At 40.6% G+C, this 65,186-nt stretch overlaps 1 protein-coding gene across 1 annotated transcript; it reads right to left on the bottom strand.

The window, feature by feature from the left end:
* Window positions 1-4,706: 4,706 nt before the first annotated feature.
* Window positions 4,707-36,942, bottom strand: FAM3C (FAM3 metabolism regulating signaling molecule C). Its single transcript, XM_049814157.1, has 10 exons — window positions 36,918-36,942; window positions 21,391-21,452; window positions 18,641-18,745; window positions 17,509-17,538; window positions 16,964-17,087; window positions 12,216-12,274; window positions 10,687-10,737; window positions 10,125-10,209; window positions 7,514-7,640; window positions 4,707-6,464 (listed from the first exon to the last, which is right to left on the bottom strand). Exons 2-10 carry the CDS (start codon window positions 21,401-21,403, stop codon window positions 6,375-6,377), a joined length of 684 nt encoding a protein of 227 aa, XP_049670114.1. The 5' UTR covers window positions 21,404-21,452; window positions 36,918-36,942; the 3' UTR covers window positions 4,707-6,374.
* Window positions 36,943-65,186: the final 28,244 nt, after the last annotated feature.

Here is a 65,186-nt window from a genome sequence, read left to right as displayed (position 1 = left end):
GGCCGAGGCTGGAATTCGGATGCCAGGGCCGACTGCAAATGGATGGCCTTCGGTGGAGGGGAGCTATCACTTCGTTTGCACAGCGAAGGAAGGGGTGTAACAAGCATCTAGGAGAGTGAAGGCAGACATACACGTGGAGTTTAGATGCACTAATTGAACTGGAGAAAGTCGGAGAGAGACATTACAGGGTAGTGCCACATACCTTGTGAAACCTTCTGCTGAACCTCCGCCTGCGAGCGCGAGTACAGCTTTTCACGGGCTAAAAGACCAGAGCCTATCTCAGCGTTTGGCCATTTGATTTTCCTCTCAGCCTTGCTATGTTTATGACTATACAGTGTAATTTTAAATGAGCTGCACATTTTCCTTGGAGGTTGGGGGGGGGGGGGGGGGTGGTGTTTGTTTGTTTTTTGTTTTTTAATATCAAGTTATGTGTGTATCAGGATGCCTTAATTAAAATGTTGAAATTTCTGATTGGGTAAGATTTCTATAGTAATTTTCCCAAAAGCCCAGAAAATGTGTATTTATTTGATTGTGGAGCAGAGAGAAGCACATTTCATGAGCATTTCTGTTTTCTAGAGAAAAAGCCTGACACTATACTAGGGGTTAAAAACAGACTGCAGTATTATTTATGTGGATGATGATTGATCTTCTGTGCTGTAAAATACATTGTGCCTCCTGTCAGTAGCACAAAACCAGCTGACAACTGAAACAATGTCCCATTCTTTTGCATGGACCAATCTGCCCCATAATCTAAGAAATTAATTTGACACTCTATTGTGTCTCAGTGTGTGCTAAATAATATTTTGACGTTAAACGTACTTAGGTTTTAGAGGATCTATATATCATTAAACAGAAGAACACAACAGCAAGACACAATTCAATTCCAGTTTAAGATGTGCTATTTGGGTTTTAAAAAAACAGTTCCAGCTAGGCATTGCTGATTATGCCAATGGGAGCAAAACCAGAAGCTACCTGAAACTCGGAGAGCTAAGTTGTTAAGTTTTATACTTGCTGACTTCGGAGCTTTAGGCTGTAGTTTCGTGGCAGGCTGGGTTTGCTCACCAGGTTGGCTGAGCGTGTGCTGAGGCTCCCTACCCCCTGCCCTGACCCCAGCCCATCGGTCGGTTTAACGACCTGGTTCACAGAAACACTCCACAAACAATAGATTTGGCTCCGTTTTTGAGCAGCAAACTGCAGCAAGGACACGGCAGTGAGAACTCGGGGAGGTGACCAGCAGTAGTAACTCCTTGAGCTGACTGTGCTGCCAACATCAGAATATTGTCCAACTATGGTTTCATGCTTTGTGTGCATTGAAAACTCCAGGTTTTTAACGTAAAACAAACCAATGAAACCAAAACTCCCACAGCACAAATGGAGATTAGCTGACAGAAGTTCTGCAAATAAAGCAGCTAGTGAAATGAACACATTTTAGCGATTTCTGTGCAAGAGATTTAGGTAGAACCAAACTTTTGGGATTATCCAATGCTACAACTACCTCCTGTAGAAGTTTTATGATCCCTCACAATGTGCTAACATAGGAGCCCTCTCAGGAAAACAAGCAAGCCACGCACAGTAAGAAGGGTTGATGTTTCAGGGCAGGCACATTTTCCATTGATCAATAGTTTTATGGCAGTATAACCGCAAGTAACCTCTTTGAAAAGCCTTCCTTGCTTTCAGTCACTCAGAACTAAACAGCACTAAGGCAAGACAGAACAGTACTGTACTCTGCTGAGACCATATTTGGGATAATACAATTTTGACCAATTAACCTTGAAATATTAGTTGGGCTCAGTGTTTTTTTTTTTTCCCCATCTGCTGATTGTCCCATAATTGCAATGCTAAGAAACCACTCTAAACCTCTTGCATTGTAGTGCAAGATCAGCAAGAGGAACAGAATTAACCAGCTGCTTTGGGCTGCCTCCAGGGATCAGAAATTTCCCATAGAGGATGGAGTCATTTCTGTGCATTTTACACAGTAGACAACATAGTTGGACCATTACAATGGCTGTACTGATCCCTACCTCTCTCCATATATATTCTAAAGCCCTGAAAGTTTTCATTTTTACATACTTCAAAGGATAATAAACACATGATGTTCATTTTATTTACTAATACACTACAAAACTTAACACAAGGTGGAGTTATCTACATTGTGTTAGGTGTTTTTGAGGCACCTATGAGGACCAAGATATAAAAGCCATAAATCAAGACATTATCCACCAAGTTTTCCAGTGGGAGGGATGACTCAGCTGCCAAGATCTGGGAACATGAGGCTGTACTGATAAAGACAATGCTGAAATATTCAAGGCTGAGGAAGATAGTCAAGAGAGGATTGCTGCAGCATTTGGTAGGAAAACACATTTGCAGACTATGTTCCGCAGAAGACAGTACGCCCTTCCACCACCATCCATCAAGCTCAAAGAGGAGACATGATTCCTCCTCAGCTGGGAGTGCCTTTTTTCACATCAATGAGGTTGTAGCTATATCCTGCTATGGACAATACCCTAATAAAGGAACAGACCTTTTTGAGGGAATGGGCGATTACAGATTGTAGTGATTTAAAAAGGATAAATGCAAGATTAAAGGAACTGGGCTGCACGTTCTAGAAAGGAAAAGATAGGGCCAGGAAGAATGTAAAAGACATCTAAGACAACAGTCATCAATTTTTAACTTGTAAAGAAGTAATCATTAATTTTCAGCAACAAAGATTTGGATGGTACGAGACAACCTACCTAGATAGATAGTTAAGCATACGAAGAGACATCTGAGGAACATGTTTTAACCTGAATCTACGAAGGATGCATTCGACCTCGTTTGTAAGGCTGAAAGGGCTGACTACAGGAGCAGCAAGGAGGAACTAAAAGTGGGTTTAAGCTAGTATTAAGATAATCAGAAATGTAATGAAACATCTCAGGTGGAGCACATTCTCTCTTGCCGGTCTTCATTTCTTCCCCTCCAGGGAGGCAGCAGCAGGAGGTGGCCGAGCCCAGGTGTTTGTGCCCTTTTGGCACATTGCTCAGAGGGCGAGAGGCAGGGTCCCTCGTATCCCCAGTACAGCACCAGGAGCCGCTGACACCTCGTGCCATCACCGGACAGGCTGAGAGCTGTTCTTGCACCTTCCTGCTTTGGCCTCAAAGTTCCCATCCAGTTTTCCAGGTTTCTTTTTCCATTTTCTTAGCTAGGCCCCTTGTATTAAGGCTAGGGTATGGCCTCAGCCTGGTTTTACAGACGTAAAACTGAAGAGGATGTAACCAATAAGAAGTCCCTTGCTTGGTAACCACCTCAGCAATGACCCAAGTCACTTTAGGGAAGGACTACAGCCCTTCCCACCCTTACACAGACAAGTCAGTCAACACTTATGTGGCAGCATTATTACTTTATTTCCCCTCCTGAAGTTATCCACCTGGCCTCTATTTTATTTATATACCCATTCGTGAAAACAACTCAGACTGAAGAAAATCCAAACAGTTGAGGAGACATTACATACACATCAAGCACTTAGTAGTCACGTCAACGTTTGAGGGAACTAAGTGCCACAGTAAGACATCTAGAAAGCAAAACATGCTGAGCAAAAGGAAGCTTTTTCCAAACTAGCACTGGGGAAACTAAAGCTGTAAAAGGCTCTGCTGTTTCCAGAGGAAAAGAAAAAAAAAAAAAATTGATCATGAAAGACACTAGAGAAGATGCAGAGGGCATGTCAAGGCAAAGCCTCCCTTCAGCTTCTTTCTTAAGTCTCCTGTTATCCATATGAAACAGCGCTAGTACAGCAACTGACAGCTGTGGTTTACAGTGAAGTCATCTTCAGGTGGCTTGAATCCCAGCTGGGTGCTCCTTGGTGAAAATAAAGTTACAAGCTTCTCATGTCCTCCCCGCCCCCTCTTCTCGCAGCTGCCCTTTGAGGTAGACATCCCCCACAATCTTTCTCTCTCTTTCCCTCACTGCTCTGTTCTCAAAAAGTCTGCAAGATGCTGCAAATGGTCCCATCAGCTTGTGTAGGAAAATACGCATCCTGGAGCTTCGTCACACACAAGCACGTTCGTGTGAAGCTACCTGTAAAAAATGCCTTCATCTTTGCAACAGACTACTTCCTATCACCAGCTCTGGGAAAGACCAGGGAGACCAGTGAAGTAATCTTTGTGCTTGAAAACTCAAATGAAATGCGGAGAAACTATCAGAAAATCTCGCTTCTTAAGAGTAAGCATCAGAAAAGTTTACCTCAGCAGAGGCATACTGTGACTAGCCCACTCAAGGCAGAAGAGGTGGCATGACTAGATCTTGTGGCAAGTCAACAGACCACAGTGATGGCCAATCCACTACGAGTTTTATGTACTTGAAGAGAGTCTAATTGTGATACGATACAGCTGTGAGGACATGGGTTGGAGAATGAGGAAGATTTCCATCAAAATCACAAGAATTAAAGTATTTAAGTTACAAAAATAATCCTACCATTTTACTGCTTTAAAATCCATTGTTTAAAAGGTTTGTGGCAGGTACAACTTCAAGGGGTTAAAGAAAGTCATAATATATTTACTCAATTTGGATTGCTGAAAAAAAAAAAAAAAGGCACACATTCAAAAGACACAAGGGCATGAAATAGAAGTTATTTTCCAATTGACAGAAACAGGGGGGTTTACTTTGATGAAAAAAATATACATGGTTTTGACATGTCCTCCTACACAAGAAAATGAGACATGTAACAAAAGCAGTTTCCACTGTATAAGGTGCATTTATTGCTGTTCTAACATTAAACTTGAGGGAAAACCACATTATTTAACAGGCTACTTAAATGTACAGAACAACTCAATCCAGTCTTACTCTGGTATCACAGGTTATTTATTTGACTTACAAGGTAATTCCCAATATTGCTTGAAACTTTTAGTGCACAGAATTAAATTTGTCTTGGAAGACATCAACAATAATAGTACTTTGAGTGCCACTGTGTTCAACTCACACTGGATTCCTGGAAAATCCTTTGTGGCTTTTGCCCCATGGTATTAGCTAGAAGTTTTGGAAGATTATACCAGAACTCATGACATAAAGCTCCGAGAGATTACACCCAATTCTGTGTCAGCCCCTATTTTCTGAATACAGACACCATCAGTTATACCGTACTAACTTAATTTCAGCAAAAGTTCAAACTGGCCCTACTTAAAAGAAACAGAAGTTTCCAAAGAAAGCAATGTTTTCTCACAGCTCTGATACAAGCTAAAGAGTAAGGCAACTTCAAGTTGGTCCAATTTTTTCCATTAAAAAAAAGGATGAAGGAAACATTGTCCATTAAGCTTAAATGTCACACAATGCACAATCCAAGATACAATGCTTTCTCTAACATCTCACCATAAGAACAACTTGCCTCAGCTCTCATTAGATGTAACACAGGTAGTAAATGTGCACAATTATGTAAGCTGAAACAACTCTCGCTAGAAGGCAGACTGCTTTCTAACAGGCTCTGTGTGATGGGAAATATATTCCTGAGGTTAGAACTAAAAGAGGAAGCTCCTCCATTATGCACATTTACTATGTGACTAGCCACTACAGCTGAAGAGCCATGGGTAGAACCAATGGCTAAGCAGCAGTACAAGAACTGCAATAAAACCCAAACAAGTTAGCCACAGTACTGCTGCTTAACATGCCAAGTCTCTTCTACAAAGTAAACATTAATTTCAAGTTAAGTACAAATCCTTCCAAGCTGCTTTTATATACTATGCACACTATTTATATATTTACTTTTGCTCTTCCCCCTAATAAAAATAATTTCTATTGTGCTTCCTGTGGCATATGTGTGTTACACTATCATGTATTCTTCCTTTGCTGATTACTCAAGTTTTGATGGGGAACTACAAAATAAATTTCTGGAGCACTTGGTATTAGAATAACCAAACAGCTTTAATAAAAAGTGATGCTGCCATTAAAAAGGCAGAGGATTAAAAAAAAAATTAAAGCTCTTTATTAACTTATCACTAAAATCTACACTATTCCACAAAGGTTACATACTCACAGCAACATTACGCTGTTAAGAGGACAGTACAACATTTGTCAGGATCTGTTTATTATCCACATATGCAATTTATTAGCCAGTTGTCTACAAGATATTATTTACCACAGGCAAACTAAATACTGTGCTTTTAAGAAACCTGCATAGAAATGATTTGATGTTTCTTTTATTTTGGACATATTTACAAAAAGAATTTCTAGGTGTGTTAGCAATAAATAATTCCAATATTCAAAATGTCAGTGCTCATGCACACACCGACAAGATGGTTGCATGCTTTAAAAATATTATTTACAGTACAGTCTCCTTCATAGCCCTCTCCCTAATAATAGCAGAAAGTGCATTTTTTCCCATATTCTTTCTCCGTTCTTTTTGTTTTCATTTAGTCTTGCTTCTGAGGGATACAGCCTTCCATCTCCACTACTTCTGGCCAGCCTTCATACTTGTTTGTGTCCTTGTTGTTCTTTATATGCTATAAATAGAAAACATCAATCTACCATTAATGTAAAGCCATTTATCCTTTTGCTTTAACTCACAGCTTTAAAAGACATTTTATTTCCTTATTTTCAGGCCACGAACAAAGAGAAGACATCACTATTAGCCTCTTGTGCTTTGTATCAAATATAACAATCTCTCAGTATCCACCACAATGTAACTTCTCAGACAAGTGTATGCTAAAAACAGTTAAGACATACTGGGAAAACATTTTTAAAATTTATTATGGATGTTTATTTAGGAAGAGAGACAAGCAAAGAAAAGACCAACTGCATTAAACCATAAACCACTAGCAAAAAATAAATAAGGATACTAAATATACAAGGCACTGAAAACAAAGCCAGATTTTAAAGAACATTATTTAATGTTGAATGTTCGCCTTTTTTGAAAATTAGGGGTTATTTTTCCACCAAGCAACCATTTGCAGTCAGATAAGACATTACTGCCTCCAAGAGTTTGCCACTGCTCCTGCACTAGTTCCCACTCCCTCACAAAAGAGAACACACCTTCCTTATTCTCCTAGTACAAGGCTACCTTTACCGGTAATTAAAGGCAACAATGACACATCTTGAATTGTAACAGCTAAAGTATGGGAATGTATTCTATTTCACAAATTTTGCTGTGGCAGCAGTAATTTTTGACAGAAGAGCAAAGTGAACAGCTGGGAACACCAACACCTTAACCACCACTTTTCCGTTGGAGGTCTACCATTGTTAGTCCATCTAAAATACAAGTGTTAGGCAGTAAGTTTTGAATTCTTCAGCTTAATTGGATTCATTAAAGAGATAAATGATCTAGTTACTGGGATAATAAGATCTACCCCATGTAAGATTTTTTCTTATTTGTGAATCACCAAAGAATCTTTTATGTACATTCAAAAGGAGGAGGCCAAGTCAAGGAATAAATCTGAAGATAACACTGTGTGCCACTACTGCAATAGATACCCATCGTGAACAAATGCATGGTATTTATAAAGCCTTTATTAATGTAAGCTGTTAAATTCCAGTATGTTATATAATCACAGACCTGTTCAAACGGACTTTTAGTCTTAATTCCTTTTCCACCACAGAAGACCCAGTTGTCTCTAAAGCCAAGGTTAGTAATAGATGTGCTTCCTAATTCAGCGATCAGCTTCCGTGCTTCCTCATTAAGCCTTGAGCAAAACAGAGAAGTTCAATATGTGAATAAAATACATGCCCTTAGAACTTTCATTGTTCAATGGACCATTCATCTTTAATCTGATAAACATAGTTTAAGTCGGTCAATATTGGGCAAGATCCATCTTTCAAAATCAGATACGGCTAATTCTGAAATCACCTGATCTAACGAGCACTGCTCTTTAATCTCAAGGAACCAGCATACAAACCTATCAGTACACCAACAAAAGCCAAGAACCCTCTCCTGTGGGAATTTATACATACATCTCAAGTCATGTTAGCAATTCTCCAAGCAACTAAAAAAAGTCAACCTTTAAAGTAAACATTGTTTGCAGGCTCAAGCCAAAGTCTAGATAAAGTAAAAGCTATTTTAGATTAGAAGAATGACATAAATATATGAAAGAAGTTCTTGTCTGCTTGGGACAATTAATTCAAAATTTATAACCCACAGCACGGTTCAGTTCCTGTAGGTCCAACTTGGATAATTTTAGTATGGAAGGGAAAACGATTCTGTAGGATGATAAATTATCATTCCAAAACGTCCAAATAACAGCTCTTTATTTCTTCCTTTCAGTTACTATATTTGCCTGCTTACTAAACAAAACATACAACTTCTGATTATTACTACTTACTGAGATATAGTTGTACGATTCACTTTAGCTAAAATTATGAAAACGATTAGGTACTTTGGAGGTTATTTACACAACCCACACTTCAAGTTTCTAGAGCATTAGGGCAGCTTATATTTTAAAAAAATAAAAATAAAAATACTTTATCTTTTAAATATGTTGGTTCACAATTTGAATTGTTTTTAAGAACCGGCGTTTATGATTACCATCAACCACCAGTGATAAGGTTTTGGCTAATTATGTAATATCACTAATAAGTAGTAGTTCCTGGCTGTCAGCATGAATTGCCCAAATTCACCTTCTTGTTTAGCTGATATTGTATCTACATACAAGCTTTCAAAAACATCAGCTGTGACATGATTATTGAAACTAACTGTACTTATCTAAAACATCAAAGAAGGGAAAAAGAGCAAAAAGAAAAGCAATACGACAAATGAACAGAATAACAGACAGAAGATCCAGCCTTGGCATAAAGAAACATTAAATTGCTTTCTTCTCCTAGAACCTGTGAACATACAGACACTTAACTATTTACCACAATTATTGCACATGGCAAAGTCAGGACTTTGTCACAGGAAAGCTGCTCCTGTATCAAAAATACTGACAAGTTGTGGATAACAAATTGAACCAAAATAAGAGAAAAAAGGTACAGAACACATTAGCAAAAAAAGTTAAATATTATTAAAACAACATAGGAAAAGGAAAAAAAAAACCCTCCTCTTAATTTTCACTATGAACAGCAATCCTTTACAGCATGACGTAACTGAGGAGGAGGTTACAATACAAATTCTACAGTAATTTTTAGTATCTATTAAAGCTGACCAAAGTTGGGAAGGTTGGAAAATAATGCTTGAAGTAAAACCTCTTAGGCTGTCCCTACATTAATAAATTGAATAGTTTTAGGGTGGAACAGTCCAAACACTGAGGCCAAAAAGTATGAGGCGCATACTAGCAACCTCTCAGACTTCAAAAGGAAGGATACAGGCAAAGCCTATTGGGAATGGTCTCTGCACCCCCGGCATGACTGAACTCTGTCCTGGAGTTGATCTGAGAAGAGTGCTGGATGGAACTGACCAGTTTCCACCAGAGTATCTTCTCACAGTCACATTCCTATGTCTGGACATATCTGAATTTACTAGCATAAGACAGAATGAGCTATCAGCAATAGGAAAACAAGCACATCTCCGAAGAGACAGATATCCTTGGCAGCATACATAAAAGAAAAAAAAGAAAAGAAAAAAAAAAAAGAGGTGGGCCACATTCTACGAGAGCAGCTAGAAACCTACAGGGTCTTCAGGAACCAAGGAGGATAAGGGTATGGTTTAAAAAAAAAGTACAATGCCTGACATGCAAATATATTCTTCAGAGCTATGAGAAAGCAGTTTGTTGGATGGACCATATATCCTATGTTTTCTTGTTGCATTAACACCTCTTCTCAGAGAAGCAAAAAGCCAACTTTGTCTACTGATATAGCAATTACCGATTAGTCAACTACTAATGTCTAGCCTTTTCAGATTTTCAAACACTCGTACTAATTCTCCTAAAGGGTCTAATTTAATATCTAATTTATTGTTTCTCTGTTATTGGCATCACAAAAGTATACACCTAACAGTCCTCTCTGTATATACATACATAACCCATTACACCTGGTTAGTTTTAATTTGATCCTTGTTGTCCCCAAATCACATCAGCATTATAAAACTAATAAACTGAAAGCATAGTTTCAAATCCATCATCTGGGAAGAACAAAACTTTATCAAAAGTGATTGTGTGATAAAGAATGCACTTTTTTCAGTATAAAACAGCATTTAAAAGTTTAAGCAGTTTTTACTATATAAATCAATGACATACTTGGTTGCACCATCATCATATGTTCCCATTAACACTATCGTTCCATCCTGGATGGACTTCAGAAATTCAATAAATGGTGCCACATCTGAAAAAAGAGAGAGAACACAAAGAACTGTTTAATAACAAGCAACCATTCCATATTTAAACACCTGCAATACCTTCCTGCAAAGACATTCCTTCTAAGAGTATTTGTAAATGTTCTTACATATTTATAAAAAGATGCTAAGTGGGAGGAAGATAAAATGCAGGACAGAACTCTTTAATTTTATAGAAAGAGTTTCATCCATATTGTGTAAAGACATAACCACTAGTGGGAACTACTCAGGAGAACAAGTGTGTTTGATTAACCATACCATTCCCTCCCACCTCAACTATTTGTGTTTCTTTAAAGTTGCACTCTCCTCACAATTGCAAAGGTAGAGGTGAAGCACTCCCTTAACTATCACCTTAAACCGTCACAGCAAATGGAGCCTGGAGAAGGAGCGGGGGGGGGGGGGGGGGGGGGGAAGGAAAGAGGCATTCAAGTTGTTTCTCTCTAACCAGCTGACGTGACTGCACCTACCTCCTCCCCACATGTCAAAGAATTTGGTGTCTAATGGTTCTCCTGTTTTACCTAGAGAAAGAGAAATATTTGGTGTCATCAAATATAGCCAAAATTATTTTACAGACAACATGCCCAACTCCTCCTCTTAATGACTCTTTCACAGAAAGTGCTGCAGAAGACACCACGTAAATCAATTACTATGGTAACTCTTATCTTTTATGAAGATTGCTCCTTAAACAGCATAATAGTTGGTGAAAAGGTGCAGGAAAAGGTAAGAGGAAAAAAAGAAAAGAGAGAAGATGCAAACTTCTGATTTTGCTTCAAGTGGAATATAAAATAAAACAAAAAGTCCACAGCCTCTAAAACCAATAAAGATAATTCACTGCATATATTTGCCTTTTTTTCTTAACTTGTTTTTGCAAAAATAAATAGTACAGCAGTAGGTTGCCTTTAGTGCCACATAGAAAGTAAGAAAGATTAAAATTACACTGCATGTTTTGCTACAGACTGGAAATTCTTAGTTGATTTAAACATCCAGAACAAATAGAAGAAAGTGGACAATATAGTAATCTCATTAGCTTTTTTTGGTTTGTTTGGGTTTTTTGTTGTTTTGTTTTTTTTTTTTTAAAACTATGCTGTCTACAAAGGCAGTATTTGATGGAAGGTAGAGTTTTCTTTTTAATACATACATTCATTTAAAAAGTTTGGAAGATGGGGAGAAAGACTGGCAGCTATATAATACACAGGTAGGTTATTTGGTTTTGAAGAGATTGAGACAATTTTGGAGGGCAAAATAGGATTAGGTGAGTATTGTTCAAGTCATGCTTTAGATGATGTAAACCTGAGTACAATCCAAAAATAACATGAATTTATACTGCAGTGAAATGACAAAGTACTATCTCAGTGCTACAAGGAATTGCTTCTTACACATTAATGACAAATCTGTGAGTACCGACATTCAGTTCAGCTTTCAAGGTGACACACAGGTAAATTTGTTTGGGTTTAATGAAAGTTAAGAATCCTGAACACAATTACATAACATGATGTATTTAGGGACAAGATCTATAGATATGGACTGATCAAATTTACTGATTTCAAACTAGGAAATAATGAGCTGGTCTTTCCATGTAGTAACAGAATTGCTAAATTTAAGTTTCACTGAAAAGAGAGCAACAGAAGAATTTAGTCTACAGAGTTTTTTATTAGTGGTGGCAACACACAAAGTCAAAAGTAGCAGCATGCATCTCATGTCTTTTTCCATTTTATATGTGCATTAGGAATTTATCTGATGACCGAGATAGTCACCACAGCACTGCACATTACTATTTTTACTACACATTTTTAGAAACAAAAATGCAGTTTTTCTACTTTCTAACAAAAAGGTATAAGTGCCAAAATCTGGCATTATGTCAGTATAAATATGCTGAATACTTACTTCCTTTTCTGCTCCTGCTTGCCTTTTATCATCCCTTAGTATTTCACCTTAAATTTCAGAAACAATTTGGAAATGAAGACAATCTAATCTGCTCACTTAAAATGTCACTTACCATTGACCAAGGCCACATTTATTCCTCTGCCAACATTATTTTTAACTCCACTCATTAAACTGAAACAAAATAAACAATGTTATTTTTAACAGGGCAATTTTCTGATGTGAAGTATTTCTGATTTTTAAATAGGAACAATCAAATTGTAAGAGATACATAGTTGAAAGACCACATGTTCATGAGTACTTAAATGAAGCAAAATCTCCTAGAACTAATCCATGTGCTCTTATGGCACCATTGAATTGAGAACAACAGACCAAATATCCTCAGTTGTATCCATTTCATTTGATCACTTAATCATCTTGGTTTCAAAGTACGTGTGTACATTAAAAGTGTCACAAAAAATAAAGTGCTACTAATATATTTAAGAAAATTCCTTGCAGTTAAAGAGACTGAAACAAATAATAATTTAAGGAACTTAGCACAGTCATGTGACCAACATTTTAAGCTTTTTTGTAAGCACATGATGAACAAAAATGTGTTTGAGTTTAAAAGCTAACTGAACGGAGGCATTTCAAATTAGTATTGCAGCATCCCATTAAGAAACAAGAAAGTCAAAGCAGTTAGCTACTTGTACCTATAATAGGAAAACTAAATCCAAGAAAAATAGTTAATACACTGATGGGACTTTTCTTTAAAGTTTAATATAATCTTGGAGTACAGTTACACATCCCAATAAAACTGTTACAATCTATTACAGTAATTACTTGGCCTAACTCAGAGCGGCAAAGGAGCTGGAAAGAAGAGATGCACTGTGAAAGGGAAGCCCTTCCGAGCTGTAACGAAGAGCTAATGGGAATGTCAAAACTGTCAGCTAGGATGCTGTGCTGCCTTGGGCCGTGGTGGGTGTACCGCTCCAGTGGGAAGAAGCTTCCAGAACTCCTCACCCCTTTTCACTGGCACCATATAGAGATCTCTCTTCTGCCTCCAGGCCCCAAATATCCCAGCATTAACATTTTGAAGCTCGGAGTAGAAGAGTTAACATAGACAAGGAGAAATAGGAGTAAGGGTTGAAACAACTACATAAATTAAGATAATGAAGAGTCTTCAGCTGAAATTCAAGAACGAATGTCAGCATAAGCACATAGGCGCACATATCTCGTTAATTACAGACATACTCCAACAGATGCTTTAATTCCATCCCGATCAGGATTTCTTTAACCTCCCTAGCTTGTTCTAGGAAGGGGCTCACATTTCTTCTGCGATCATATGATTTTCAGGTCATGTCTGAACATCCATTCTAAGCAACTTTTTGGAAGGACCACATCCTTACACACACAGCTGCAACATCAGCCTTCTCATGCTAACTTTTTAGTGACAGGCCTGAAACAAGAAATGGTCCATCAGAAGCATGACAAAAGTCTTCCTCTCTGATGCCATCTTTTGCACCCAGGATGAAGACAGAAGCCAAAATTTAGAAGAATGTCAAATTTCATAGACAGCTATCACAGACTCAGTATTAGCTAGTTCAGAGAGGCTGTAAAAGACTACCAGTTAATGCTAACTCTTGGCACAGTGACTTAAGTTTTAAAGAACTAGTAATCAGAGATGAAAGAGTCCATATTCTTCTGTTAGTCCTTTAAGTTATACCATCTGCCAAAAAACTTTGACTAAAATTAAAACTCTAATTTAATAATTTCTAAAACGGAAGACTTGACATTTTCTGCTGAAATGCAGAATTCACTTGGTTAGTAGGGAAGCATTCTAGGCACTGGAGGATCATTTCTTCTCTGATCGCATGATTTTCATATCATGTCTGAACATCTGTTCTAAATGATAAAAATATATGGCAAATAAAGACTGAAAACATAAATTAAAAAAGGGCAGTGGAGTTCTGAATGTATTACTTTGCTCATACAAAATTTAAGGGACTCTTAATTTACCAAAAAGAATAAGAAATTCCTTTTATTTTAACTACAAAATTCTCTGTAAATAAATACCAGTCAAAAAAAATATCCAATAGTGGGGTGACTAGATGCTGAAAATCCACACATACATAACAAAAGTTATAATTGATTTCAGACAACAAAAAAATTCTGCAAATATGAATACTTGAATAACTAGTTATTAAAGGAATGTAGTGCAACATTCTGCTATAAGGTTACTGTGGCACAATCATGCAACTGGCTTCTTAATAGAAGTAGTAAAACTGCCTGGAGAAGTTGCTGGTAAAGTAGTATAGCAGTATCACCCCTTCTTCTAAAAAGGCCATAAAGTAGCAACTACAATATTTAATATTTTGATGACAACTACAGTTACTTTTTTCTTGTTTGGATTATGTCCTTCCAATATAGGAGAACAAGGCTATAACTGAACTTCTATATAGCAGAATTTCTGTTTCACACCAAAATATCTATACAATTAAAGACAAATTGAGAAATTAAACGCATTCTGAATTATATCAGCACCTTTAGTGCTCTCAAACTGCGTGACATCCTTATGTTTAATACACAGCAAAAAAACTACATTGTAAATATCATTGACAATTTATGAAAACTTGTCCATGCTTCCTTGTCTTGGAAGTATGAAGAAGAATAAAAAGTAATCAGAAAAAAAGCATTTTGCAGGAGTGAGTTCACAAAATATCACTTAAAAAAGAGCTACTGAAGAGGAAATAAATTCCTTCAGAGCTCTAAGATACTACTTGACACATTTGAGATACCTTGTGCACCAAGTCTCAAACACTACAGGCTGTAATGTGACAGTTTTCTCACAGGAGGGCAGCCGTTCATCAGTTTTAGAATTCCTCCAACAATTTACAATCACAAGTTATGGGAGCTTTTGAAAGAGAAATCAAACGTCTTGTGAGCAAAGCAGGAGATAATATAAAATTCATCAAATTTTCCAGTGGACATTTAAATAGACATAACAAGTCCTCCTCAGAAGGAATTCAGAAAGATTTCTGCCATGAGAAACTGGATTTAAGACTTCAATAGCTGTGCACTAAGGTGTACGCTAGTATTCAAAGAACACAAGATTTCTTGCCAGCAACTACTTTCTTTTCATCACTTTCTTCGGTGAACTATCCAGTAGAGGATTTTTTTTTAGGGGGGATGACAGGAACAACAATCTCTTCTTAGTTAACCAGTAAGTGAGACACTTAAAAAAACCCCAAAACAAACCCAAACCCTACAATCCTCAAGTTATGTTTCTTGCACTCCCACAACTTTTAATCAGTGAATCATCCCAAGTCTTCACAGATATTAAGCTAGGAACCAGAATAAGAAGGTAGCAAGTTTTGTTAACATCAATAAAATACCATGCAGAGAAACATCAATAAAATACCACGCAGAGAGATAGATAAGACTGTCCAAGGTCATAAAGCAAATCAGTGATAAGAATGGAAAGCAGAAAGCGGCAGCTTTCCATTAGTACGTGCCAAGGGTGAGCTCACACTCACTTTGCACATGCTCCCGGACTACACCGTGATGTCCTACTGCTAACGCACTCCTACACAAGCAAGGAAGCTTGAGCTAAGTCAACCTCACAAAAGAACGGCTTGAAATTTGAATGGTGCTCATGTTTCTGCTAATAATGCAAAGCAAAGAAGCTGCACGTGTTTAGCTGTCAGGGAAAAAAGCTCCCATTTCAATTTCGCTACATCTTAATTGCTAGATTTACCGCTAAAAATAAAATACAGTCTTGTCTTTAAGATCATATAAGACTAATCTTACAGTTACTTTAACGTGATGGAAAATGTAAACCAATACTTTTATTCTTTTATAGATTAATTATCCTATTTACTACATTACATGGGGTTATGTTGTTCACAGTGAGGTTGCCATTTCCTCTAGAATTCATTAGCAGTAACCGCTGTACATGCTATCTGAACCACTCTGTACTAACATAGCACGGGCGGAGAAACAGCTAAACTGGAGTAGTTTAAATGCAAACGGAAGGCAAAGGCTTGTAAGTGTGACTGATATTAAAAAAAAATAGTTATACAAAGCCGCACGCTTTGGGTGACAATGAGCAGGGACAACCTAAGAGCAAAGAAACAAAGAGTCTAAAAATAAGTATTAATATTCCCATTATGGGGATTACTGAAAGGTATTCAGTTAAATACTCTACGCACAGTATTATTGATAATACTGTGTTAAAAATACAGTTATTAAATACAGGACTTAAGCTCAAAACCAAACTGTGTTTTAAGCAGTTCCTCTCCTCATATCACAATTATTTTAAGTTTATTAACTGCAGTTACTATCAGCACAATTAAATAACTACTGATCATTAAAATACTATTTTTCCCTTTTGAAGTCACCCTTTAAAGAGAAGTGGAAAATATGTTCTGACATTGGCACTATAGAAATAGTTTAAAAGATGCTTGCAAAAGACAATTCCACAGCACAGTTTTACCTGATGATATTCAGTTAGAAGTACCAAGAGTAACTACTTAAAAATACAATTGTTCACTGAATTATTATTAGAGGCATAAGAACAAGTTACTTGGAGGCAAGCTTGTATCTGCTTGACAAATTCTAATTAATCCTTAAGTCTGTAAACCTGAAATAAAGCATAAGCTATCTTGCATGTATTAAAATAGCGTACATTTCTGCATTTATTGCAGCGTATTATGTGTGCTTCATCAGAGATTAAGTTATAATGCAATAAAATTTTTTCACGTGATCAAACCATTGGCAAAACAAAACCTACAAAGAATCATTTAAACTACTGATTTTGTGTGCAAAGTGATCCAAGACAGCATTTGAAAGAGATACTTAGAGACAACAGGTAAAAATACTTACACATTATCTTCTACACAGATTTTAGGTCCAACTACATTTGCTGCTCCACTTGCCATTTTGAATGCAAAATGCTTTTCAGGACAAGCTTTAGAGATCCCACATTTGTATCTTGGAGGTTTTGTAGCTTTCAAAAGGAAATAAAACAGGATTTTAGAGGCAGCACCATGGGTAGGCTAACAGAGAAATATCAGTTATTTTTCTGAAGGCATTCAAGGAAAAGAGCAAAGACAAACGGTATCTTATCTGCAGTTTCATAGCAGCTTAAAATAATCTAGGTTCCTGCAGCACCTCATTATTCTACTTCTTGTTCTCACCCTGCTGCTTGCCCTGTCACTGTCATCAAAAGCCACAAGACAAAACTACAAGTGAAATGCTGGCAAAAACCAGACTTTACCCAAAACTTAGGAAAATCAGGAAAAGAGGAAAATTAGTTTCTGATTGCATTTGAAATATAATTAAGACTTTCTCAACGACGAAAATTCAACAGTCCTTCTGTTATTAGCAAAAGCAAGTCACAGCAATAACACATGCATATGAATACTCACAGCGTGCAGCTGCATCCAGTGCTGATCTAGCTAAAATGCAAAAAGAAAGTTTTACAAAATGTCTGCTATAAAATATCCTATAAATTTAAAACCTTTCTGTACCCCTATAAAAACAGGTTGGTTGAAATGAAGTCTCAAATACATCTGAACATTATGTTCCAATAAAAACATTAACCTTTACACAGGAGAAGAATATGACTCTCCAACCGACAGCAAGATCAATGGAGATACAAAACCACCATGGATTCGTGGGGCTGTGGGCACTAAAGTGAAATGAATTCCCTTCTTACAGCTTCACCAGGATGGGGATCCTTTCACGTAACACTGGAAGCCTGCAACTCAGGTGTATTTGAACCCAACCATTCATGACTCCCCTTTCTTGGGATAGGAAGAGACACAAGTGACCTCATCACGCGCATTCCTACAATACATCTGTAACACTTAATGACACCTGTGTCTCTTCAACAATTATTAAAGATGCCTCTGAGGACTGGTTCAGATGTCAGCTCACACTGCAGTAATCTGGAGTTAAATGACATGAACCCCACCCATGTACCTAAAATTGTGGGGTTTTTTTAATGAAAAGCCACTCTAAAGTTGGTTCAAAACGGACTCTGAATTTTAAGTCACCTCAGCTGCTAATCCTTTTCTGTATAGAACCTGGGCACATCTGAAATGTTTTGATTACTGCAGATCCAATTGTACATGGTGGTGTACCTGTGCAAGCAAAAAAGCCCACCCAAAACTTAAATTTTGAATTGCTTAAGCAACAGAAAGGCAGAGTGCAGACTTCCAGAAACATCATTCAAGTCGCCTAGTTTACAACTCCAGGCTAAGACTGTAAGTACCAGTAAACAGAAAAAGCTGTAAAATTATGCACACTCAGCAGGCAAAAGAATCAAACTGATTAAGAGAGCAGGTTAAATATTTCATACAGAAGATAATTTAATACACACATTATGTATGTATAATACATACGAAAAATAAGAACAAATACACACACTAAAAATAAACACAGAATTCTTAAGTGTAAGAGCCTAAGTCAAGCTCAAAGTAAAATGAATATGATATACTTGATTATGGCTCAAGTAAATATTAATAGATGTCTGGAGAAAACAAAGTCATCACTTACCAAATATGTGTCCTAAGTTTGCATCCATTTTTATTTCAAACACTTGAGATATGACATAAAATGTCAATAAAAATATTGCTACGACTACTACCAACTTTGCAGCACCTATTCAAAAGCAGAGAAAAGTTTAAAAAAAATTATCTGCAAATGGTAACATTAAGTTTACCAAAATTAACTACATGAGAAATGTGTATCAAATTACATGAAGGGGAACTCGGAAACAGGATGATAGTTTGTGGAGTCACTAAACAGAAGTAATCTGCAAGAAATGGACATTACAGCATAGGATGCAACTGAACCAGTCCATCAGGTTACTCCACCAAATACATACCCTGCTCTCAGCTTTCTCCAGCTTCATGCTTGTCTGACACCACAATACACCAACTAAGCTCAGCAGCCAGGAGAAACCACAGACTTTTCAGCGGCAATCCAGCTTAACAAAATGAACTAAATTAATCTAACTGGCTGCTGTCCAAAGGGGAAATTCCCACCTCCCCCCATTCCGCTTCCCTGTTCTTAGCTATGTGTACCCATTTCCTCACTGTTCACGAATATTCTTCCCCCTCCCATCCTCAAATTGAGCTACCTCTATTTTAACGGATGGCCAAGACTGAGTGATTAGGGATCCGTTCATACACTGTAGCTTGGCTGCTTTGGTCAGTCAGGTCTGAGCATTACATTAAAAAAAAAACAAAACCCAAACACCCCAGCCCCCCCCCGAAAAAGAGAGCCTCCTCTTCAACAAATTTAAATGACTGACCTTCAAAAAGCAAGCTTGAAGACTCAAAAAAGCAATAAAAAGTAGTACCTCTCCTCTTCCCCTCTTAATATGTTGAGGCCTTAAGTAGCTTGAAGTTTGACAAGCCTAACTTTCTCCAATGCCAAGCAGTCAAACTACCGCTTGGGAGAAGCAGCTGGAAGCACGTAACCCCAGAAATTTACATCTGAAGTGAAAACCTGGGTGTTATGTGGTACTGCCATGAACCCCGCCATTTTTTAGCATAATTTTCAATATTTTTACAGAATACTCCACTCTTAGCTTTTTGTAAAATAGTGAAAGTAGAAGTTAGGTGAGGAGGGATCTGATCAACATCCTGCCTCACCCCAGCATGTCAAACCGTTTGGAAGAAGCAACCTTACGGCATGCTTCTGTTTCTCAAATTGCCAGCCAAATAAATCCTTCAGAAAAAAACCAAACTTATGTACTCTGCAGATCTCAGACTGGTGCTGTGATGGGCTGTTCAGAAAGCCTTAAAATAGACAGATTACTCAGCCTTCAGAAGGATGAGAGATATTAATCAATCCTTCCAAAAGGCTAAAAAAAGTTAAAGGGATAGAAAAAGAAAAGAAAGATGAAGAATGAGATACAACTTTTTTGTTTGCTTGTAGGTCAGTCTTCCTTCCCACCTTCCCTTTTCATGTGTGTGAGCACAAACATACTATGCAAGCAAACTTAAAAATATTATGCTGGAACTCCCAAAGATTATTGCACTTAAGGGAAGTGAACCATGTGTAAGCACTAGAGAAAATAGATGATCTGAACATATGTTAAGTGGAGAAAAGGTTTTCAAAGCAACACTGCTTAAAAAGACAAAATGGTACCAGATTTTGGAATGTGTCATGTAGCAAGTGGCACTTGGAGAGCATGTTGTTTCAGTAGATAGTAGGCAAGATGAATGAGAACTCCGTCTGAGCACTAACCATCCCCTCCACTCTATATCCCGAGGCTTTCAACTGAACTGCAAGCGCTCCCTCTAAGGGAGATGTTAGAAAACTAGAAAGTTCTTTTAGCACTGGAACCAAAACCAGCCTGTTTGCTACAGGTTAAACATTCTATAGGAAATGCCATATATTCTTTGTCTGTGGGTTTTAGCAACACAAGTAGTTAGATGGAAGAAAAAAAAAAAAAGAAAAAAGAGAGATTTGGAAAAGTCATTTTCCAGGTAATGTAGCCATCTTCTAAAAACTGCAGCATTTTCCAGTTCTTTATCAGATTTACTTTAGCAGTTGCTCCCAGTTATACATATTGAAGTTAATAAAACAACTTCAGAAGTAGTGACAAAAATCAGGACTAATTTCACTCATTATGAAGGTTATGCAACTCTCTTGGAAAAGAAGGTGTCATTCTCTCCTAGAAGAGCCAACAGTTGCTCTTTCTGCAACATAACACTACAACTATTGATAAAAGTGCAATGCCTCAGAAACTCAATAGCAAGGCTATTCGACTGCAAGGAAATGTCTAAAATAGTATTTTGTTGTAATGTTATGTCAGCAAAGATCTCATTTTTACAACCACTACAACTTCTATCAAGTAAAATCAGTTTCTCAAACCCTGTACTAGAGCAACCTGTAGCTTTCAAACTCCCAGTAACTATTCAGGAAGTTTCAGACACGATATTATAACAGTGCATAGCACTTTTGGTTGGGGTGTGAGGCAGGGAATAAATCGCTTAAGACATCAATTGGCCATTTCCTATTCCTTCATCATCTTACAGAATTAGCAAAGTATGTCAAGTCATGGCACCCCAACCAGGCACTGCGGATCAGCTGAAGCATTTTAACTGCTTGCTCTCAGACCACCCAAAATTCCAAAATGAGTTTCATTAAACATCAATTAAATGGAACAGCAATGCCTGTTACGCCAGTTAAATTTATTTTACAATCTTATCGTCACAACTTGTTAGTGCTGTCTATAGGTATAGCACTGGTTTCACAAGTGACAAAAGTCTGATTTTACTGAGCATACTTACCTGCTATTCTCATGTTTAAGTCTTCAGCCAGCTGATGACACTACTGCATTAAAAATAGCCACCTAGGGAAAAAGAAGAGCACATCATTGTAATTACAGCCAAATAAGCACTTGCGTGATGAGTTAACAGTAAAAAACTCATAGATTTTCTAGCCAATAACATTAATGATGATTGTCCTGAATACCTACTACTTAAAGCTCACAGTAAAGGGAATAAGATTTAAGATGGATTTCTGATGTATTGCTTTCATTTGTTACTCCATGAAACAAGTGTTCTGAAAAAACATTAATTTAATTCATCAAATCAACTACAAACTCCATTCAACTTTCAACCCCTCAATCTGTGACATAAGTATTTATCGGTGCTGTATCTAAGCAGTCTTCGGTTTCCTAAAGCTACGTGCTAAAAGTCAACAACTCCATCCGCATTGCTTCAAAGTCCTAGGAACTTTCTGATGCAAGTTGTTATTTGGCAACATAACATAGCAAACTATGCTTGGGAGAGAAAAGATTTAAGCATTTTGGCCTTTAGGCTAACTGCATAAACTGCATTCAATGGAACCGCAAGAAGGTTATTCTAGTACTTTCATCTATGCATTACAAAAAGGTAGCAATGCATTTGTCACTCATACAGCATCCAGAAGATTCACGTGATGGTCAATGGTGACAGAAGCACCAACCATAGAACTGAGGCTATTTCAGAATAAAACAAAAACCACAGCCAATGAGCAAACACCATGTAAGATCCCAAACGTTTTTGGTTTGTTGGGTTTTTTTTCCCTCAAGAAGAGCTTGCCACCATGTAAAGTCAAAACGGGCCACAACCTACACAGACTCTGCTCAAAGGTTACCACCACCACCACCTCCTCCTCGAGCAACCTCTTGTCCCTGGGCTGTACCAAATCTCTTGCCCTCTGCCTGCAGAGCCACGGCTGCTGCTGGCTCTGCACCACGGTCATGCTCAGCCACGGTGGGCCCACGCTACACTGAGCCTGGACATCCCCTCTCTCGAGTTTCCCCCTACTCACGATTCAAGAAGCGCAGAGCAAAGATGACCGTGTATAGCCACTTGGCACACACCCCCCCAGCACTGACATGGTATCTATGCAAATCAGGTTTGGCAAACGTAATCTTTACTAATGAAACACTACATATGTATTAGAAACAGGCAATTTGTTTTACAACATTTAAGTAGATTAAGCATGTAAAAAAAATTTTTTTAATAAACTGAAATTAGAATTTGCTTGAAAACAGTATGCTACCTGAACTGTTCCCATTTCTTCTGTTCTTACCAGCATAAGAAAGAGCCCTCAGTTACTTTCAAAAATGCATGAGGCATTCAGACAAACAGAAGTCTGTAATCAGTACTTCCCTTCCAAATGAAAAAAAAAAAAAATCTATTTCTGAATTTGCATTTTGCTGCATAACTGCTTACATTTAATATGACAAAAGAAAACCTATTGACATTCAGGGATCTTATTGGATCATCTACACTAAGGCTGAATTTGAAAACATGTAATAAACTATTATTCTAATCCAAGTAGCCATCCTACACCCCCATGACAAAAGCTACAGCATCCCTAACACTGCAGTCCTATGTCATGGTTTTGAAAACCTTCAAAAACATTCTCTTTGAAATTATTTGAAAAACTATTCTTGTTAGAAGTCAGGAAATGCAAATCATTTCGAGAAGATCATCAAAACCCCCACATAGTTCTCACGGTCTATGCTAGAGAGGAAAAATTGATATTAAACAAACAACCTTTTGCCTTCACTTAACTCAGTATCTGTAAGTTCAGTGATTTGTGTCCAGATCCTCTTTGCCAAAGACACAATCATTGTGCTCTATTGCTTAAAGTTTCCAAGAAAATGGTCAGCAGAGAAATAAACAGGAAAACCAAATACAAGTATAGAAATATTTATTTCTACTCCGTAAGAATTTGTAAATAAGTATCAATGAAGTTTGAAAAGCAGACAAATGTTTTGAATGCTAAGGTTGTACTACAAGGGAAATCTCATAGCATATTATGGACATAATATATCCATTATATTTATAGCCACATGTATTAATATATAACATCCTGTTTCAGTGAAAGGCTAGTATTTACCTGTCTTATAAGAAAGGCAAAAAGAATAGGCCAGGGCAGACAAACTCATTTCATTTCAAAGTCTGTGAACACAATCATTCTAAGCTACTTTCTCTCCCCTCCCCATCCCCAGAAATATATCAACATTAAAATAACCACTGCCTGTATTTTGACCAATCATGAGCTTGTTTTAAGTCAGCACCGAAGAAAAAAAAAGTTTCATCTTTTTGTTTTACTATAAACAAAACCACATAATGAATTTGAAGCATGAAAGCAAGAATATAAGAAAAACCAAAAAGCAGAAACTAAGTGAAACGATCACATGATCCAACCTTGACTGCAGAATGCCTTTATCCCAGCACCCCCATCCACCCACCTTGGTGATAATTATTTGTTGGAAACAACAAATACACAACAGATAAGATGCATTTTTTGTGTGTGAAACGTTTTTGATTTAGAAAAAGTAAAATGAGTATGTTATGCCACAACTTGAAAGGAATTTTTAAAGTGATTCTTTTCCTAAATTACAGCATACCAAAAAATGGTGGGGTTTTGATCTAGAGAATAAACACAGGAATGCTACACTACAGATGAATGTTGCACAGCATTTTCCAGCTACAAGCAAATAATTTATGAATGCCAAGTCCTTTTCCTATGCAGTATTATCTTAGAATTTATTTTTTTTTTAATTCAAGACAGAACAGGCATAAAATTGGACAGCCCATGAGCCCTTATGAATGCTTACAGACCACTACTCCACATCATTAGTATTAGACCTCATAACTGAAATTACAAAAGTGATATAAAAATGGATTTGGAATTTCTAACAACGCATATTTTAGGATCATTTAAAACAAAGAACATAGGAGCACAACTGAGCTTCAGACCAGCGACCTCTCAACCACGGTAAGCCATATTCACATCCTGAATAAAGAGCACAAAACTACAAAGAGGTTGTGGTCTACAGGCTGGTAGAGTCAGGCCTCTTGTCAGTAGCTGGCGGGCTTTTTTCTCATAAGGCTTTGATGATGCTAACCTTCAACCAAGCCCAGCCAGCCAGCCACGCTGGTCTAGCAAGACGGTAAAATTCCACTATGTAAAGCTATGAAATATTGAATAGTAGAAAACAAAGAAGAAGGGAATGCTTTGTTAAACCGAAGTAGAAAGTTCTCTCTGAACTGGCAGAGCATGATGGACTCAACAACAGAAGCAAGAGAAAACCAGCAGACAGGCAGGAAGCTGGTGCTACCGTATTAGCAAGTTCAGAAATTGCTCTTTCAGCACAGCCCAGCTCACGAGATGCTCAATCCCTCAAGAATAGGAAGGAAAAGGTAGGCAGCTCACTGAACCAGAGAAGACAAGAAGTTACAGGTCATAAATCCTTTTTGAATGCTGGCATGTCATTGCCCAGTTCCCTGCATGGAGTTGCATGCCTGTCCGTGCAGACAAGGGTTATTTATTCTGGATGCAAACTACTAAGGAGTGGATATGTGGAAAGACAGTTGGGAGCTGAGGTTACTGGTTGCTTTTTCTACTCCACCCATCCTCATGCATTGTATTTTGTCCCAAGGCAGGGGCAATTTCCAGATGTTGCAATTTACAGTGCCAAAGCCATTCCAAGCAACCCCCATGACGGTCCAAAATGCTATATGTAGGGCAACCTAACAAAAGTAGAAGAAAAACAGAAAACAGCAGTGTACAGTAAAAAAAAAAAAAAAAAAAAAAACAGAGAAAAGGGCTTTCCCCCCACGCTGCTCCACTTTTTAATTAACTTGCATGGGAAGGACAGACTCAACACATCTGACAAATTTAGTACATATGTCCACATAGCTACTGTGCATATTTTGATACATACTAAAACTTGGTTCAATCAGTAGAGCAGCAGATACTTGCTTTTAAAAGTGGCCTGTGTCTCTCGAAGGAACCCTGCCAAGTACTTCACACAGGGAGCTTATAACTTCATTTAGGAAAACTAGGAGCCTACAATCCTGCCAAGCAAATCATTGCCATGTTCTATTAGATGATATAAAGTTTATAACACACCAAGATTGAGTTCTTTCTGCGTTTATGTATTAGATATGATGGCCATCAAGCAAGATTTCTTCATAGAATCAAGAAGCAAGAAGCAATTGAATTGAGGTGAGTAAAGCAATTGATAACATACACACAAACAGTTCTTATTAATACTGCCACGCTGACACAACACTGAAGTCCAGATTTCAGTCCTTCAATTCGATCAACTCTTTATCAGCCTTGCTCAAGACTCCTGCCCAGAGATGGTGCCGTGGGACACACAAGGTAGGACACACGTCACTCGGGCACAGCCTCTGCCCTGCTTACTGTGCGTGAAAGCTTTGGCCACTTGCAATGTACTTCTGTTTACAAGGGGTTTTCAAATACTATTGTAATAAATGTTTTTATGGATAATAACGAAACATGCAGATTAGTCTACTTCATTCCCAGGTTAATAGTATTTCCATTAGCAATCTGATAGCGTGTGTAGATTATACTTATGAAACGGGCAGACAAAACCAAGCAAACATGAAGCAATAATTTAGAATGTCAAGACAATTTTGAAACTGACATTAGTAGATTAGAAAAAGGTCCCAAAATCAGCAACAATATTTAATAAACCAGAAAGTAATACACTTCAAAATGGACTTTGAGTGCAGCAAACCAGGCAGCAGTAATGAAGAAAAGGACCCGAGAGATTATAGCAGCTCTCTAATATTGCAGTCAACAATGTGGTACTGCTGCAAAAGTGTAACTGCTCGTCGTGAACTGTACCAGTAGGACTGCTGTGTGTGAAACAAAAAGCAATTATTCTGCTCTGCCGAAACAAACAAAGAATACTCTGCTCTATGTGCTATCTGGACTTTTAACTGAGACCCATATGTAGTTTTTCCTAAGTCTATCTTAAAGCATAATCCCCAAATGGAAGGATCTAGATAACAATTACATGACCTAAATAAAACAACTAAGGGCTAAAAGAACCATGCTTGCTTTCCAAGAACTGTGAAAGCAAAGACAGACTTAAGGAACAGATACCTTTGTCTCTCACCTCCAAGATGTAATACAAAAATTGTTTTAAAAGGTGCTAAGATGGACTGCTCTCAATATCCACAGGTTGCTGTTTATCTATTTGTAGCTATAAAGTTGAAGAAAAACAACTTTCCAGCTACAAGGATAAACTTGAAAAACAAAAGACGACTAAGTCATCATAAAAATCTGGAAAAATACAAGAGACAGGTTTTCTTAACCTAGGTAGTCTATAAGGTTAGCATCCCCTTCAACACGAACCTCACATTTCTAGACCATTATATGCAAATCTGTACCCAGATATGTAATACTAAATCTGTATCAGCCTGAGATGCTTTGAATTGAATTCAGAGGGAAATTTTTCCCCCCAAACAGGATTTAAAAGTCTGTAAACTTTCAGAAATGGTCAAGAACTTTATACCTGGTTTTATCTGCATGTACTCTCTGTTAATATGAATAGCATACCAAGTACACTGTACTGGAATTAGATAAGCATTCAAAATTACTTAGTACCAAAAGAAAAGGAAAAAAAAAAAGCTTGAGCTTTTATTTCTGAGTCATGAGCAGATTAGGACGGTGTTTATCTTCTGCAGCACAAAGTGCCTTCCTCAATGAGTAGCAGATGCATTTTTTTCTTGTCAGAGAGCAGCTTAAAAAAAAAAGCCATTTTACCTTTTTGTACCTGGTAAAAGGCAATCAGTGAAACAACATTGTGTTTAATCCAGCCTCTGTTAATAAATATTTCAGTCTGCTGTTTTCAGGCAGTTCAGAGCGGCAGTGTTTTTCTACTCAAAATTACACAGTGAATTGGATATGTCATGGACAGCATTAGCTATTCTTATGTGAGCTCTGGTTTTAAACCAGTGGTTGTGCCAACCTGAATTACATGCCATGGACTAAACAGCTGAGACAGTCGAAATCATTCCAAGTCTAAATCTGAGTAGGAATCTAGGCTTCCAATATGAGCATTTATTCAAATACAAGATGCATTTCCTTACCCAGATGATTGCTTACCCTTCTGCTAGACTATGCATAGTATTTTCACCATGTTTACAAAATTCATCTTATTTGAAAATGGTGATGGGCACACAGAAAAATATTACATCTTTTAAAAAAGTAACTACTATAGTTCAATTTTATTGTATAATCATGCACCATTTGTGTCTTCTAATGACATCAGCTGTGACCCAAGTAGTTGTTCCCTACAGGCACTCCTACACCCATATGAATGCCTTGTGGTTATGGCAGAACTCCACACAGGCAAAAGGTTTGTCCACACAGAACAACTTACAGGCTCTCAGGTATGTATTTTTTTTTTCTCCTTTGAGACAAATACTACCATGAAGTTATTATTATTAACTTCTTACAAAAATGATTCCACTTGTTATTCTTGTTATTCCACTTGTTATTCTTCCATATACATGTGAGATTCAGCTTGGTATTCTGAAAACACTGAATTAGACCCAAAGTGTTTGCTTGTTAAAATGAGATTTTATTTTATTTCTGTCAACTGCAAATGAAACCCAAATAAGTTTAGCAAATAAAATCCAAACTTATTCCAAAATTAAAACCAGGTAATTCAGCTACCGTTGCATGTCCTCTGTTGCAAATACTACTATGTGGTTTCACTTCCAAGAAAGGAAATACACATGAGAAGCAGCATTATGCCAGAGTGGTTTGATACCTGATGTGCAAAACAAATGCTTCCCAAATGACATGTCAAATCACTGACCACGCAAGCTTTTGGTGGTGGCATCAATCCAGTACTTCCACCTTAGGCAACACACAAACTAGTCAGTCTCAAACACAGAAAAATTCTCCTGAATCCTGGGAAGCCTAAGATGAAAGTACTAAGGCATTCTTCCCACTGAGAATGAAACTCAATCCACATTCCTTTTGCAATTAAAACAACAACAAAAAAAACCAAAACGCAAACCTCATAAGCACCCAATCCACACTTTGAAGACTCTTCCCAAATATTACACGAAATTCACTGGCCCATATATTTAAAAACAGGATTTAATTTACTATCTCTAAAATCCATACTGTTCATGCGAGATAAACTGTACTATTGCTGCTGATGTACCTATTAAAGAGAATCTTAGCCCTGTATTTCATACAGTTGGATAAAATCACAGAGAAATTCAGATAGATAAAATCCTCAAGGACAAATTGCTGAACATCATTCACCCACTTGCTTTTCAACTTCATCAGAAGAGTACATAAATCTCACAATAGAGATTTAATAGCGAGGGTTAACATTTTCTTCTGTCTAATGATGAACAAACCATCATAACTGAAGCACTGCTGCAATTACCACCTGTTCAAAGTTCAAACCCACTGATTTGTTTTCTGTCATTTTTTAAAAAAAAAACAAATTACCACCTTGATTTCCTAAGAGAGCAAGATCTGTTCAGCCTTTCCACAACATGAAGGAGTAAATAAAGCTTTGCAACGCATTTATCCGCAAGATCACCAGGTCTCACTTGAAACAAGGTGTTTCCAGAATTCAGTAGACATTTCAAATGTACAACAGCTTTCACATCTTTGTATCAATAAAAAAAATACCAAGCCTGTTATCAAAATAATGCATCGCCACCATGCATCTTATCCTGCCCCATAAACAATTCTCAATAGAACTACCGTACATAAAGGTTATGGGTTGGAAGAACAATACATACATATAATTACTATGGCATGATATAACCACACATGGCCACCACAGAAATTTATTTGAGGCTATGGTTGCAGTGCGTCACTTCACAATGGGGCCCATTTTAAATAAATGCATCAAGCAAGCAAGCAGAACAGGAAAGGAACATTACAAAAACTTCCTCTATAGGCCCAAGCTTACTGCAGGAAGACCAAGTTGCTCCTCCACACTATTATTCTCCCCAAGCACAACCAGACTCTAGATAGTAGCTTTAAGATGTCAGAATGAGATCATCATCTTAAGAGCGAGATTCATTTACTGCACAGACTACCACATCGACCTCGTCACAGAGCTGCACGCCAAGATGACAGACACGGCAAGGCACGGAGCTCCTGTATACTTTGCAAGGCAGCGAGGATCAAGGGTACACCAACAGTAGCAAGGGACACCATCACACGCTGCTGCCAAAAAAAACACTATGGTACTACCAACCATTTAAGCTTCTTGAACAAAAGCTCAGCATGATCCAAGGCTGCATGTTGGAGAGGGGTTTTAACCTTTGCTCAGTAGCAAGCTGATCTCACCAGGAAGCTGGGATGTGCCTCTGGGGAGAGGTCTCCGGGGTGACAGCCACCACTCAGAGCACTGTGGGTATCTCTCCCTCCTCTTGCTCTAAGGGATACCGAAACTCCTGCTCCACCAGAGCCCCTTCTCATCCACACATATCTCATCCCACATGAGGCAGCAGTTTGGCAGGGCTTTGGCCCTTTCCCGGATAGAAAGAGCGTGCCGCTGGCCAAGTGAAGCACCTGGCAGAGAGAGCATCACGCGTCAGCTCTGGGGAGAAGGGGTAGAGCAGCACAGCAGGCTCAACACACAGAGAGGCCATGCCATGCCTACGGCACACCGCAGACTGGGATCATATCGCAGACATGAGACCACGGTCGGTGCTGCTCCACGCTGCACAATGCACTCAGAACCACAGTGCTCCTGTGGCACGGGCAAGTCATTGCTACTGGTCCGTATCAGCACTGGACACGCCATCATTTGTGCGTGATGAGGTGGAAGACACTCAGAAATGAAGAGGAATGGAGTCCCTTGGGAGGCAGTCCTGAAGGGCAAAGGAGTCCAGGAAGGCTGGACATTCTTCAAGAAGGAAATCCTAAAAGTGCAGGAGCAGGCCGTCCCCATGTGTCAAAAGATGAGCCAGCAGGGAAGAAGACCAGCCTGGCTGAACAGAGACCTTTGGCTGGAACTCAGGGGAAAAAAAAGCGTTTACGACCTTTAGAAGAAGGGGCCCACAGCTCAGGAAGACTACAAGGATGTTGTGAGGTTATGCAGGGAGAAAATTAGAAGGGCCAAAGCCTAACAAGAAATTAATCTGGCTACTGCCATAAAAGACAATAAGAAAATGTTTCTGAAAATACATCAGCAACAAAAGAAGGGCTAAGGAGAATCTCCATCCTTTATTAGATGTGGGGGAAACACAGTGACAAAGGATGAGGAAAAGGCTGAGGTACTTAATACCTTCTTTGCCTCAGCCTTTAATAGTAAGTCCAATTGTTCTTGGGGTACCCAGCCCCCTGCGCTGGAAGACAGCGACAGGGAGCAGAATGAAGCCCCCATAATCCAAGGGGAAATGGGTAGCGACCTGCTACACCACATAGACACAGCCAAGTCCACGGGACTGGACTGGATCCAGCCAAGGGTACTGAGGGAGCTGGTGGAAGTGGTCACCGAGCCACTTTCAACCATTTACCAGCAGTCCTGGCTAACGGGGGAGGTCCCAGTTGAGTGGAGGTTGGCACATGTGATGTCCATCTATATTAAGGGCTGGAAGGAGGATCCAGGGAACTACAGGCCTGTCAGTCTGACCTTGGGGCTGGGGAAGGTTATGGAGCAGATCATCTCGAGTGCCATCACACAGCACATACAGGACAACCAGGTGATCAGGCCCAGTCAGTGTGGGTTTAGGAAAGGCAGGTCCTGCTTGACTAGCCTGATCCCCTTCTATGACAAGATGGCCCACTTAGCGGCTGAGGGAAAGGCCATAGATGTTGTCTACCTAGCCTTCAGTAAAGCCTTTGACACCATTTCCCACAACATTCTCCTGGGGAAACCGGCTGCTCATGGCTTGCATGGGCGTACGCTTTGCTGGGTAACAAACAGGCTGGATGGCCAGACCCAAGGAGTGGTGGTGAATGGAGTTAAATCCATTTGGTGTCCAGTCACAACTGGTGTTCCCCAGGGCTCAGTATTAGGGCCAGTTCTGTATAAGGTCTTTATCAATAATCTGGATGAGGGGATCCAGTGTACCATCAGTAAGTTTGCAGACAACACTGAGTTGGGTGGGAGTGTTGATGTGCTTGGGGGTAGTAAAGTTCTACAGAGGGATCTGGACAGGCTGGATTGATAGGCCGAGGCCAACTGTATGAGGTTCAACAAGGGTCAGTGCTGGGTCCGACACTTGGGTCACAACAACCCCATGGAGCGCTACAGGCTTGGGGAAGAGTGGCTGGAAAGCTGCCAGGTGGAAAAAGACCTGGGGGTGCTGGTCAACAGCCGGCTGAATATGAGCCAGCAGTGTGCCCAGGTGGCCAAGGCAGCCAATGGCATCCTGGCTTGTATCAAATATAGTGTGGCCAGCAGGAGCAGGGAAGCGATTGTCCCCCTGTACTGGGCACTGGTGAGGCCGCACCTCGAGTCCTGTGTTCAGTTTTGGGCCCCTCGCTACAGGAAAGACATTGGGGTGCTGAAGCGTGTCCAGAGAAGGGCAACGAAGCTGGCGATGGGCTTGGGGCACAAGTCTTATGAGGAGCGGCTGAGGGAACCAAGGCAGTTTAGTCTGGAGAAAGGGAGGCTGAGGGGAGACCTTATCCTCTCTACAACTGCCTGAAGGGGGGCTGTAGAGAGGCAAATAACGGTTTCTTCTCCCAAGTAACAAGTTAGGACAAGAAGAAATAGCCTCAAGTTGCACCAGGGGAGGTTTAGATTAGGTATTAGGAAAAATTTCTTCACCAAAAGGTTTGTAAAGCATTGGAACAGGCTGCCCAGGGAAGTGGTTGAGTCACCATCCCTGGAGGTATTTAGAAGACCTGTAGACGTGGCGCTTAGGGACATGGTTTAGTGGTGGACTTGGCACTGTTAGGCTAACAGTTGGACTTGATGATCTTAAGGATCTTTTCAAACCTAAATGATTCTATAAGGAAGTCAGTCAGTCGCATGATCATTAACAGCTCTAGAGTGACTCACTTCTTCCTACTGAAGACATGAAGACACAGCAACAAAAATTGCAGCTCTAGACTGGTTTCTGAGCATGAAGGGATTAGAACAAAGATTCATAACCTACCTCCTGGCTGGGTGCAATCTTCCAGCAACCAGTACCAAACACGTAAGCCATGTCCGAGAAGAATTAATTTCACATAAAAAAAAATCTAGGGGCAATGTATTCTTTTCATATCCTTATGTATTTATATATGCTTTGTATACTTTAATATTTAGTTAACGATTGGTACGCAGGTACTAACTAAAATCCAGCACAGCCATCTTCTATATCCTTTGAGATTTTAAGATCTAAGAATCATCATAGGTGAGAAAAATTAAAGTTATGTGCGAATAGCAAGTTAGTGCATGTCATCACGTATGGAGATATTTGCCACGTTAAGTACATGTAAACTAATTTGACGAACAGCATCCCTCAGTGACAGAAGGGTGCTTACCACAGTGAGCTTACCACTGAGACTCTATACACAGCTGACATGAAGACGTTGATATGCAATCACTGTACACTGCAACAACTCCTGATGCCATGCTTCTCTGGATCATGCAGTTATAAGAGAAATTCACTATTTTTTACAGAAATTCCTGTAAAAAACTTCTGCCTGAATCAACTCAAACGCAGTTCCGAAACCATTCAGGTGTCACTGATGTTCAGCTGACCAGCAAGCAAACAAACAGACATGGCAGTTCCCTCCGCCACCTCACCTGGTACTTGCAAGAATATCTGGGCTGATCCAAAAGCAGAAACAGGTGTCTGGGAGCAGGTCAGCAGCTTTCTAGCAGCGGTAGGACTAGCTTATACCAGCTTAAATGTTTGTGAAATGACAACTCAACTAACTGGTGATACCAAAACAGGTCAAGAAAAAAAACTCTTTTCCATTAGGAGATGGTTACTTTCTCCTCAGATAAAAGACAACTGGAGAGATGGTGGGAAAAGGGAAGTCAGCCAACCAGTCACAAGAAGAAAGCAAGTCTTATGAATAGAGGGGAGACTATAAGTGTCATCTATTTTGATGTTAATTAAGATTTTAACTGAACTCTCATGAGAACTACCATGTTTTTTTACATATAAACACATTGTGCAACTTTCTGCCATTAAAACTGACTCAACAGCAGTGCAGGTTAAATGAAGGGCAGAGTTTATTCCAGCAGCTCCCTCTGTCCTGATAGTCTTCCAAAGCTTCTCCTCTCTCCCACAAAGTCTCCTCCATATCTTCTTGGCACTGAGCTCCAACAAGAGCTAGAAAAAGCTAAGTTGCAGCTCTGTCTGCAAATGAAGATACAAACTATTTTTGTATCATAGAAATACGGTACTGTATATGGGGAGCAAAAATAGTTAACAATTCCAAAAGAGTAACTATCGACATCTCCCTGTGAAAACTGAAGTGTGACTGGATTTCAGGTAGCCTGCGTAAAATATTTAATATTGTCATCAAATGACCTGGACTACTGAATAGGGATAAGCTTTTTAAATTTGTGGACAACATCAAGATGCAGGCAGATGCAAACAAATTACAGGGCAGAATCAGAACTACAAATTATCCAGAAAAATATTTATTTCTTTTAAGAAAAAAAAATAAAAATCCTCGAGACCTCTTGGGATACATATACCATTAAGAAAAGCATGACAAGGCTATGCTTGGATTCCTGGGTAGACACAGCATTTTAGACTATGGAAGTAGGAAACCAGGGACACCTATTTATATGTTTTAACGCACACCCAGGTTAAAAAGTCTGGTGCTAAGAAATGAGGTTTCAAGCAGCAATACCAGTTTAAAGTTACTTCCTCATCACCACTCTTTAGTGTTCTCACATCACTGGGCCTCAGGCCTGGACAGTACTACAAAGCATGAAAATTCATGAGATAGGTGAGCTCCCCTGTCAGGTTGCTCCAGCCCAGGCCATATGATTTTGCTCACTAAGGAAAGCTAACCCAGTAAAAGAGAATTAATATAATTTCTGCCAGATTAGCAGACAACTTTTAAGAGTGTCGGGAGGCAAAGTACAGCAGCATCAGGCTGTTAGATTTGCTCAGCCATCTCATGAAGTCTTAGTGTAAGACTCTAAGACTTCTGACAGTAGTGCAGATTACATTTTTCCTAAAGTAATCCTGAGAATTTATGGACAGTCTTGGTTTCAGATCAATGTGAGACTTCCCAGAGGGATCCTTCTAAACTGTGAAACAATTACAATAATTTCAGTGCTGTTGACAGCAGAACGACTGTCACAGGGTTGCGCAGCTGGCCACTGGCAGAGAAAACATGCAGGTTTACAATAATTATACCTTAAATCCTACACTTTCTCAGCAGATTTTAGTGAGAAAGTCAAAACTGAACATATATATGACTTATATTAGGGCTCACGGAGATACCGATTGCTAGTGAGTGGTAAGACTTGCAGCCCTTACACTCACATGTCAACCCTCTGACTTCACTGGGACTGCAGGTTTAAAAAACAGGACCTAAGTTCTATTTGAGTAACAACTTCTCTTTGAACAATTTAAATGTTAACGAACAGGTTCTCTGTGTTTGCTGCGGATTCATCTTAGGGACACCTAATCTTTAGGCTATAAAATAATCTGTAAGCAAACTGGTATTTCTGCAGCTTACATAGTACCAACCCATCTTATGATCTTTCAGAAAAAAAAAAATCCCTTTCCCATACAGTATGCTAATATTCCAAACAAAATTGGAAACTAAACATTCAGGAGTTCACTTTTTAAATATTAGCTTGCCAAAGTTCCACTAAATTCTCAAAGTTTGTCTATATTATCACTCTTTTCTTAAAGCACTGAGAATTCTCATTAACTGTAGAGCACGTATGGCCTGAAGCACTCGGGCTGCACCTAGAGAGGCTAGGGAGTAACTTGTGGGTACCCAGGCGACTTTTGCAACTATTTACTCTGTACTCTTACTGGGTGAAATGGTCAAGACTGTTGGAAAGAGATGGAAGCAATGGCCTGCAACAAACCAGGTGCCGCCTCCATCCCGAAGTGCTTAGATGTTATTACACAACAATACCAAGCTATTAGCTTGTGAAGACCCTACCTGCAGGCTTAAAGCAAGTTACAAAACTTGCTTTACCACAGGGACAACTATGCAAACCAACAGATGAAAGATTTCTTCATACTTAAAAGAATCCGGGGGGGGGGGGAGGGAGGGAGAGGGAGAACGGGAAGAATATGTGCTAATGAAGACATTCATAGCTTCATTAGTTTTGCAGCCTTTAAAAAAAAAAAATTGTTGTACACAGTCATTAACCAACCATTTCTGTTGTTGTTTTTTTCTAAAAAATTCTCCTATTAGTATTAAATAAATACTTTGTTAAGAGAAGAGGACCAGTCAGCTAGGTTCACCAGCAAAGAACCACCACGGGCTGTAAACCTGTGCGGTGTTACAGGGCTCACAGAACACTACAAAAAATACCTGGTATATGCAGAGATCGTTACAAAAATCTGGAATTATTACGTTGTCGTTTAACCTCTTTTAAATGTGAGAAGATGGAAAGATAAAGAAATCAGGCGAGTTACACAGCCCCTCAGCAGCTCAGGCAAAAACACAACTTAAGAATGGTAGCACTTACCTACCAAAAAACCTATTAATGTACAGAATTAACTACATTTTTTCCTGCCTCCGCAGCTCAGAGGCTAGAAACTAAAGAAACACAGACTGATTCGACAAGTATCTCTCTGCAAACCTGGAGGCACAGTACCTGCTCCCTCCTTACCAGCTCACGACCGTCCTCTATAACGGGGTCTTTAGTTAAACGAGAGTTGAGCCTTATAACCCACCCGCCAACAACGCCCGTGACCCGGTACTCAACGGAGAATGAGAACAAAACCACTGGAAAGCAGCATTTTCACTGCGCTAAGTCTTTGTTTCAGCGGCAAGAGGCTGCCCACGCTGCAAACACTTCACTTGCTTAACTGGACGGAGGCGCCCGGCTCCGCCGAGACCCCCGCCACACGCAGCCCCCCTCCTCCCCCGACCGACAGCACCGACCGCTCGCACCGGCACGGGGCGGAGAGCGGCTGCTGCCGCCCGGCCGGCCCCGAGCCCCCTCGCCGGGCCGGGCCGACGGAGAAGGGGAAGGGAACGGGGAGGAGGGGAGGGGAAGAGCGGGAGACCCCTGCCCCGGGGAACGGGGAGGAGGGGAGACCCACGCCCCGCTCGCCGCCCGGCTGGCTGCTCCGAGGGGCCCCGGGGATGCCGCCCGCCTCTCGCCCTGCCCCGCACCCCGCCTCACCCCTCCCGGGGGCAGCTGCCGGGCGGGAGGGGACGGGGGAAGGGCCAGGCGGCCCGGGGAAGTCGCACCGCCGGGGGGAGCCGGCAGCGGAGCCAAGGGCGGGCTGCCCCGCGCAGAGGAGAGCGATGCGCGGCGGAGCCGGCGACGGGAGGGGAGGGGAGAGGCGGGGGAGCTCGGGCGCCTGTCCCCCCCCTCCCAAGCCCCGCGGAGAACGCGAGCCCCTACCTGGGCTGTACCGGCACGGCCGCGTCGCGCACCGTCCCCGCGCCCCCTCGGCGGCCGCGCCGCGCCGCGCCCCGCCGCGCAGGCTGCCCCGGCCCGCCCGCCGGCGACGGAGCAGGAAGCCGAGCCGAGCCGCCGCCGCCGCCGCAGAAGCAGAGGAAAGCGCGGAGGCGGCGCGCCCGCCCCCTACCGGTGGCGGACCGGGCCCGGGGGCGGCACCGCCCCGCAGCCGCGCCCCCCCCCCCCCCCCCCCGCTGCTCCCGCCCCCCGCCGCCCCAGGGACCGTCCCGGTTGGACGCGCGCAAATGGCGGGGCGCCTGAGGCGGCGGGGGGCCGCGGGCCTTCCCGCTGCCCGTCGGGGCGTCTCTGGGCGCAGGGCGGGCTCCTGCGGCCGCCCCGGGGGCCAGCGCCGGCGGCTAACGTCCCGGCGGGAGGGGGGGGGGGGGGGCTGCGGGCCCCCCCCCTGCGCCTGCCGGGTCTCCCCCCCCGGGCCCCGCTGTCGGGCGCCGTGAGGAGACCGGTTTCAGATCCGTCCTCGCTGGCAGGGCGCGGGCGGTTCGCGGGGGAAGGGCTGCTCCGGCCTACAACTTTTTGGGTGTTTCGGTGAAGGGTGATAGGCAGAAAAACGCCTTCCGTCTGCAGCCCCGCGCCCACAGGTGAGGGGCTGAGGGTGCCAGGTGTGCCCAAAAGTCGGCCTGGTGCCCCCGGCCGGCAGGGACTGGCAGGCTGTTGGAAACGTCGATGCTTGTCTTTTTTCCTGTTTTGTACACCTTTCCCTGCCCCGACGCACCAGGAGTTACCTCCTGTTACCGAACATAAAAGGCAGTTTCTGCATTAAAAAAAAAAAACAAAAAAACAAAAAACAAACAAAACCCTCCACGCCCCACAACCCACTTTTTAAGAAAAAAACCCAACATTTTGGTCAGTAGGATGCAGCTGATCTGTGTTACCACATAAGAAGGAAAGGTAGTCCCTTCTTAGCCTTGGCTGTGCTCTGTGTCTGCTTTTTTTCCTTTTTTTTTTTTTTTGGCACTGGTATTCCTCTACCCCCACCGTGAGTTGGCGTAGGTAGGGAGATAAGCTGGAAGGACACCATTCATTTTATTGTGTGGAAAAAGATTTCTCTTGGTCTAACTCCCTCAGCTGGACCAGTGCTGGGGTGGGCATGGAAAGTGCTGGGGCAGCAGACAGCCAGATTCAGTCAATTCCACTATTGTCAAACCACAAAGAGAATATTTTTTACAAAATCAGCGTGGCTCTTCTCCTAGCAGAGAACAAAGCCGCAGCTAAATACAGGGCATATTGCACATCATCAAAGTCAGGTAGACAAAAGGAAGTTTCCATGTCTTATTTTAACCACATCTGGTCAACAGATCTTTCTTTTAATGGCTTTAAAATAACATACTTTGATACCAACTGCTCCTCGGAACAGCAGGATTATATGAACATCAATCAAGTAATTTCTTTAGTAAATTCTCACAACACATTGAAGTTTCAGGCCTACTGTAATCTCAAAATGAGCAAAGAAATACCCAGTGGGAGCATTGCTCAAGAAAAGAAAGTCCTTATAGCTTTTAATTCTAAATGATGATACAGATATATCTTAGTCTGACAGTTATTTCAGTGCTTAATATATGAAATTTCACCATGTTCCCCTGATTACTTACTAGGTGACACTGTCTACACAGCAGACGAATCAGGTCAGTACGCTAAAGGAGGCTGGGTCCTTTGATAAGCAAATGTTTACAATAGAAACAAACATTTTTAAAAGATTACATAAGTAGCACTATCAAATTATTATAAGAAGAAACAATACTATCTGCACAATAACCAACACTTCAGAATACATCTGTATCAAAGTCAAAGAAATAAATAAGGCTTGAGAATGGCTAAGATTAAATCCCGTTAATTATTTACTTGGCTGAAAGGGTGCCACAACGCACGCAGGGTGGAGAGTCACAGTTCCCTGGAAATGTGGCGGCTGGCAGGAGCCCAAAGAAGAGGGGGTATGCCAGTCCCACGGTGTCTCAAGAAGGCTCTGGTTTCCTCCTTTTCTCTTTTTTTCTAATTTGTTTTAGAATTTTCTCTTTTTTTCTAATTTCCTTTTTTTTTTTTTTTTTTTTTTTGTAATTTGCCTTATAATGAAATGGCTGTGGCTACTATGTAGAGGTCTTCCATAAAAAGTACAAATAATATCTATACCTACGGGAGCTTATTTTGCTTTTTATTATTGTCTGTGATGAACTGACCATTTTTGCTTCTGTAGATTAAGAAATTTGGTGTGAAACAGAATGTATTTCATAGCCACATATGTTCTAAATGTTTCATCATGATGTAATGTGTTCTAAATTTACAATTTAAAAATCCAAAATGCTTATATTTATTTAAAAAAAATAAAACACCAAAATAGCTTGGTTTTCTCTTTACACTGTTAAACTCTAAGAAAAACATATACTGTAACTATTTATTCTGCAAACGTCAGAAACCAAAGTGTCTTAAGAATTCGGGTACATTGGCCCTGAACAAAGATGACCTTGTTGGCCTTACTCGCACCTTTGGCAAGTTTCTTTGCTAGTGTCTCTAGCATTTGACCTGAACTTACTTTCTTGTCTCTCTCATAATTACTAATTTTTACGAAGTGAAGTTATAGCACTGCACTATATATTTTTTTTTAATTGAAAATGAAAACATTTCCTTCCTGTAATTACAGGAAAGCTAAAAGTGATGCATGCCTTATTTAGCATCCTAGGGCTAATGGGGGTAAATGAAAACAAAGTAGAATATAGAAGCAGACCCTTTCAGGTGCTCTATCTTTAGGCTGTTGATTATTGACTCTGGTTATAGATGTTCTGCTAATCAGTCATCAGTCTTGCTGCTCAGTTCTGGTATTAAAGCAACTCCTGGTGGCTTCTTTTAAAAGTACTTTTTACCAGTAAGCCTAAACTTCATGTTTGTATGCTATAAACTAATACTTCTGCCCTAGCAGATCTTTCCATGGCATTTTGAATGAGCCAGCCTCAGACTGCTGGCAGAGACCCAGCTCTCCAAAACCTGGAATATCTGTGGCATAAAAATTACTTTTCTCAACACGGTAGCACAATCATAGTGCACTTATCTTTGCATTTGGTAGGATAAGTATTACAGTGCTGTGTTAAATAAGATGCAAACCCTAGGCTATCTTTTAAATATTATACAGAAAAAAAAAAGAAGAAAAGAGAAGAAAGTTACTTAGAGAATGCTGCAAGCAGTTTGCCTTGAGCAATTGGAAAATATGATTTTCACCAAGCTGTGAGTTGCTTAACTATAAATAGAAACTAAAATGTATAAGCACAACATGAAGCCCACTCCTCTCTCCTCTCCTGCCTTTTCCAAACACGTGAGAACATGTATGAAAAAAATCTTCCTTAAAATGACTTTTTTTTAGCTTTCTGACTGATGTTATCAAGTTTTATATAAACAGTATGGATGTGTGTCTGAAAGAGAATGTATTATTTACTGTTTGCCCTATGATGTAGTAGGTATTTAAAATAGATATATTCTAATTTTTGTGACTTCTCCCCCTGTTGCTATCAGAAGTCAATTTGCAGGCAGCCAAAATATCAGGTCTCTGGAATGAGAAATGAGTAACAATGAGTAACAACAGATAGAAACAATGGATATGAAAGTAATCCAAAAATCTGAGTCCAGAGAATGGATTTGAACACCTCCAAACCTTTCTTGTCACTGATACACTGGTCCTGATCAAGATTTCACAGATATATCCTTTTTCAGTAATGTCAAAATAAACTCCAAGTCCAAGCATTCCCAAACTTTCAGATTTTACTTTCAGGGTTCCCTGAAAACCCTGAAAGATTTAGATCTATTTTTATTTCAGGTGCATATGATTATGAAAGGAAATCCGTTTGTAAGTGAGCAAAATTCCACTGGAGTCAGTATAATTGCAATTGCTAAAATAATGTCACATTTTGACCACAGGGTTTCCTATTTCTTTTTCTGCCCTGTGAGTGCATCTAGTATTGTTTAACTCTTACAGACTGACAATAGTAGAGACCAAAGTCTTCTGTAAATTATATATGCAGGATAGGTTAGAGGAAACTTTCTATTTTGGTTGTTAAAGTACCTTAAATGTTACAAGGGCTATTCCTTGTGTATGTTATCCTATTCGTTCCTTATGAAATACAAAGTTTTTTGTGTAATCAGACAATTTGGTGCCAATGAGCACGGGATATTCTGTCATTTAGACAGAAGCGGAAGGTGGTAATTTTCTTTTGCCATATGGGACTCATAAATATTTGTCTTCACATCTCGTACATAGGTATTGGTGCAGATGCAGTGAAATATTGCTAGCGTGAGGTCTTATGAGCAATGTGTAATGAGCTGGAGACCCACACGAAATCTGTGCACAGTGATAACAAGCAAAATGGCAATCTTTTGCAAAACCTCCAATCTGTAGATGTGGAGATCTTATGGTTCCCATATATGACATTATTGAATCTAAGCAGTCTCCCAAAGAGCTTCAGAGGTCCTAAAAATCAGTGCACCAGTTTCAGATGAGGAGCATCTCAGGAACACTTCCAACTGAGACTGTACCCATTCAGATCAAGAACAAACATCACCAGCTGGAAATTGTAGATGCCCTAAGACAGGCATGCTGCAAATGGTATTGTTCATGAGTTGCACTGTGAAAGGTCGCCAGCGCCCCTCTGAACATCCTGCGTTAGCATGAGAGCTCTTCTTTTCCGCACAATGAAGCTACGCCAACTACAACTCTTCCTTATAGGAAGCATATAAAGATTGCTTCCAAGTTTATTAATGCTTCATTTCAGCAAGATATTGTCCTGACCCATAAGCTGTCAATGAGCTCATACCTTTCCCGAGGCAGAGCTCCATACATCCTTGCTGCTTTCTCACAAAAAGGGCAATTCCTCCCTCCCCTCCCAGCCTGTCCTTGGTAAATCACTTGTATCCATCCGTTGCACTGGCCCTGTTGTGTGAGCTATCCCACTACATCAATGTGATGCAAATGAGATATTGTAACCCTGCAGCTGCATTCAGACCTCTAGTTCCTCCTGTTGGTTCTCCATTAATGTGCAGGCACTTCAGACAGGCACCCAGTCATGCTGATTTCCTGGAAAAAGTATGAGAGCTTTCCCCATAATGCCATACAGTTGGCACTTCCCTGATGATATGCATTTGCTTAAGTCGACCTCTTTCATCCTGTTCTGTTGATTACACATCACCCTGTACCATTTCCTTGCCAAAGTGGTCCACCACTTTGTTACTCGATTGTAGGTCGTCATCTCCCTCCCTTGTCATTCCTGGTTTAAAGCTCTCATTGCCACATCGGCCAGCCACTTGGCAGAGTTGCTTTTGCCCCACTTTGTCAGGCGGATCCTGTTTCTTCCTAGCAGCAGTTGACCCTCAGGTAGGGTCCTATTTTCGTAAAAAACAAATCTGTGTTATTCATGCCAGTTGCACGATGCCAGCTGGTGATCTGCACTATCTGTCCGGTCCTCCTCAAGTCCTTCCCTTTCCTTCTCTGGTGGTTTTCAAGGAGAAAACATGTGGGGTCAGGCTCGACTGGTGCCACTGCTTTGCTGGACTGAGCTCCTGGCCCCTCAGCTGCTACCAGGGCACTCAGTCTATTTTGTAGGTGCAGATCTGCAGATGGAGCAGGAGCCTTCCTCCTGTTGCTAGAAGCCACAAGCCTCCTGCCTTCATCATAATTTTTCCTCCCACCTGTGTAACTGCATGAGCAATATGCTCTGTTTTTCACAACACAACTCGAATGATGAGAGAGGAATTGATGGACAGTCTCTCCATGTCCACCCACACCTTAGTGCTTAATCAAGATAACAACTCTTCCTGTCTTACCAACATATAAACCATTGTCAGTAGTTGTCATGTCTGTGCTTTTCTAGTGGAAAGGAAAGAATCCTGTCTTGTGAAGAAACTCTCAGGATGATGGGCCAAAAAGACAGAGCAGCTCAGCAAAATATCTGGGGGGTAGAGCCCATACTCAGTTGGGCCCTTAGGTGCTACTGTAATAAAAAGCCATTAAATCCTATGTATCCAGAAATAGAAAACAGCCTGTATAATTACAGATTCTGCCAGCTCACACAGTTGTCACTAGAATGGAATGACCTGACCCCATCCTTCTAAGCCTCAAGTGATGAGTAAGATAAAAAGTGCAGAGACGTTGGTGATCACCCCATCCCTACTGTCGTGCTTGGCTAGACCACAGAAAAGAAATTGCATCCTTAGCTGTAGATTGATAGGCACATCTCTGAAGAGGGGATTCTAGCTCTAACCACAGTGTTACAGAACTGGCAACAGAGGCATCTGACTGACTTGGAAAGTGAAAAAGAGAACTTGGACAGCAAGCACACTTTGTGTGAAGCAGATCCAAATGCGGCTGGTTTTAGGCCAAAGGGATTTATCCAGAGATCAGACTACACTGCATCGTTGCCCAGCTAGTACAAGCAGCTTGGATCTAATGAAAGGATCCCTGTGGAATCTCCAGGAGCAGACACCTGGTGATGCAGCAGAGCTTATGGCTCACCAACCATAAGATCAAACTGTAAAAACAATCTCTTCACGGACCAGGAGATACGGTACTCTGAGACTAAAATGCTGATGCTGTGGCAGTTTGGCCACTGAGGTTAGATGGTGTTACTTTGCAGCTGCAGGGCAAAGAACCAGAACTGTGAAGACTTCTGGAATGACTTGGAAGGTGTCAGCTCCTCAGTTAACCTGTATGCCTTCTGATACTGTTCATTTGCAACCTTCCCACCTGTATTATGCCTCTATGGATCTCACTGCTATTGCTGAGAGTCTCAAAGTAGCACGGTAACATTCAGTGAAATGCAAGCAGACTCCTGCGCTGCCTGCAGCTAACCAACCGCTATCTCAAAAGCTCTTCACAGTCCAGCTGGGGCAGAGGTTCAGGTTTGCTGAGTGATAAAACAGATGCAGCAGGGAGTTTCTGTTCGTCTGTTCACAAGCGTGAGCGTGGTGGTTTTCTGAGCTCGGCAGTTTAGGAAGAAAAAAATATTTTTCATTGATTACTTCCTTCTGCCAGAGAAGACACGGCCACTGATACTCAGATGTCTTTGAAGAAGGCTTCTCTCAATAGTCAAAATATGAGAAGCAGCCGATTTTAACAACAGTCTCATTAAGCAAGATACCTTGTCAGAACTGACACCTCCTGTTTGCAGCAGGGCACTCACTCCTGATACATTAGCACTTCTAACTGCTTCCCCTGCTGCTGGGTTCAATACCGTACAAGCCTGATACTATAGATTTTCTGACAAAAGAACAATATGGCTTTCAGTGAATTTTAAAAACATATATTCCCATACGATACAACTACAGATAACTTAAATTTTAGTTCAGATAATGAGACTGGGAGAATGCTTGCTCTGTTTCACAGTAATGTGCTGTACAAACAGCAGAGGAAAGAAAGAGCTCATCAGGTACAGGAAGATGCAGCTTGTAAATAAGTCAAGGCAGGCACCCTTTGGTGCTGGGATGTTTCCTACTCTGCTTTTGCTGGGTCTGTTCACCCAGTTTGTTAGGCCTGTGTTCAAATCTCAACTTCAATACTAGCTTGTGGATTGTCCAGACAGCAAAATCTCCTAGATCCTAGATCCTGAAAACGCAGAGGGGCCCACCTTCCCGAGGAAAGCCAGCTTCTTCAAACAAGCATGAACTTCTTCCTCCATCAGGTCCGCACAGCAGGCCATGTCCTGTCTTTTGAGCCTCTGTCTCTGTAGGAAATTTTCACTAGTTCTAAAGGATGTGAGATTGTACATGCGCCTGCCTGTGTAATCACACAAAATGGCTTGCACTTCTTAAATAAAGTACTAACAGCCCTTTCTAGCAACAATCCCAAAAACATAAGACAGCAATTTTGTTTTTTACCATTTGTATTTGCCTGAATGTTGGTTTTTTTTCTTTTTCTTGTTTTTTTTCCTTCTTCTTCCTTTTTTTTTTTAATTTTAACAATATAGCTTGTCAAAAGGAAAATCTATTTAGTACTTTTTAAAAAAATAATCTAGGCAAGACTTGAATTCTAAACTTTCATGACTTGCAATCAGTCTTTTATCCTGCAAATGGAAACAGCATGAAAGGAAAGGAAAGGAAAATAGTGGAGGAGTGAGAGTCTGTTATGCTGTTGCACAGTTAGTTTCTAGACAGGACATATTGAAGCAAAAGTCACTTGATTTACACTAGACAAAAGTGTTACTGTAACAGATTTGTGTTACAAAGCATCCTTTTGGTGTACTTTCCTTCTTGAAGTACTGTGTTTTTGTTAAAAAGTCACTGAAGATGTGTCTCCCAGTACACTGGTTTAAATTATCCCTAAATCCTTTCCTTTTAGAATACACCAAAACTGTTATTGTTTGATCGGATAAAGTCACACATAGTTTTCATAGAATATTAGGAAGAAGGTGAAAGGGACCTTTAGTGGTCACCTAATCCATCTTTCTATTTCCCATCAGAATCATGAACCTTTCCTTACAACTGTTGCTTTATATTTAAGTTCTCTTCATCTGGTGATGGAGAATCTAGTTTCCATAAGTGATCCATACCATTAGCTACCTATGCTTATGATCCCAAAGTCTAACCTAAACCTTCCTTGCTGTAGTGCAAGCTCATTTCTTCCTCTCATACACAGTGATGGCAGAGAAACACGTACTTGCTTTGCCTTTGCTATTAGTTTTTTATGTGTTTGAAGACTTCTTTTTCTGTTTTCTCTCAGCCTTCCCTAAACAAAACAAGTCACACTTCCTCTAATCCTTGCTCACAGATCAAGTTTTCCAGACTTTCAGTCTCTTTCTCTGGATTACAATTTCTTTGAAACATGGTGGCCAAACCTCGACACAACTCTCGTATTTAGGCATTGCCAACATAAAATTATCTGTGGCACACAGTACTCTTACATGATGTTTTCTTCCACTTTTGCCACAGCAATCTTGTTGACTGATGCTCGGCTGTGGCTGTGTATGACCCCTACATCCTCTCCTGTGGAACTGCTACCCTGCTGAGAGCTTCCAGGCCTATATTTATACAGCTGATTTTTCAAACTCTGAATTGTAGCCTGTCTTTTTTATACCATTTTTTGCTATGTGTCATGATCTTCTTGAAGTTCATCCTGTTCTCTAAAGTCCTCACAGGCTTTTGCAGATTGGTTGTGTCTGCTTATTTAACAATTAGTTACTCCATCATCTGGAGTGTTAATAGGAGTAGTGTTCTGTACCAGAAGCAGGACAGACTACTGGGGATAGCACAGCACAAAGGGATTTTGGCATTATACAGCTGAGTGCAGCTGTGGTTTTTTTTCTGGCAGTGTTGCAGCCATGTCATAGCAGTTTTCTCTAAATCTTGTATGCCAAGATTGCTCCTGAAAATCTCATGAAAGGCAGAGTCCACAACCCCACTACCATCAAGACTCCTGTCTACATGGCTTGTTACCTTGGTTAGGTGGCTCACCTAAATAATTTTATTTTTCTTTGTCATGATAGGGCCTCTGATGATTACCTAAGGAAAGACATTTGGTCTTCATGGTATTTGAAGTAACGTTTCTTCTTCATTAAGAGAATTTGGATTGATTTCACAGCAATTAGGCGGTATCTGCCCACCTAACCACAAAACACATTTATAGTCACAAGATGATTGTTATTTACATATTACCATTTTTAAATTGAAATAACCAGAAAATCCTACACTTTTTGAAGCTGCTTTTGGGGGATTAGATTTTATTTCTTTCAGCACTATTACAGGCTGTCTAAGTGAACAGAAACTGCTTACAGAAACATATACCAGGATTTCCATAGGAAATCTTCCCTTCCTGTATTTAAGACTAATCTGGTATTAATGTGTATCTTTAATCAGAGGCAGGCCTCTAGTTCAATTAATCATGCAAGGGCTGTTCTGAACTTAAGAGCACTTACGGGCATATAAGAAATGTAGCAGTAGGGAGCAATTGATTATCTTTTGGTAGCAGCGTGCTTCACTTGATACAATTTCTCTAACTGAGGCCCGAATGATGGAGCTGGAACTTAGATTTCAGCCAGAGGGAGGGGTTCCTGGAGTAAAACCTCAGAACCAAATGCCACTGAATGTTCAGAGTGCTTTGCTCATTAATCTGATCCTACCAAATGATGTGGGAGTTTAAAAAAAAGAAAAATCTATAAAATAGCTTTATCTACTTCCAGCGGAGAACAATCTGGCTAGAAAATTTCTGATGAAACATTTTCTCATCAGGATATGCCATTCATTGAAATCAAAATGTTCCACAAGAGAATTTCCATTTTTGACCAATTTCCAATGGAATCTAGGCAGGTTGCCAAGACAACAGAGCCTGCCAGTTTGCCTGTCTGTCTTCTCAACAGCCCTTCTGGCTGGTTCTAGGGGATCTTAGGCTTACAGCCTCCTTCACTTTGGGGCTGACAGTGCTGAGAGCTGAGAAGGAAGGACCCTCCAGTTTATGGCTTCTTGGCAATCCGGATTCCCCAGACAAGAAGAGGGCGAGGCTGACAGGCTGCCCTAGAGCTGAGGCACCATGCCATTAAAAGACTCAACACTCCTTGGTTTCATTCCAAATTTTGAAATATTAAAATCTTCTACTGGAAAAAAAGTCTGTATTTCTTCATGCTGCTCTAATGAGTCTGTATTCCTGATCAGAGCCTCATACTGCAAGACAGTGCATATCCATTTTTACAAGCTGTTGTATGCAATTACACAAATATTAATGGGGCTCTGGCAGGCTGACTACGCATAGGCATATAAGTGATAAAGGTCACACCTGAACAAAGACAAGGCAGTAGTGCCTGTGGTGATGTGGTTACCTAACACTGCCATTACTAATGCTTTTCTTCACAGTACTTAACAACTAATTAGTTCTTCCAATATATCCTTGAAGTACTAATAAGTAATATTCCATTTTAGAGGCAAAAACCTGACATGGACATGTTACTGCTTTGCTCAGAACCACAAAACATGTCCGCATCAGCAGGTTTACTGTTGCATAGTCCAGCATATTCTGTTAGAGTCTTAGGTAACCTAAAATGACTTCTTTTGTGCCTTAGATCATCATCCAGTTCTGTCTTCAGCCAATGAAAACACCACCTTCCCTGCCTTTTCTTTCCACTTTTCATATTGTCCTGGTTTCAGCTGGGATAGAGTTAGTTTCCTTTCTAGTAGCTGGTATAGTGCTATGTCTTGGATTCAGTATGAGAAGAATGTTGATAACACACTGATGTTTTCAGTTGTTGCTCAGTAGTGTTTAGACTAAGTCAAGGATTTTTCAGCTTCTCACGCCCAGCCAGCAAGAAGGCTGGAGGGGCACAAGGAGTTGGGAGGGCACACAGCCAGGGCAGCTGACCCCAACTGGCCAAAGGGGTGTTCCATACCATGTGATGTTATGCCCAGTATATAAACTGGGGGGACTTGGCCTGGGGTGATTGCTGCTTGGGAATTAACTGGGCATCGGTCAGCGAGTGGTGAGCAGTTGCATTGCGCATCACTTGTTTTGTATATTCCAATTATTTTATTATTATTATTATTGTCAATTTTTTTATTTGTATTATCATCATCATTGTCATTTTCTTCCTTTCTGTCCTATTAAACTGTTCTTATCTTAACCCATGAGTTTTACTCTTTTTTTTCCCTATTCTCTCCCCCATCCCACTGGGTTGGGTGGGAAGTGAGTGAGCGTCTGCGTGGTGCTTCGTTGCTGGCTGGGGTTAAACCACGACACACGTGCTAGTCTTACAATCAAGGGGCTTATTCCCCTTACAGCTCAGCTCACAGAGGGAGTATGTGACTGTTTCTTATCCACTTCCATGGGATGGCATCGCCTCTGTCTCAAACTTAGCCTAACATGGCAACATGACCTATGTACTGATTCTGCTGTTGGCTTGGGGATCTACAGGAAAAGGACAATAGAAAACAGCTATGGAGATGGTAGTGACATAAAAGCCACGCCAGATTTTTCCAAAAAGGCTAGTTGCTATTCATGTTATTCATTGTTGTTTGGCATTCCCACACTAAAATGTTTTGGGAAAAGCTCCAGTATCCCTTTCATGATGCACAATGTCAAATATAGAAAAATATACAATTAGAATTACTAACTGTAATGAAAACTACTAACAATCAGCTAAATTGGGGTAATGTGTGGCCTGCCAAATAGCAGAGCTTCAGTCCAGAAAGACCTTTGGAAACTTGATGATTGGGCCAACAGAAACCTCATAAAGTTGTAAGAGGGGAGGTGTAAGGTTCTGCACCTGGAGCAGGATAACCCCATGCACTAAGAATTAACTGGCTGAGTAGCAGCACAGATGAAAAGGGCTGGCAGTGGGGGTCACAGTGGATGCTAAGTTGAATATGAGCCACTAACATGGTGAGGGGGTAGGAGCATGTGATGTACAAAGCCTGAGGGAGTTTGTTCAGCCTGAAGAGAAAGCCAAGAGAGTATTCCAATTGCTGTTTTAAACTGTCTAATGAGGGAGGGAGGGCTTAAAGATAAGACAGAGCTAGTCTCCTCAGAACTGTACAGCAAGTGGACAAGAGTCCACATTCAAGATCTGCAACAAGGAAGATTTCAACCAGATAGACAGACACAAAGCCCACAGTGGGAGAGATTAAGCAGAGTGGGAATGACTGCCAACAGAGGCTCTGGAATCTCCTTCTTTGGAAATACTCAAAGCCTGGTTGGAGAAGGCCCCGAGCATCTTACCTAACTTCAAAGCCAGCCCTGCTTTGCACATTAGGTTGGACAAGGTGATCTAGAGCAGACTTTTCCAATCTAAATTATTCCATGCTTCTGTAACTGTGCTCTCATGGTGAGTAAGACAAACTATACTGGGCTCTGGCAGGAGGACACTGGTCAGCAGATCAGTGGGAGCTCTTATCACCCTTATTCAGAACTGGTGAGGCTGTCTTTGGGGTGCTATGTGCAGGTTAAGGATCACCAGTTGAAGAAGGATGTCAAGAACTGAGTAGGACCCACAACACAGGCAAGGGCTTGAGACACTTGACTGATAAGCTATAGCTTATCAGCTAGCTGATTAAACTTAGTTTATCCCATAAACCAGAGCTTATGGGATTTAAGCTTGTTCACTCTGGAGAAGAGGAATCTCAGGGGTGATCTGATAGCAGCCTACAACTGCTTGAGGGACAGTTAGAAAGACAACAGTTCCAAACTTTTCTCAGCAGTGACAGACACCTTGGCAAGGAGTGACAGCCACAAGATGCCAATTGGGAGGTTCTGTTTGGACATTAGGAATAACTTTTTCTCTAGGAGAGTGGCTCAGCAGGGAAACTAGTCACCCAGAGAGACTCTGCAATCTCTGTCCTTGCAGGTTTGCCAGTCCTGACTAGACAAAAGCTAGCTGACCTGATTTAATGTTGGCTATAGTTCTGCTTTGAGTGGGAGGATGGACCAGTAAACCCCCGTAAGTCCCTTCTAACCAACATTTCTATGATTCCATTAAAATTATATTTTCTAAAATTCTGTTTTATTAACATTAAGTACAATTGTCTAGCTGAAACCAAGACCTCTGGAAGTTTGTTTATTGCAAATAAACAGCATATCAGGGTAGGACATACTGTGAAAAAACCCTGTTATGTTGTACTCATGATTTTTCCTAACCTTTTTTCCCCAAGTATATAGTACTAGCCACTGTCAAATACAGAGCTAAAGGGACCATTAGATTGACCTATCTATTAAGGAAAATACCAGTTCCGGATTCCTAAAGAAAAGCATAAAAGCTTTTCCCACAACTGTAGAACGTAAATATTTCCTGAAAGTGATAAAAAGTCTCACTATCTTCCCAGTCAATGGTCATGGCCAGTAGACACAGTGTGTTCAGATACTGCCTCTGAGCAAGCATGAAATCCTGGCACTGTGCAACATCTGTGAAAGTTTTCCTATTGATTTCAGCGGAGCAGGATTTCAAGCAGATAGTCTTAATCTGCCCATTTATGAGACTGTAAGACGGTGGTAATTTACCACTCACTTGACTAAAATTGAAAAGTATGTGTATTTTAGAAAGTAAATTAAGCAAAAGGGTGTGCCTTGTATAAGGATAAATATGTATTGGCAAAGATGAGGCATTGGATGTATTCACCTTTGACTACTTACCTAACATGCTTTGCACATAATAAATGTGTTTTAAAATATCCTTATTTTTGCCAAATATACTGCCAAGGGATGAATATGGGGGAAATCCTGACTCCTTTGAAGTCATGGCAACCTTCCCATTGCCTTTATTGGCCAACACCTTGTATGGACATAACTGTGTGAGGCACATGAAATGAAATTTTAACAAATGTGATCAAGAGTTGCTGGCAGAGTTGTATCTAAGACCAAATTATCTGTTATGTAGTGATTAAACTTTATTTCCTGCTTAGTCAAACATCCAGTCACGTTACAGGACAACAACTACTATGCCGTAGATGGAAAACACAGAGTGACTGGGAAGCAGATGAAAGGCTGGTGTCTTAGCCTATCTCAAAGCTCAGGCTCTTCTTTCTGTCTGTCACAGCATTCTTAGGCTAACCCACACTCAAGTTTCTTGCCTTAAGGATGATCTTATTCCTTGATTTTGTTTCCAAAATACTGGGGCCCCAATTTAACTCTCATTGACTTCAAAGTGAGAAGATTCACTCCCACTGTGGATACACTTTCATCTACTGTATTGCAATATTTTGTATTTAATGGACTATTTTTAAATGAAATTCCAAATCTGTAGTTATACAAAACCTTTGGGTGGTTGTCGTGGTTGAACACCAGCCAGCAACTAAGCACCACGCAGCCGCTCACTCACTCCTCCCCACACCCAGTGGGATGGGGGAGAGAATCAGAAAGAAAAAAGTAAAACTTGTGGGTTGAGATAAGAACAGTTTGAGAGGACAGAAAGGAAGAAAATAATAATGATAATAATAAAAAAAATAAAATTACAATACTAATAAAATAATTGGAATATACAAAACAAGTGATGCACAATGCAACTGCTCACCACTCGCTGACCAATGCCCAGTTAGTTTCTGAGCAGCGATCCCCCCAGGCCAAGTCCCCCCAGTTTATATACTGGGCATGACATCCCATGGTATGGAACACCCCTTTGGCCACTTTGGGTCAGCTGCCCTGGCTGTGTCCCCTCCCAACTTCTTGTGCCCCTCCAGCCTTCTTGCTGGCTGGGCATGAGAAGCTGAAAAATCCTTGACTTAGTCAACACTACTGAGCAACAGCTGAAAACATCAGTGTGTTATCAACATTCTTCTCATATTGAATCCAATACCAGCTACTAGAAAGAAAATAAACTCTATCCCAGCCGAAACCTGGACAGTGGTTTTGAGTCAATCTGAAATTTATGTATCTTTGGGCTTCTGCTACTATTTGTCTTCGCTTGCTTTGACAGTTCTCATTCCTCTGTATGTTGCAGTGCTTGGGAACTCCATTGGAAACTATTCTTCCTCTTGGATAGGATTTTTTAGTCTTATAACCTAACACTTCTCCAGGAGACAAAAAAAAAGAAAAATTGGATGCAAGAGTAAGAGAAGGAGTTAATTTTCTTGAGCCTTCTGCTTCACTCCGTTGAGTACCCAGCCAGTCAGAAAAACCCAGATGAAAAGGCATTTTATACATGTAAAGTTAAGTACAGGTCAATCTGGCACAGAGTGGGGAACCCCACCTAGAGAAGTCAGAGATACCAGTATAAGGTTAGTTACACCTTTGCTTATCTTTTCTGACATGGGTTTCCAGTCCAATATATTCCCTCAGACTTTCTATTCATAGTTTAGCTTATGCATTGCCTAAACAGTTTCCCAGCTGTCTGAAATAATCTAAGAACTTAAATCAGCTTATTTGTAATTTAAATGGTCATCACACCCGAGTTACGCTGCGGTCTGGCATTATGAGTGCACTGGCATCATGACCAATTTGGAAAACTAGTCTGCAGCACTGCTCTGCCAGGCGTGCATGCTCTTACTTTACCCATTTTAGCAGTAGACTGCTGCTTTTATGAATCACCTTCTGAACTACTGGGGTTTTGCCACTTGTCAAGGATTCCTAAGTGTCTGAGTGTCTGTGTGTCTACAATTCCAGGACATACAGCCACTTCTCAAGTGCTTACTTGTGCTACAGTGTGTAGGCACAGCATGAGAGGTTTGTAGCATATGGGGCCCACTGTACAACTGATTTGCACATGCACTGGAAGTAAGACACATTTTGAACACCGATTTTGCAGCACATACGCTGAAGTTCAATCCACATGTGCATAATAGCTCTAATGCATCTGGGATACATCAGGCTCCATGCACATGCAAGCATGTATGAGCTGTCTTAGTCTGAAGGAAGATTACAGGGTTAGAGTAGGCAGAGTTGAAAAGATGATGGTCTTTCTCTGGCTTAATTGGACTCACTAGCAGAATAAGATGCCTTCCTGTAGCATCACTGGTTTTAGACAACACAGATCCTTTCCCCAAGGCTGCAAGATAGTTTCAAATCAGAGGGCCAGGGTGCTCATACCTGAGGGAAGAAAACAAGAAGTGTTCTCATCTCAGCCTCATACCTGGGTAAAGCCTATGTAAAACTTCACAATTACAGATTCAGAATTAATGGCTATGCATGAATTGTTGCTTCCTTAAAGCCCGTGGTAGTGCAGCATGACCTCCCCCTCAACCTGGCTGGCCAGGATGGACATCTGCCACGTGGCCAGAGTGAAAAAGATATGGTGTATGAAGAGACACTGCTGTGGCTATCTGCCTTACATACTTAATGGCAAGTGTGTAGGAAACTTTCTCAGAAGTAGAACCGTGCTTCTTATAAGGACATGGTGCTATCCTTTTATCCCAGTGCTTTGAGAGCTCTCTCATGCAGCGCAAAGCAAGGAACAGAATGTAAACCTGTAAGTCAGGTATCAACTCAATAAAACAAACCAAACAAAAAAATTAGGCTTCATTGCTGAAAGCAGACAGACAGACAGCTAATGCTGCAGTAGCTGCTGAAAACTAAAAGTAATTTTGTTTTCTTCGTATACAAGAGAACCACTAAACTTTCCCACAGAGCTTCCTGAGTCTGAGCAGGCTGCGCACACGTACGTATGGTACAGTATATTTCCACTGTAGTCACTTCCATTGTGTAGAGAGGCTAGTTTTGCATAAGCTGAGCAATAGTAGAGGGTCTTATCGCAAACTAATTTACTTCTTGCTTCTCCCTTTTTACTGCCACGGGCCTGTGAATTCAGTAGCGGTACTCACAACCACACCTCTACTCAGAGATAACACTTTCTCTTGCAAGACGCAGCTATTGCAACATCGGTAAATACCATATTTTCTCTGTTAGCTCGGAAGCAAACTATGACACAATATCAATTCAACCCTAACTGCAGTGGCTTGAGGTATGAAAGTCTGTACAGGTACAGGTTTTTCCATGTTGTTTTGCTGAAGTACTTCAGCCATGATGCAGAGCTTGTAAGCTGTTCTGATCCTGAGTCTGGGCTGAACTGAAACTGTCAGCTCAGATGATTTTTGTGATGTAAATGCAGACCTCGTGTGAGAAAACTGCCTCAATTTTGACTTTAAACTACAGATTAAAAAATAAATTAGTTCAAATGCTACTGTACTTTTAAGATCTTCAAGCTAAGGCCATGAGAAAAGAATGATATCTAATTTTTTTTTTTTTAATTGTTTCTTGAAGAAAGGGTTATTAATACGGTGGTAACAGGTTACAGCATTTAATGCTGTAGCCTTGACGTTTCTTATTAAATATTTAACTGCTGGCAACTGTGTACTTCACAAACACCTGTGAAAATGAAACCTGGTTTTTGGGAACACAAGGTTGATAGTCATAAAATAAAGATGACAACATGGATAAAAAGAAATATTATAAAGTTGTCACATGATTTGTTAGCTCCAGAACAAGATTTGAGACTTTTTTGATATTTACTTGAATACATAATATTTTTTCTGTGGGTCCAAAGGCTTGTAGACTCACTGGAATAAGTGCATTTAACTAAAAAACTGGGGGGGTTTTCAGGATTGTATGTAAAACTCTCCTTGTATATTTAAAGCATACCATTTCGGAAATATGGTGGTCAAAATAAAGCAAACAGGTGAAAAGGTGGAGAACTTCACAAAGATAGCAACACTGTGCACCTTTGTACCCAACCTCAGTATAATTTCTTTCACAACAGCACTTTTACAATAGGAAACATCTGAGTCATTTTGCTTTTGCGAGCTAAAAGTTGGTGCTGATCAAAGTCTCTGTAGGAATTTTACCCTGGCAAGTAAATGAAACATGGCAAATCAAGAATTATTTCTCTAATTCTTGCATTAAAGTGCTAAATTTTTTTCCACAGGAATAATAAGAAATATGGTAAATCTAGTAAATTGCCTAAGCACCTACAGAGCTCTCTTATTATACCTTGCACTTCTCTATCCGTATTTTGCTGCATTATATGGGAGCATTTCAATTTTGGTTGTAAGGAAGGCCTAGTAACACCTAGTTTGAACAAGGAATACTCTGAGCTGCTGAGGAGTAACCTTGGCAAAGACTACTTCTCAGAAAGAGCTTACACAAGTCCATTTCTAGTTATTTCTGAAGAGAGCAGTTTATTATTTTCTCTTCAGTATATTCAATCACTTGAATCACTTCAATTTTCCTAGTAAGGGCAGAAATACCTATTTAATGTTTGATTAAACTGGCTGTAGTCATCTTGAGTGAAATCTCAAATGAATAAAAAGTGGATGAACAAAACACTGATCACAAATAATGACAGTATTACATACTTGGTATTGTCATATTTGAGCACCAGAATAGCATTCCTGCCCACGTAGCTAGAATATACTAGGTATATATAAAAGCAATTTATATTCTGTCTTATTCTTTCTTAATAAATAACACATACAAAATACAAAAACCTATAAAATATATTACATCAACAGGCCTGGAAGTTGAAGACCTCTGCTCACCCCAGGTGAAAGTCAACCATTCTTGAACCAAGCCTGATGAAACTGGCTTTGTGCCTAGTGACTGTGGTGGGAGTGAGAATACCTTTTTTGTATGTGTTGCTAAGTCATTTAGCATGTTCGCCTCAGTTTATCTATTTGAAAGAAAAAGGGAAGGAACTCATTGGTACTTCACAAAACATCACACACCCCCAAACACCGCTCGAATAGAGTGATGAACACCACATGAGGATAGATAAGTGCCATAAATTGGACTTAGGGGGGAGCTGCAGGCTCTCAGGCAGTACGCGCAGGCACTCACTGCTCTCTGCTCCTGCGAGCGTGTCTCATGCCTGTCCCAAATGACAATCCCTAAGGAGCAGGAAAGATTTCATTCTCCGTCCTCTGGCACTGCTTTCAGCTCTTCTGTTGAAACTGCCAGCACAGATGCCGGTTAGTGGCAGGAGCAGTGATGATTTTGTGATGAAGTCGTGCATCTCTTGGGAGCTGGATGAAATCCGCCTAACTTATTTTGCAGGACTTATTTCAGCAGACTGTGTTACAACCTCTTTCAGTCACCCTGAGCCTTACTCGATTCAGATGAGCAACAGATTCAGAAAACGAAGAGGAGTTTAACTGCACTTTTGAAATGGCATTACCATATCTATTCCTGTTTCTATATGTAGTCATATTTTCTTAGCACTGTTTCTGAGCCATAGTGATTTTTGACAGCTTGTTCCCTAATTTGATTCCCCAAGAAGAGACACAAACCTGGATGGCAGATGAGATGCTTTTATTAGACACACATCCACCAATGTGCTGGGAAGGATCGGGCAATCAATTCTGCCTTGCCCTTGCCCTTCCAGCATGTTCATTGATAACGGCCACAGCCACAGAGCAGCCCTGTGCGAGTCACTGCTTAATGTGTCCATCTACCCATTGACCTTCGGATGGGCCTGTGTGTTCTCTTGATGTTCCTCCATATACAGATACCACAGAAAGTTTTAGCTTGTGGCCTGCTCTTCTTGTTTCACACCAAGGTTGATGTGATGTTCTGTGTACATGCATCGATTGGCTGTAACTACAGTGTTGCCTACTATTTCCTTTTTATTTGCTTAGTTACTACTGTGGTTAAGGCTTTAGGCTTGCCAAGAGAGCCACGGTGAACAACAAGCAAATCTCCAAGTTTGCAAAAGGTTTCTGTGTCACACAGTCCCTAGGAGGAAAATAATACAAAGTTCAGAATAAAGAAGACCCCGTTTGCACAGTAAGTACCTCAGCACTTCCATTTCTCCCTTAAAATAGAGGGAGATGTTGTGGTATCCAAGATGATATTGAACAGCAACTACAGGCAAAGAAAGGCTTTTCAGTGGCAATTTTTATCCACAGTAAGTTATAAACATATCATGGAGCGTCATGACTGTATTATGGATGTATGGAGATGGAGTTAATTCTTCCCACAGCAGCCCTCGTAGTGCTGTGCTCTGCACTGGTAGCTAGAAAGGTGTTGATAACACACCAGAGTTTTGGCTGCTGCTGAGCAGTGCTGGCACAGCGTCAAGGCTGTCTCTCCAACGTTTTTCCCCCAGCAGGCTGGGGCTGGGCAAGATCTTGGGAGGGGACGCAGCCAAGGCAGCTGACTCAAACTGCCCAAAGGGATATTCCATACCATATGACGTCAGCTCAGCAATAAAAGCTAAGTAAAGGGAGGAGTAAGTGGGGACATTCGTCATTTATGTTTGTCTTCCGGAGCAACCGCTATGTGTACTGAAGCCCTGCTTCCCGGGAACTGGCCAGACATCGCCTGTCGATGGGAAGTACAGAATAAAATCTTCTGTTTTCTTTTGCTTTTGCGCGCGACCTTTGCTTTTACTTTATTGAACTGTCCTTATCTCTACCCATGAGCCTTTCTTTATATTTTCTCCCCTGTCCAGCTGAGGAGGGGGAGTGATAGAGTGGTTTTGGTGGGCACCTGGCACCCAACCAGGGTCAACCCACCACAATGGCAAATATTGAAGTTGTCATATATGATAGGCGTACAAGATAATACAAGTTCCTGCTCTGCTGGTCGTTTCTTAACCTTTTGAAATTCCTTGGCTATATTTACTATTTTGCAGGCAAAGGAATGGAATGCTTACAAAGCAAATGAAGTTGAACCTTCTTGTACCAGTGCTGCATTTGGCCCTGTACAGGTGGTCAGAAAGCATCAAGCCACTTTATAAATGTTCAGTACAATGCATGATGCTGGAGTCTAGCTGGGAGAGATAACTAATTTAACACAGCAGTTTCTGTCTTCTAGTTTAAAGCAACATTTAAGTATTCTACCTGCATCTGTAATTTCTGTGTATATGACTTGCTATGCAAAAGTACTGTAACACATACAGACTTTGGTCATCTAGAAGAGTAACGCTTAACACTACGAGACCGGATGAAAGAGTGCAGAGTAACATAGTTATAGTCAATCTGTTTTACAGATTATTAATATAATATAATATAATATAATCATTTTTTGTAAAATTGCTTCAGGAACAAGAATAGGCTGTCCTATATCCCTGGAAAAGTACTGCTGTGCAAAATAACAAGCAGAGGTGTGGTGTGATTATCTGTGGACTGACTGCACTTACAAGGCACTCTTCTGTGCATACAATATGAAGTTCCATCAGCCCTATGACACCTCTGGAAATCATAAACGTGTTCCAAAAAACTTTGTTCCCTTAACTGAATTGTCCAACAAGCCTCCTCTAATCAATAGAGATAGGCAATTGCAGTTGGCTGGGCTGAATCACTTTAAAGGTATCTCTTACCACTTGCTGCAAATTAATACCCTAAGCAATGAATTCTGCACTACAGTTAGGAGCTTAAAATAACTGAGATGAGCTGTGCAAATGGCTGTCCAAATTTCACAACATCCAAGAAAATGTTTGCACTGTTATACTTGAAAACAACATTTTTTTCTTTCAGTTCTGTATCCTGTGGTTGCAGAAGGGGGACTAGAAGGGGTGCTTCATCCTGCACTGCTAGAAAGGAGCTGACCACTTTCTCAAGGGTTGACAAATGTAACCATTTCACAGGCAGAGTATAAGGGGATGTGGTACCATTCACCATAAGGTGAAATGATACCATTTATTCTTCTTGGATATCTACAGAAAAAAAAAAAAATCCTGATCTTGCTCTTTATTACTGCTCCTTAATTGATTTCAAAAACAAACAGCACTTCAGGCAGAGCATTTCTAAAGACTAATGTCAAGAAAAGCCACAGGCTTCCAAGGATAGACCGAACCCTTTTTTTTTTATATCAGCATAAACAAGCTCTGCGTAATTCAGTTTCTAATTGAGTTGCTCATCTCAGTCATAGCTGCTTGTCTAATTACTCTAGAAAATTAATTTTATTTACTTGACTGCCCTTTAAAAATGATTACTTCTGTGATACTGCAACTTAAGGGTAATTAGTTATTTGGGAGCTGAGGTGTCTTTGTGATCTAATGACTATGAGAAAAGTGAAATCTCCATGCAGGCAAAGTTTATTTTTAGTGCCGTGATTTCTACATTTACTGTAAGATAAATGCAAGCCTGGGACATCAGATTTTGAAACTTTTTAGATAGCTTATGCTAATTTATGTAATGTGCCAGATTCATCTCTGTCAACTCTCAGTCAAAACCAGTAAGTCTGTCATCAGTTTTAGTTATTGGAATATAAGAATTTGACTGCATAAAGCAGAGGGGCTTCATCTGGGTGCTATTAATAGAAGACAGACTGGTGGAGCTGAGGTTGTTCAAGAGAAGGAGGAGTATGGTGGAACAATGAAGTTGAGAGAGACCAAAGGTTGACCCTAGCTCTAGGGCATGACCTTGGCTAGAGATAAATGAATGGGCTTTTAGGGGTGTGTGTAGACTGAAGGAAAACTCAAAATGAATGAATAATTTATTCTTACTTGTTTCTTCTTCCTCAGTGCAAAGATATAGAGCTTGGTACATGTTTGAAAATAAAGAGAACATTAACAAAGAAACACACCACCAACCACTTTTGTGTCTAGGTAGAGTAACCAGCAACTCCACCATTTTTGGCTAGCTGCTTAGGATGAAGGGAATAGCAGTATTATATAAAAATGCTGCTTTGTCAAGAATATTTTGAGTCTCGTTATGTTAGAACAACATTATGGTTTCATGACGGTTTCAAGGTTTACATACAGTTTCAAGGCCAGGTTGGATGGGGCTTTGAGCAACCTGGTCTAGTGGAAGGTGTCCCTGCCCATGGCAGGGGGGTTGGAACTAGGTGACCTTTAACGTCCCTTCCAACCCAAACCATTCTAATGAGTCTCTGATTCTATGCGTTACCAGTCCCAAAGGAAGTCCAAAGCAATGGTTGCTTGTGTAAAATTTCACTATGTGTCTCCTACAAAGTGAAGCCTTTCAGGTGCTTTTAGTGCAATATGAGAGGGGGGGAAGATAGGTGCAATCATATCAGCAGATCAATAATTGTGCGTGTGCAGGTAGGGATTGTCCCTTGCAGCATGTTGTGGGGACAGAGGCTTAGCAGGAACGTGCCTCCTCTGCCTCTATGGATCCTAACAGGAGCAGCTCCTTCAGCCTCTCGTGCCAACCCTTGTGACTGCTGGTATTAGCTATTGAGATTACACAGCATTTTTAATGGTCATACTTGTTTTTCAGTATCTTATTTTTTAAATTTTAGATGCTCAGAGCCCATTACGGTTGAATTTGTTGAGAAACATGGCTAAATGAGAAAAGAATCTGACACAGAAGTTCATTAGAGTTGGGAAAGCACCATTTGCTATGCTTGCCAAAGCTTGACTGCATTTTAAATCTCCAAATATTCTCAGCTCTGGAAGTGAAGCATGACTTCTTTTGTAACGCAACAAAACAAAATACGGCTTGTGTAAGTTCAGTAAGGGCCTTTGGAAGCTAGGAAGGACTTAGGGAGGTAGAAGATTAATAATCTGAATGGCAGAAGAGCAGCAGACAAAATAAATTGGAAGGAAAGAGACCATAATAACTAACATGCATATCTTGGTATCAGAAAACAAATTCCAAACTTGTGACTCTTCTCTTCCTAGCATAGCATCTTATTATTACTGTCTGCTTTTCCAGGAGTTCAAGTGATTAAGCAGGCACTGAGAATGAAGTTAAATGTTAAAAATTAGGTTCAAAATTGGTGCATTAAAATGAGAAGAGATTTTTAATTCACATGTTTAGAACCTAAAGCATGACAGAATTGAGGATCTCTGTGCAATTTGATTTGCTTCTTTCATGCATAAACATTGTGATTGTCTTTAAGAATATGAAACCCTACTGCCATTTTTCAGTAGTTTCCTACCTCATACGGTGATTTGGATTAAAAAGAACTCTTATTTTCTTTACAGAGATTTCAGAAGAGCTGTTAATAGAATAAGCTAAGTAATTCAAAACCATTATTATAGTTATCTGCATAATGCAACTGTTACATTATGTGGTGTCATTATTCTCATTCTATAGGCAGAGGCAGAGAAATGAAAGCCAAAATTATCAATACAAAATATATGCCAATTTCTACTGTTAAAAAAAAATAAAAATCAGGGCCCTAAATTTTCAAAGCATGAGGCTCACTTATTGGCCAAGACAGAAAGTTAAATGTAAAAAAAATTGTCTAGAATCACAGAAGCAGTCCATAGCTGAGGGAAGGTTAGGATTCAGTCCCCCAGGAAAGCACTCAGCTATCTAGCCTTAAGGCCATTACTTGCCATCCTGCTTTTCCCTAGCTTACCCACTGCACATCTACTTATGTCTTTAAAGGAAGCAGCCTACAGTCTCTACCCTTACAGGCTCCAGATTTGTCCCAGTGCATCACCCATTCCCTTTGTGAAATTGGAATATCTTGTCATTAACTTACAATTAAAAATGATATCATAACACTTAGGCACAAGGAAGAACAAACTGAGATTGCATGAAGAGCCCTAACTGGCACATCTTACAAGCTTGGCTTTACTAACTCATTTTTTCAACGTTTTTATTAGGAGGGAGGAAGCTAATTTCCAACATGTTTCCAGAGAGGGCATGGTCATCAGAATGCTGGAGTTGTACTGATCTTCAGTGTTAGTAATAAAGCAGTCAGCCATCCAAGTAATCTTACAGTAACTATTGTGTACTCAGCTGCTCAAATGAGTGAAAGGAGAAGGAATAATTACAAATTTCAAAGCATAGTGCATTTTTTTTAAATGGTACAGGACAGTATACTGCAACTTCATTCTTTTGCACTGTGTATTAATTACCTGTCATCTTTGAGATGTCTGAGTCTGATCCAGCTCATACCGAAATGTCTGAGGACCTTTCCATTGACTTCAACAAGCATGATAGCATCTCTGGATGGCTCTAAGATTTGTTGGTATTTGACTTGAACTATGCAGATTCAGCACCTGCAATTTCATATTACTGTTGTTAGCTCTTTTCTCCTAAACAGGGTGGTTTCACAGAGCTTAATCATTCTTTCATTTGTCTGTTTGGAATGATGCTTTGTGGTCATTGTATCGTCATGTATTTTTAAAGATATGTCCTGTAGTAGCTGAACCTGAGACCAAACTCTGTCGAATCATGAAGAGAATGTCACTACCTCACTGCAGCTTTTCAAGGAGCTCCTTAATGTTCTGATTACAGCTGTACAAACAGAAATCTAGAAAGAGAGGGAAACGGCAAAGACTTATAACCAACAAGCCCCTACCATACCCACGACTGCAATGAAAGTAAAACTACAACAACAATCCCTCCTGCTGGAAAAATGCCAAGTGTGACTTGGGCTGAGCCCAAGATTTCTGCAAACTATATAAAAATAAAGTTATCACTTGAATAAACAACACTGTAAGGTTCAAAAACCCACCTCTTTCTCAAACATTCCTACTCCGTGCTATCAGGGCCACATGGGCTGTGTCTGGTACATTCTCCTCTGAACACACGCAGAGGGAGGCTTGCATTAATGTGCCGCGACATGGGTATACTGCATCCCAGGGCTCCCATGTGTAACCAGAGCACCCAGACCCCTACAAACTCACCAGCCCATTCTCGGGTCTCCCCAGGGAACCCTGTCCAGCACTGCTGCAGTGTGGGTGCCCCAGCAGACGAGGCTGACTGCAGCCGTGAATGTAAGGAGGGGGAAGAGAGAGGCAGTACACAGCGCTGGTGGTTCCCACGTCCGTGGCTGGGGATGTCGCTTCACATCACCTTCTCTTGTAAATCAACTCTTACGTTTTCTTGTTTATTACTTGGTAGAGACTGGCCAACTCTATCACTTCTTGTAATAGTTTGCTGGGGTTTTCTGTGCTTTTTACACCATCACCACATTTTTGCCAGCATTGCCAGATTTCTAGCAATGTGACTGGATGCTACTGCTCTGACTGAGCTTCCCAGACACTGGGCAGCCCTGAGAAATGAGTGCTTTCTACTTCTACTTTGCATATGCAACGAGTCAGTTGCAGTTAAGATATTCCATGTGTTGCAGAATATGGTGGTTGACCTTGGCTGGCTGCCAGACACCCACCCAGCTGCTCTCTCACTCCCCCTCCTCAACACAACAGGAGGACAAAATAAGGCAAAAAAGCTCATGGGTAGAGATAAAGACAGAGAGACCGCTTGCCAGTCACCACCACAGGCAAAATACACTTGACTTGGAGAAGATTAACGTAATTTATTGCCAACTAAAAAAAAAGAAGAGTAGGATAGTGAGAAAGAAAGATAAAACTAAAACACCTTCCCTCCACCCCAGACCTTCTTCCTGGGTTCAACTTCACTCCTTTGTTCCCAACTCTTCTACCTCTTCTACCTCCTCCTCCCCCAAGTGTGCAGTCAGTGCAACTTGTCCGGAATGCGCTGGGTTGCAGCACACGTCCAGCTCAGCTCTGCAACCGATCTGTGACTGCATCTGTGCCACCTGCAGCGAGTCAGCGTGCCGGTCAGGTGTAGCCTGGCCATCCTCATGGCCCACGGCTTCCCAGAAGACTGCTCCGGCCCTTTCTTCCCATGCTTGCAGCTGCATAACTCTCTTGCACTAGCACGCCTCACACCACATGATATGCTGATTCAGTTTCTTAATCTGACGAAAAACTGCTCCCTTTTCATTTGCAGAGTTAGTTTTCTGACAAGTTTGTTTCCTGACAGATGGTGAGGATCTAACTAACCAAGTTAGTTCAGCTGTAAGATTTAACTGTGTGTGAACAGCCGTGATGGGCACTCTGCATACTGTGTATGCACATTTTTATTCCCAGAAATCCCAGATGAAAATGTGGGATGCTTCTTGAATGTGGAGTGGGGACAGGTATACATGATTTAGAGGAGTTGCAAATCCCCATGCCAGAGTCTGTTACCAACTTGGAGCTCTGGGGAAGAAACTGAACAAGCTTGCAGGATGCCCTATTTTGCACATTATACTCCAGCCAAAAAATGTTCCAAATTGCACAAAACAATTAAAACCAGGCAAAGGACTTGATAATAGGCAAGGAAACCAAAAATCTCCCGCTGAAGGTCCAGAGAACGATAAGGATGATTAAACATATGGAACAGAAAGGAAAGGATTTGCTTAATAGACAAGGCTATTCAGCCGGGAGCATTCCCCTGAGATACAATATGATAGATGCCTATAAAATCATGAGTGTCGTAGTAAAGATGAATAGGGAATAACTGTTCACTGTTTTGCTAAACCACAAATCATTAGCAACTGGGGGAGTATGCCTTGTTGCTATGCTTGTCTATCAGTGTCAGGATGCTAGGCTGGATGGACGTTTAATCTGAAGCAGTACAAACACATTATTAATGATAGGCTATAGTTTAAGTTGAGCAAGAGATACAGGTATAGTATTATTTCTTGAACATTTGAAAAATGATCATTAATTACTATGCTATGATCTTTTTCATTACATATGTCCTCATCAAGCACTGCAGGTAAACATGAGCGTTAGCTTTGACCCCAGCCAAGGTGATAATACTGATGTTTTCCTCAACTTGGACCTTTACAGGGGGTGAGAGAGCACCCCAGAAGATGCTGCATGTTCCTTACTCCTGAAGGTCAAGCAGCCCTATCCAGACAAGCAGGAAGCCTGGGTGGAAAATGGTGGGACTGCCTGAGGACTGGACATGAGGAGCAAATAGGGACAAAAGAGCCACAGCAGAGAAACTCAGTAGATTCTTTGCTTCAGTCTTGGGAAGGCTCCCATAACCTATGCATCCTTTATAGCAGAGAGATCAGATGAGATAGATTGGTTTGAAGTAGGCATACCAAAAGTATTTAAACTAACCAGAAGACTGAAATGTTAACAAGTCATCAGGACCAGATGGCAT

Source organism: Accipiter gentilis, chromosome 11 (genome assembly GCF_929443795.1).
Source record: "Accipiter gentilis chromosome 11, bAccGen1.1, whole genome shotgun sequence".
NCBI classification, from domain to species: Eukaryota; Metazoa; Chordata; class Aves; order Accipitriformes; family Accipitridae; genus Astur; species Astur gentilis.
This window is presented reverse-complemented; position numbering and strand designations above follow the sequence as displayed.

What these genes read in the sequence shown, in the direction of transcription:
- FAM3C (XM_049814157.1), bottom strand. An exon ending in ATCTGTGTAGAAGATAATGT is followed by an intron (nt 12,275 to 16,963) that starts GTAAGTATTTTT and finishes ATTTTGTTTCAG; the next exon opens with TTTAATGAGTGGAGTTAAAA. An exon ending in AAATGTGGCCTTGGTCAATG is followed by an intron (nt 10,738 to 12,215) that starts GTAAGTGACATT and finishes CTCTTTCTCTAG; the next exon opens with GTAAAACAGGAGAACCATTA.